Raw genomic sequence first — 63570 nt, 5'->3', positions numbered from 1 at the left:
AACTCTATCCTAGCAAAACCAGGACAGGTTGGCTGCACATTGCCAGCTCATGTCCAGTTTTTCATCCACCAGTACCCCAAGGCCTTCTCTGCAGGGCTGCTCTTAATCCCTTCATCCCCCAGTCTGATGATACCAGGATTGCCCCAACCCAGATGCAGGACCTTGCACTTGGCTTGGTTGAACTTCATGAGGTTTGCACAGGCTCACTCCTTAAGCTAGTCAAGATCCCTCTGGATGGCATCCCTTCCCTCAAGCGAATGAGCTGCACCACTCAGCTTGGTGTTATCTGCTGTTGAAGCACCGCTGTTGGACAAGGTAATTTTAGTTGTAGCCTTTGTTGATGGTTTGGATGGGAAAATTCCTCTTGTTTTCTGCACATACAGTTCCCTGGCTACTTATTTCCATGGGGCTTTGGGTATGAGATCATTGGGGTTTTTGTGTGTGAAGACAGGCTCCGGCTCCAGATTTCTTCTGTGAAACAGTAAGTGTATTTGAAGGAATGAGGCATCTGTGTGGCTTAACCTGCTTCTATCGATCCTTCATGCTGACATTAGTGGAAAAAAGACAGTGTCAGAAGTAGCCTGAGGAGAAAGGAACAACACTAGGAGTTATTATCAGAACACAGCTGGAAATTTGATAAACAGCCTGCTCAAAAATAACATTAAAATTATTTGGTTATTGTAGATTATAGACATAGTTCTCTGCTCTCTTCAGTATTTAATTGTTTGAGTTTTTGTTACCCTTATATATATATATATATATACACACATTGGAGTCTGTACAGTGTTTAATGTACCGTTTATAGATTTGTATTGTGTTGAAGACTGCAGAGACACCCACAACACTTGCCTGCTCAACGCCTGGATTTCATATGTAATCCCCAGGAGTCAGCACGTTCCTGTGGGAGCTTGTGGGCTGGGAGTGGGCAGAGGGGTGGGGATGAAGCACAGCTTTCCTTCCAACCTAATGAGTGCCTGCCAGCACAGCTGAGCTGGCAAAGTGAGTGTTGTCATTTGCTTCTGGCATAGTCCACACGACTCATTCCCGTTTCCCAGAGCCAGGGAAGAACAAGAAAAACATGCACCATACAAGGGAGCTCATTTAATGCAGAAGCCTCACGAGGCTGCGGAGATGTTGGTTGACTACCCCCTTCAGCTCATACAGGATTACTGGGAAGACAAAAGCATGAATGTGGGCAGGTGTCAAAGCAGCCAAAATATACTGAGATAAATTGGGGTAGCCCCGTTCAGTTAGGTGCCTGTGTCCAGAGACTAAGGTGCATCTCCCTGCACTCCTGGAGTCAGTGAGGGGAGGGATATGACTGCAGTCACCGGCACATCTCCTCCAAATAATCCTTTGGATGAGCCCTTTTTCTCTCAGCTGTCCACAAAGAGAATTTTGTGAAACTAGGAAGCTACTGTGGATACTAAAAGTTACGTGGTATGACTGCCCCATTTTCCCCTAACTGTTTCACAGAACCACTGAATCATTGAGGTTTGAGGTGGCCTCCAGAGATGCTCTAGTCCAGCCCTCTGCTCAAGCAGGGTCAGCTAGAGATGATTACTCAGAGCTGTGTCCAGTTGGGTTTTGAGTATCTTCAGAGATGGAGACTCCACAACTTTTCTGAGTAACCTGTTCCAGCATTTGATCACCTGCATGGTAAAAAAATGATTTCTTACATTCAGACAGAATTTTCTGAATTTCAGTTTGTGCCCATTGCCTCTTGTCTCTCTGGGCACCCCTGTGAGGAGGCTGGCTCTGCCATCTTTATTTCCCCCGTTGGGTATTTAGACAGATGTTGATGAGACCTCCTCTGAGCCTTCTCTTCTCCTGGCTGTGCTTATATGACAGATGCCCCAGTCCCTTCATGACCTTTGTGGCCCTTTGCTGGACTCACTTCAGTAATTCCATGTCTGTCTGGTATGGGGAGCCCAGCACTGGACCCAGAACTCCAGTTGTGTCTCACCAGTGCTGAGTAGAGGGGAAGGATCACCTCCCTCAACCTGCTGGAAACACTTTTCCTAATGCAACTTGAAAAGAAAATGGTGTATTTTATATAACTGGGTGTAAGGAAAGCAAGCAAAGCAACACAGAACTGGGTTTTTAGCGACATGATTGGACATTGTTGGTGCTGTGTTCTCAAAGGAATTTGGGTCCTTTTTCAGCACAAATATGAGATCTTCAGCAGCGCTTAGTTTACTCTTTGTTAGGAATGGCCAGAGCTATATTTATTTGCACTTGGTCTGTTTGAACATTGAACTCTTGCTGGGGAGACCAAAGGGGAACGAAGAGAAGGGCAAAGAGGAAGCAGGTGGGAATGGAGCTGTATTAGCAACAGTTTGGGGGTGTCTGAGATTGTTAAGCAGCAAAGGAGCTTCTGTAAGTCATGTTTTGCTTTTGAACTTTAATTTTCTTTTTCTTCTTAGGCCTTTAATAAAATTCTGATTTGTACAACTGTGCTCACACTGGCAGTTTAGTATGGGCAAGCCAAGTGGGAGAGGCAGACCTAATAAACCTGTGCAGGAATTGCTGTAAAATATTCCAAGGAAAAAACCCTGCCATTAGCTAGGTGGTTTGGATGATGGTTGTGTGGAGAGTGGAGAGCTTTTGAAACAGCACAGGCATGTGTGAGATGTGATAGTATTGCAGGAAAGATACCAAACAAAAGATATAAACAGGGAAAAACTGTTTTAAGACCAGGTGTAGTCTTAAAACTGGTGGAACTGTCTTCCTCTTCCTGCATGTGACTTAATGCCCGTTACCTCCAAAGCCCCCAGTAAATCATATAAAATCAGTCTGCTAAGCCATGCTGCTGAGTCATTTTAGAGTAACTTCCAGCTGCTGCTGCAGCTCTTTCCTGCTTCCCAGGCTGGCTGGCGTGAATCTCCTGAGGTCCAACGGGGCAAAGAGCAGGCAAACACATCCCCATGCTGTCCCTGCCCACTGCTGGCACAGCCCGGACTGATTCAGGTTGTGGATCAGTTGTTCCATAAAATTCCATCTTTTAAACCTGGCCCTCCTATGGACCTGTAAAAGCAGCAATTAGCGTGTTACTTAATGAAGTAGTGAAGTACTACTGTACTAAGCATTTCTGAAAGCCTTGTTTCTCTGGGCCTTTTTGCAGCATTTCAGCCAGGAGGATGTGTTTTTAAACTCAGCCTTCACTGCTGTTGTTACTTGTGGCACAACAGTAGAGTCTTAGTGTGTTTCTTGATCTCTAATTTGCATTGTGTTGCCCTTGCTAATATTAATAAGCATTCTCCTGCCAGAGTAATTTCACTGGGAAAAGACTTGACACCTTTACTGATGCTAAATGCCACCCACGTACCTGGTTCCTAGGTTTTCATTAATTTCTCCCCCACAATAGTTTGGAATCAAAGCATGTTGCTTTTTTGTTTGGGTTTTTCGTTTGGGTTTTTTGTTGTTTTTCCCTTTCGTGATTTTTGCCAATCAGAAAACACAACAGAAGATGAATAACAGTGCTTGGATTGTCACACTGCATGGTTGGAAGCAGGGAAGTTGGAAGTAAATTTATAGTTTAAAAGAATAAAATTTACTAAACAAAGAAATGCTTGCAGAGTGACCTTTTGTCCTCTTGAACACTTAGTGATTGTGCAGCTGTTCTGTCGTGTCTTTTCCTAATGCATATTCATAGATTTTCACAAGGGAAAAACATGTTTGGGAAACTATTATTATAATTTAATTAAAAATAGTTTTCATTTTAGAAAATTAAATGTATTGGCAGTGGCATACTCATTGCTAATGGGTGATTGTACTTTTTCAATAATAATAAGAGATTCAATGAAACCCTAGAAGATGTTAGAATATGATTAACTAGATAATCTATGTATTTGAGTTTTTACTCCCAAATAAACCGGATCTCTCAGAGCCACAAGTGTGAGTTTATATTTGATAATTATATGAGACTCTTGAGCTTTCTTGCAGATTGTAATTCAATTCTGTAAGAAAAGAACTTTAAAACAAGAAGAAAGAATGAGTGCCTCTAATTACATGAAGGCGTTGTGCCTGGCTTGGTCAGCTTGTTCAGTCCCTCATCTCAAACAGAGCCCAGCAGATTATGCACTGTACTGTGCTGGAGCAGCAAATAAGAGTACAGAACCCAGCAGTCCCAAATTATACCTTCCTCAAATACTGGTTTGGTTCTGTGGAAAAAATCATTTCTGAAAGTGTTTATCAAGATGTCAGCTGTGGTTGTCATTTACTAGAGGATATTATATGGTGAGGTACATCAGGGATGGCTGGAAGGTGTTTGGGACTTAATGGCAAGCAGCTGACCAAAACTAGGGACCTGTATCACAGAGGGAGAAAACTGGTATCTTGTTTCTCTCCAAATATGTTTATAGAAAAGGTCATGTATGGATATGTTTGTCCAGCTCTTTATTCATGTATTCTTATGCAAGTGCAGACCCACTCTATTTTCTATAGTGTTTTATGTCCACATTAGTGAAAACAACATAGTTAACTTTGGAAGATGGTGCTGAGATTCACAGTTCTGTCTGCTTCCACCTCTGTGTGGTGCCAGGTCCAAGGGCTGTAAAGCTAACATGATAAATAAAGAAAACTTGCTATTACAGAAAATTTGTCAGTCGAAACCACACAGTTTTTGCCTATTGAAGATGCTTTTTTTTCATGTGTGTCATTGAGTTAAATATTAATGGGGATAAGAATCCAGATGTAAAGTGTCAAGTAAAAGCACACTTGGCTAAATTAAGAGAGCCAGAAGATGCCTTATAAATTACTTCAATTGCTGAGAATCTTTAAGGGTCCTCTGGGTCCTAAGCAAAGTACCTTGTGACTACAAAGGGTGATATAGTTCAAAGGAGAAAAAAGAATAAAAGAGAGGTTAACAGGCCCTTTAAAGATTAAAACAAATAAAACAGTCTGTTGTTTCACTTAAAAGCCGTCTGAGTTGGAACTAGAGAAATAACTATATTAGTATACTTTATTCTCCATGGGATTTAAATTCAGATTATGCAAATTAGATCAGTGTCATGCATGAAAAAATGGGGACTTCAAAGATAAGACTGGGGCAGTTGTTCTAAATACTATAAATTGCAAACCTGTCGTTGAGTCAAAATGGCTAATTTCTGGTCATCTGTGTGTACAATTAGGCCTGTGGCAATTAACTGAAATGTTGAACTCTCACATATTTGTGCTAAGTTTACCAAAACACGTGTGTGAGAGCTTGGCAAAGCTTCAGAGTAAGTTTAGAGCAGGCAGTGTGCTGCCCTTAATTAACAGCTGGGTGAGTCCTTGCCGTGGGTTCTTGTAGTTCAGAGAAGATGCGGGGCCTCGAGCAAGAAAGCGCTGTGGCATCTCACAGTGTTGGTAGAGGAAGGATGTGCAGAGCCTGGGGAAGGAGGTTTTGCTTGCTGGAAGCATCCCAAGAAATGGTGGCCCACTTCCACCTCCAGTGACTTCTGTGCACAGCTCAGTGCGCTTGTCTAACAGCCGTGTCCTGAAGGCGTTGAGACATTTCTGGCTGGAGTTTCTAGCCTGATTGGTTGTGGCATTTTGTACTTTCTGATGACCGAATTTCCCAATTTTGTACCAGCTGGATGCTTTGACAAAAGACACCTTCCTTCTTGGTGTCGGGGGTGTTTGTGTGGCCAAGTCATGTGTTGTCTTGGCAAAGAGGTTTGATACCAGCCCTGGGGGTGAGGACAGACTGGGGAGGACTATGGCCAAAGAGGAGATGGGCCATGAGGTGTTTCAGGAAGAGACCTGGTGCTGCTAGTAGTATGGCACCAGGGGATGCGTTAGTCACACACAGACCAGGAAGAATGGTTAACTTGGCACCTGCTCAAGGGGGGTTTCCATAAAGGAAATTATATAAATATATTGATTCATTGGAACAGAGCAAAGTATGTCCTTCTGAGGAGAAATAAACTTCCCTTTCAAAATAAGGGAATATGCCAGAAGCAATAGATTAATATCAGGAATGGGTGATGATATGAACTAGAGATCAATGCATTCAATGTGGTGCTGTCATTAGAGACAGATGCTATACTGGGAGATAAAAATGGAAATGCTAAGCTAGGCTCAGGAAAGAAATTATTCATCACTTTGCAGTTCTGTACAGGACAAGTTAAGTACTGTCTGTCATCTGATTAAAAAATAACTGAAAGACATCTCCTGTCATGAAACAAACTGTAGTAGAATGGGAAAAAGTTAAAGAAAAGGATTTCTCAGAAATTCTCTCACAGGACATCTTTGGTTAAACATTAAAGACCTGGAAATATCTCCAAGGGCCAGTATGAGTAGTACTGAAATTACTGTATTTATCTATACACACATGTATATTTTGTATTTCTTTATGTTTTATATGTAATATCTATAAGTGTGTATACAAAATACATATAACAAATGTAGTGGATATCTCCAGAGTTAACAGTGGTGAAATATAAACTATTTATTGTGTACCAACTATGTCGTAAATACATATATATACATATATTTATACATACACACATATATATGTGTATATATAAGAATTACATTTATTTTTCAAGTTCGGTTTCATCATTTTTTGAAACCAAGTGTGTGGACTCTCGCATTGCTTTCTCCCAGTGGAACATCTAGTGCTGTATGTTACAAACATGTCTGTCCACAGCCTTGTACCTGTAAGGAGTAGCTGCTAATGTGGGTGTAGTAGCAGAAGACATTTTCAAGATAAAGATATAGAGGAATGCTGTGGACATCACTGAATCTGTCAAAAATTTTTGTTAAATTCAAAGAAAAAGTGAAGTAATCTTTTTCAGTCTTTGTGTAAAGGAAAGCTGGAAATCATCTAGTTTGAAGGCAAATGAGCAGTCTGTCTCCAGACCTTAAGACTCCTAAATGAAAGAAAAATGTTGTCTTTTTCACCATTTTCAGCCTCTAATATTGAAGCATAGCTTAGGTTCCTGTTCCTTAGCAAACCTGTGAAGTTGCGTTTGACCGAAAGCAGCAGTAAGAAACAAGTGATGAGTTTGAGCTTTTTCACTAATTCCAGTTTAAAATGTTCACAGCAACTTGACTAATTGTATTAATTTGTTTCTTCTTAAGGCACAATGGGGAAACAAAATAGCAAGCTGGCCCCTGAGGTGATGGAGGATCTGGTGAAGAGCACAGAGTTCAATGAACATGAGCTAAAACAGTGGTACAAAGGATTTCTAAAGGACTGTCCAAGTGGTAGACTGAACCTTGAGGAGTTTCAGCAGCTCTACGTAAAAGTAAGTGATTTCTTAAGTTCCTGATATTTGGATGTAGAAGAGGTTGCAAAGTAATGTAAAGCAAACATATGGTCAAGAGCTGCCAGTCATTTAGAGTAAGGAAAACCTTTGCTATGAGGAGCAATGGTGAAGATGAGGAGATAAATGGGAAGTGCTGCCCTCATCACACCAGCAATTCATATAGCTACAGTGACCAGAACCAAAAGCTTAGAAAAAAAGCTGTGTTTTACTCAAAAGAAATACATTATTGGCACTCTGTAATTTATGGGTGTCTTTCACCTTCAAAGACTGGTTGTGGTTCTGTTCAATAAACAGCACTGTAGCCATGTAATACCACTGGAATATAAACCCTGTGATTGCTGGACCTACTCAGATAAAAGACTGTCCTTTTGGTTTCATAAAAAGTGGTGAAGTTTCATGACAGTATGTCCTGCAGATAAATTACACACTGTGGACAAAGGATTTCTTTCTCTAAATTTTAAGTATTGCCTTTATTTTTTCCCTACTTATGTATGGAAAGGTATTTTCCCTATGTCTTTGCCCTCGTTATATAGGAAAGGAAAAGCAGGCTGCTTGGTTTATTTTCTTCTTATATTTTGTTATTTTATCAAGTTCAATGTAGTATTTTCCTTACATTTATTATGTATTTATTCTGTAACAAGAAGAGCATGGGGGCAGCATAAGAAATGTATTCATGTTACAAAGATAATTATATTTTAATTCAGAACGAGTGTCTGCCTAAAGGTCAGAGACTTCAAAGTAATTTTAATTAGGAAAAATATTGGATGGTGATGATGAACAGTAGGATCAGAATGGTTCATAAATACAATGTGAGGCTGAATAAAAATAAAAAAGCCTTTCAAATGTAAGTAGTTAATATTGAGCACACTCACAATTGCTGCAGACAAGTGGGACTATCTGTCTTTTCCCTTAAATGCATGCTCCAGTCCTTTCCTAAATCTCTTTAGCCCTGAACTGGATCACTCTGAAAATTATTACCTAGCCCCTTTTTCCTTCTAATGAGTGGTCTAAGGAAAACTAACTCCAGCTTGCATAAATAAATTTCAGGCTTCATATTTTAATATTCGTGGCTCAAGACGTTGCTTCACAATCCTTTTCTTAAGAAATTACTGACTTTGGAATAACTGTTATTTTCAGATGAAAGAATTTGTACTGCCTCAGGTATTGTGCTTGTTATTGACTGATAGTTTATAGCTTCCATTTTGAACAGTACGCTGTGTGCATCCAGCAAGATCAGACATTAATAATTTCTTGCACATATTCCTGAGAAAAGTAAATGGTCTTTACAAAATATGGGTTAATAATAAAGTACATCAACTGTTTAACTCTTTAGAAATAATTATTTTCTTTTTGGCAAATTGCAGTAAAGGGATTTTTTTTTTTTGAGATTTTGTGTGTTGTTGTGAAATATATCTTCTGAAAATAGCTCAAAACTGTTAGGACTTCCTCCCTTCAAAGGCATGTTTGAAGTGTTCATAGATATTTCACAAGATAATTTACTTATGAAGAAATATCAGAGAATAAATTCAATATCATGCTTACAAAAATGGGAGTGCAAAGAATAACATGAAGACTGCAGCAGGATTTTGCTCTTGTAATTTGGAGACAGCTCTGTAGTCTTACTAAGCTGCAATATCTGGCTTTCAGTTTTATGGCCTCATATATTTTTAGATATGCACATCAAATAAGATTGTCTCCCTTGCTTTGGCAGTTACGGGTTTTGAGATCTGCCCCGTAATGATACTGTCATATATTTAGCCCAGTTTATTGCCATTCTATCTATAATGTCTATATACAGAGCGAGATACTAATTTTGCAGAGGAGAAATACGATTAGTTGTAGTAAATCCAGAGCTTCACTTCTGCTTCTGTCACAGAAATGCTTGTGTAATAATGGCCCTGGGCTCTCTGAGGAGCTAATAGTCTGAGTGTTGGCCATGGTGGCGACGTCTCCTGTGTAGGACGTTCTGCCTGCCCTGGCTGCTGTCTGCAGACAAAAACCCAGTTGAGAAATTTGATCTTTCCAGGAGGAGCCACCAGCAGGAGACCCAAATCATTAAGATTACATTTACATCATTTTGTTCCTTTAATGTATATTCAGAGTGAAAATGTATGAAGCGTGTATTGATTACTGATTCCTCTGTGTAAACTTATAGTTGGGAGAGATGACATTTATCTGTTGTCCTGAACTGGATTTTATTGAAGAAGATTTCCATAAATCAATGTATTTGAAAAAGGAATAGGAGACTTAACCTGTAGTTCAGATTTAAATTTTCTTAAGATGACACTGTTTCTTTGTTCATGAGAGTTGTGTGATGCACTTCCATGTATATAGATAAAAGGGTGTTGGTCATCTAACTAGGATGCAAAGAAAGCTCTTCTTTTCTTTTACTTGCACACAGTAGAAAAAATCCTCAGCTTAAAGAGCAAAAACATTTTAGATTATATCAGGAGCAGTATTTTAAGGTGAATTTCCTGGTTATCTTCACTTCCATCATAATTAGAGTGGGGTGCACAATCTTGGGGTACAGAAAATGCTTTTTTTTTGGATGAAACTTAACTAGAAGATGTGTGCTGGGATCACACCTAATGTATTACTGTATCTAATGCCTGCTAATAAGCTGGAGTTGGTCTGAAATAAAACAGCCAGAACATGTGTGGTGTGGATGTCTGGTCCTCAACACTAACTCTTCCACTCTACGTATTTGCATCAATTGTACTGCTCTGTTCACTGATGTAGATGAAAACTGTATTGACTAAAAGCGGAATTACTGTAGCTTGGCTTGGAAGCCTTTACTATTGAAGTTTCCATTATGAATACAAATCATGCAGTGCTTAAAATAAATAGTAGTTATACAAATGGACTCTACAGAAGAATTATTTGCAGCACTTCTAGTGGAACACCTGTTTTAAATACACAGCTAATAGGCAGAAGTATACTTTATACTGTTGCATATTTAGCATTGTCTGCAATCTAACAGTTTCAGTAAAAATATTGGTACATTTTTGGGTGGATGGATTCTTCTTGGGATCCAGAATCTGTGGCAAGCTATTAGGGCTCATGTTTCCCTCCGTGGTGCTGAATGAGGTGAATGTTTCAGCAGGTTTTGAAATAGTTTATTGAAGAATTGTGTATATACTGTAAGCCCAGAGCCACAAAGAGACCCAATTGCTGAAACACCGAGTTAGCTGTCCTGACAGTCTGCAGAGAGCATGGGAGGGAGAGAAATTTGTGGATAACGTTCTGAGGAAGCTGAGAATCAAGGCAGCATGTTGTAAACAAATGTGCCAATGCAAAACCACAAGGTAAAGCTCAGGACAGGAATTTATATTAAATTCTACATTTCTCCATGGTATATGCATCTGTTTTCATATGGGAGTTGCATCTTTCAAACCTCTCCTGCAGAGAACTATCTCGGACATTGGAACTCAAAGCAAAATCAAGTGACCGGAGTCCTTTCTCTTTTAAGTAATGAAGATAATGTGCATGCCTTATCTTTACCACAGTGGTTTAAGTACTCATCAAGCTGTAGGAAACTGAATCAATTATCATGTCCTTGTAAAGAGTTTGGTGCTCTTGAGCACTGCTCACCCTCTCATTGCTCTGCCTGTGATGAGATAGGCCTTTCTGGGCTGCTGGCAGTATCCAAATTAACCTCTTTTTCTGCAGGAAATAATGATAAGTAGCATTGGACAGCCTGGAACCAGCAGTTTCCATCTTCCTAACCATTAAGCTTAATCCTTGCTTGCTTTCTTCATTTTCCTTTTTTTTTCTCCTAAAAAGTGCTTAATTCTTTTATCTGACATAGAACATTAGCATTGTGGGCAGAGAGCTGAAGGAATTATATACAGAAGTGTCATTAAAATAAAATATACCAATAAAACATTCTTGACTGTTCATATCATTCTTTAGGATTTCTTGCAGTCTAGAGGGCCAAATAAATTTTCCTTCAGATCTTTTGAATTCACTGGGTTTAGATCAATATGTCCTAGAGTGTGTAAGTGTGCATAACTGGTCTTGATGTTCACAGGAATTATGCATGTTTATTAAGTGGAAAATAGGCTTCTATATTGTGATACTTCTTGGAACTGGGTCACTGAACATGAGAAGCATATCTTCTGGATTAATAATGGAAACGAGCACCAATGGCCCTTTAACTGAAGGGTAGGGTTGGGAGTGATCATGATATAATGCTAGCATTAAATAAAGTCATTTACTTTTTGAATTTATTGCACATCTATTATTTAGCTATGTTTTGTGGTTTTATAGGTAATGTTTAAATTTAAAAAAATAGTAGTGCTATTTGATTAATTACAATGAAATGGTTTGTAAAATTTTTTGGCTTCTTTTTCACATTTCCTGCCTTGAAGGGAATTGATTTCTAGTCTTTCATTTTAGTATGTGTAGAACAAAATAATTTTAAAAATCTATTGAAATTTAAGTGGGTATATTTGCAGCCTCTTTTTCTCTATCCAGGTTTTTAAGACAGACTAACATCCTTCTAAAGATGGCACAGAGCTCTTCAAAATGTTGGGTTAGAGCTGCATTTCAGGCTTTCAGTGGCTGTGAAGAAGTGGGATTCCAGAACAGCACAGCTGTGTTTACAGATGTCCCTAACATAGATGCAATTACACTGGCAGAAACTGGTTTTCGTGGGATCATCTCTTTTAACTGGAAGAAATGTGCTGGTTTTATGAGTGCCGTTTTATGCTGGTCACTTAAGTTCTTATAGTAGGAGTACATTTTAGGTGTATTATACCAATATTAGGTATCTTATACCTAATATAATTAATATATTTAGATATATTATACCAATCCTGTATTACTAAAGAACTACAACATGTTTTGAAATCACACAGATTATAAAAAATACTGATGTATCTACTCATACAGTGACTTTAAGCCATGCTGTTGCTGCCTTCTGGAAGATCACATCTAGGGTGCTAGCAGCCTTCCTGGACAATGTGTCAGTACGTTTTTTGGGTGCATCACCTATATTTAATTGCAACACAGAAAACATCATCCTTAAACAGTTTAATAGTACTTCTGTGTTACTGATCTTTTAAAACTAATATATTGCAGTAAAGGGATGTTATGTTAGAGCCATTTGTTATGTTAGAGCCAATTTGAAATAGCATTGGATTCAAACAAGTAAAGCAATGAATAGCTCTGATCCAGGGACATTACAAGGTGGCTCTATAAGAAGCAGCACCTATGTAGATAGGCAAATAGAGGCTAGAAAGAAATAATAGTAGCATTATTGGCATCAGTGGAAGTTTTGCTATGGGGAGGGTCTGTAGAGCAATCTACAAGGTAAAGATTGTTAATGCATTCTTTAGGCACTTAATACAAATCTGCACATTTGAGACATTTACAGTAAAATCATTAGAAACAAATGTTCCTAAAGAGTAAAAAACCTTTCACCAGAAGTGCAGTGAAAGTTCCTGTGAAAGGAAAATTAATATAGCAGAATCCAAAAGGCACTATGCTGAAAAGCAAATGTATTTGCGGTCCAGCATTATCACAGGGGAGTGCTTTTCAGGATGAAGTATATGTTTAGTGTTCCAAAGCTGTATTAAAATTGGGTTCTGATAACTTTAAAAACAAAAGAGATGATTGCAATTGCTTTTCATACAGGATTTGGTTAAAAAAAAAAAAAAGGCAAAAAAAAAGCGCATGGTCTTGTTGCCTGGATGTTTTCCATGCAAAACTGCTTTTGCTATTATTCCTTCTCCTTCTCCTTCTCCTTATAAACATGAATAGGCAGGTACTGTGCCAAAATGCAGGTCTATTAGAAAACCACATAAGAGGCTTATTATATGTTTCAAACAGAAGCTGAGATTGTGCTGCATGGATTTTAAAACAAAGGGCCAGAATGCTTCTTACATATAAACCCAAAATCAAACAAACTCCCAAGGCAGTGTTAACTCTGAAGCTGATTCGGGGAAGGGGAGGGTACTGGTAACATGCCCTTCTGCTGTATTTCTGTCTCTGTGCTGATCCCAGGAAAAATAATGGCTGGACTTAATATCATTTTAAATCTGCTTTTAATAAACAGATCTTTAAAGATCCACAACCATACTGAAAAATAAAATACAGTAAATAAACATGGCTTCTCATGTAAGCTGCACAGTAAATGAGAATAGTAATTTTCAGAAGAGGACCAGCACACTGGGGAGTGAACTGTTCTGAAAATATGGCCATAAGTCACAACACTGGGTACAAGGGGCATTTAACAATGTAGAATGAAGTCAGTTTAGATTGAAATCCTAATCTCCCTGAAGCTAATGGGAGTTTTAATTCCTGATCCTTATTTAAGTGTTTAGGACCACACTGAGCTCTTGAGATTGTTTATCATCGTGAGACCTGAGTCCTGTGAAGTCTGGTGCAAGATCCATAATCATCTAGTCCTGCAAGCTGGATCTCAAGTCTGGAGAGCTCCTCTCATCACGTGTGAAGAATGTGCGCATTGCTAGCTGTCATTTAAAGGCAGCAGTTATTTAAAAACTAAGTCTGTATAGATGAGTGGTGACAACAGGGGTCCAGAAGTTAGTAGAAAAACAGTTTCAGAGGCAAAGAAGGACAAGTCCTTTTCTTTTTGCAGCATTATGGCTAGTGGCTAATTTTAAATGCTAAAATATATATTTTTTTTTTGCTTCTGTTGCAGAGCACATAATGGCCCATATCCTCCAGACGATCTCTGGAGACTCTAAATCTAGAAAATGAGGAAGTCAGATAATTCTAAGAGATGAAATCTAAATAGCTAAATCTTAATGGCTCCAAATAGCAGCTTGTGGAGTGTCCAAGCTTGTGGGATGAATCTTCCTGATGCTTGAGCAGTTCAGTAACATATGCTGACACCCTCTCCGTGAGAGGCAGGAATGATGGTCACATGAATCCATAAAGCAGTCTGACTGTCCAAAGACATCTCCAGGGCTTACAGAGTCAGCAGATGTGTGGGTATGTGAAGGTTTAGTCAAAACCTCTGATTATTACTCAATATTGAATAGCTCTGTAATTCTGTGGTTATATGTGATTGATTCCTGGAGGCACTCTAAACTAGCATCAGGTCCAAAGCATTGAAGAGAGTATGTCCGGTCAGGGCAAGACAATCCAGCCTGGAATGCTTAAAAATCTCCCCATTGACATGCATTCCCTAGCTTCCAACATAGCCCAATAAAGGAATCCAGACCGAGTAAATTTTCCAGCAATAACATGCAAATTGCTTTTACTTATTTTTTTTTATTTTGAAGGAAGCTCACCAGTTCCAAAAACTGCCATGCATTTTTATAAGGGACCTCATTCCTTCACCGTTCACCTTTACTCCATGTTGGATTCCTCAGAGAAATCAAAATGATGAATTTGGGATACTGTAGTTATTTCTCTAGCAAAAAATTGAATTTGTTATTACAGTTATGATTTCCCTGAAGGGTAATACAGAAGCAGTGGTGCAGCTTGGTTGGAGAGAGCCATTGTTAACACAAAGTATCAAAGACCTCAAAGAAAAAAAAATAAAAACAACAAAACACCAAATTGTCAGTGCCAAGTCCCATAGCTGTTATGGTGCTCATGTCTACTATATGTTATAGTAGTACTTACTTTACCATTGTTAAGTAGTCCTTAGAGCAACCGTCAAGACTGATCAGTGGTTCACAACCTTTACCCAACCTGTTACAAAAGTCAAGTCTTTGGAACTTATTTCCTCCTGAAACTTCCTGTTTCCTAGCTCACTTCATACCACCTCAGTGCTTTTGTTCTCATCACAAGGAAGGGTGCTTACAAAACCAGTGAAAACTCTTGAGGATGTGCAGTGGAAAGAGAGAGTGATGATACTGACTACTTTGTGGAGTCTCCTTCTCTGGAGACATTCAAGACCCGCCTGGACGCCTTCCTGTGTAATTTTGTTTAGGTTCCTGCTTTGTCAGGGGGATTGGACTAGATGATCTTTTGAGGTCCCTTCCAAACCCTAACATTCTGTGATTCTGTGATATTCCCTTCTTTTACAATCTCAGTAAAATAACCATGAATGGAGCATGTAAAGTCTCTGCATTATGTATGGATAGTTGAGATACAAAAAGGTTGACACCTGCTTGCTGTCTTTGGCAAGGTCAAGGTTGAAATTATTTAATAGGTCAAAATATAAATGGCCCTTATTTTGTTTCTTTGGAGTGAGGTTTCTTTTTTCCTACAGAATGGCTTGGGAATGACTTCCTGGAGTCATACATGCACATTGTAGTATGGCACTTCTGGCCAGACTTTAATTGAATGTCTGCTCTAGCTCTACACTGTGATCTGAAGTCTACGGTTAAGCTGTGACTGTGTCTTAGTGGAAACCTGTATTTTAGGTCTTCAGTAACTTTGATTTGGAAAACTGGATCATCCTAAAACTTGCTCTGAAGGCTAGTAAGCATGTGTTTTTGTTACTTGAGACCAAGTGAACTAAGTCTTTCAGAGACTTCAGTTTGTCACATTCCTTTAACTACAAACATTTTTGTTTGTTTAAAATATTTAAAAAAATCTGTTTGGTATTACAAGGTTCCTGAAGGAGCCTTAGAAACCATGGCACTTCATTTCAGCTCTAAACTAATATGATTTAAAGTATTTTGTTTTAAAACATAGAAGTGTTTTCCTCTAGTATCAAAATCTGCTTCCAATATCTCACTTGTACACAAGGCTTGGGGCTGAAAACAGCATTCTTGTTTTGTTAGATGTGAACAGGAACTTGGTGCTCTGAACCAAGTCCCTTCACCCTGATGTGATGTCCCTGACTCTGTGCCTCAGCTTCACCTGCCACTCTCCTCCTGGAGAACTCACCAGTCCTTCAGAAAATTAAATTACTATAGTGATATGCACTTCCCAGGTGGACAGCTGTGAGTCAGTGTAGCTGGGTATAAATACTACAAAAATTAAAGAGGTCCGATTAGGCTGGACCATGGCTCTCATAGCCATTCATTGTGTCTCAGCCTGCTCCATCTGCTTGTCGTACTTTGAGATGGCAAATCATTATTACTGCTGCAACACACACTGCTGTGGGTATCTATAGCTATGCAGGTAATGAAACAGCACATGCTTTTTCAGGGTTCTGTGGTCTGGAGACACATTTGGGAGCTCACTTAGTTACCAAGTTAAGTGCAGTTTATATTATCATGTAGACATTAGTTGAGATTCCAGTCAGGTTTCTACTAATCATAGTCTGAACGTTTCCAGTACCTTGGGATATCAACTTTCTTTTTCTTCAATGAGAGTAAATTTCCATCTTTTCATGTTTAATTAAGGCTCATAGGAATAGACTGTTTGCACCGACAAACCTATTGATTGCTGAATTGAGATGACTTATTGCTACTTCGCATGAGAATTAGCTAGCTATCTTAATTTTATATTCAATCAGAAACAAAACAAAATGAGAAAAACATATGGTTTGGAAGATAAAGTAATCAACACAAGGAAATTCAGACTGGAGGAGATTTTGCTATTTTGCTGAAATACATATAAAACATTTTAGAAGAGGTTGATACAAAATCCACCTGTTTAAGAAGTTTGGCTGTCTGCATGGATAGCCCAGAACTGAATATGCAGCTTTAAATAAAATCTCCCTGTAGTCCAGAGAAACAGCAGTAAAAGCAGAAGTGTAAATCAACACTACAGTTCACTTCAAAGTGAATATCAAAGTCAGTTGGGGATTATTTCATGTTAACAAAGTTATTAAAAAAAATGAATTAAAAATTCTTAAGTCATTAATTGAAATAATATTTTATATGGACCTTGTCAGCAGCTTTCAACAAAAGTATATTCAATTATGAAGTTATTTCTTGATGCCTGTGTCCCCTTTCATTTGGAAGGATATGCCCTAGAATTGCTGTTACCCCTTATGAGGAAATTACACACCTGTATGCATACTCATGATTCTTCACAGCTTTCTTTGACAGATGTTCACTAATTTGCTACTCCCTGTCAAACTGATCAGGCTAGGAGATGGTTAAAGCCCTATTCCAAGATACATGAGTTTTGGCTGTGTGACTCCTGTCCCTAGTGCTAATACCAAAGACACAAGAACTGATTAAAAGAAGCAGTCCTTAAATTTGCTTTCATGTTCACAGGCTCCAGCTATCACTACTTCTTGTGTCCATGTTGGCTAGATCTGTGTCCCTCTTCTAAATACCTTGGTGGTACTGGAAACACTTTTAATTGTGTTGGTGTTTATTAATGTACCAGTTACAGTGCCTAATTTTATAATATGTGTCAGTGCAGATAATTATGTAATTAGATCGTGTAACTGAAATGATGGAGTTGTCTAAGAATGGATCAATTAAAACAAGAAATTGTGTCGTGAAAGCCTTACAGGACACCACAGGTAAAGTCTGCAGATGACTTCAGGCGATGTCCTCCCTCCTAGCATGGATCTATTTTCACCAAAACTCCAGCCAACTGCTTTTCAGACAGCTGTTAAACATGGGTAGCTGGAAGGTGATGCTCTTTGGATGTGGTCCCAGTGAAATGCAGATGTCCTTAGTTCCCTTCAGAGTCTCCCTACCCACACACACGTGCCTTAGCCCCAGTGGGAAAGGACACAGTTGTTCCTCCTGCTAAATCACTGCTTCCCACTTTCCCTCTCACAGATGCTGGTGTCACTTGAGCAGGTTGAGGGCCACCCCCTCTACTCCATTAACATTCCTAACTTCATCAAGGAGTAAACACATCTCCTTTCCTCAGGGTCCAATTTCTACATTTCAGTACAAAGCATCTTCAGGGCATTGAGTCTTATAGTACATGTGGGTTGGTAAACTTGGTACAAATGTTATATAAACACATTAAACTTCTCGTGGTTTCTTGATTAGGACAAGTTAGGTGGTAATCCTGTGAACTCTTGAGTTCACAGTTGCTTAGTGGTGACCAAATCCCAAAGTTTTCTTGAAGGAATACAGTCATACCATTTCATGCATATCTAAAGCTGCAGAAAGGTACAACTGAGTATCAGCTTCACAGTGATGGTACTGCACATGTAATTTTTATCTTACCTCCTCTGTTGCTCATTTGTGCAGAACAAGGGATGCCTTAACACTCCATCTATTACTTTAGGAAGTCATAGTTCCCAAATTTGACTTTTTGAAATATAATGTCCATACATAGCATTTGTTTGGTTGTTTGGGTTTTTTTAAAAATAAAAATAACACTTCAGATAACACTTGGACTGAGAAAGGTACGTTTTCTGGGTTCCAGGATCTGTTGGTTCTTAAAAAACCAGCAAGAAAACTGTGGTTAAAGTCTAGAACAGCTCTTTAAAGCATATCTAATGTCTTTTATATATATTTTTCATTGGAAGAAATGCTGGTGTATAAAATCATATTCTGAAATTGGGACTTTATAATAGTAATAGTAATATTTAATTGTAACGATGCTATATTAATCTTGGCTTGAAGAAGTAATTATTTATCTATCAGTTAGTTCTTGCTACAGTTAAATATGGTATATGACAAGGGAAGCCCCAAAAATTAGTGGCCTTGTGTTAGAATTGCAAACTCCACGCCACAAATTAGCCCCTATGGTGTATTAGTGTGTCTGCTCATTTATTTTTAAGGTTCTTTTCCCCTGGAGCATTTCTATATAGCAGGAAAATGCTGTTTGGCGGGCCTGATGTTAATTTCATAGAGACATACATTCTGTGGTTATTCTAATGTAGGGAGAATAAGGACGGTCTCTGCTTCTTATATCTAGTACCCTGGGGTATCTTTGAAGCATGAAAAATAATGAAAAAGAGCACATGCTCTAAAAAAAAACATGTAAGGAAACCCTATTTTCACTCTCAGAAAATTAAATTGCTTATACAGAAAATCAGCAGCAGGTCCAGTGCAATGAAACTGAGTTAAAAAAGGTAACAAAAAGTAAATGCTGGTCTTTGTATTCAGCAGTTTCTTTTGAAGTGATGTACCTCTTTGTTACCTCTCTGTAAGAATAATGACATTTTGCCAAAGAAATCAAATCTCTTTCCAAAGGCTGAATTTAACACATTCAGTATAAAAATTCCATTAACACATAGCCAAATTTATTAAAGACTTTTGAAAATTACTAATTTGGCACACAAACTTATAATAGGCATCCTATAGAAGTGGATGGGAATTTAATCAGTGGAAAATTAGCTCTTGAGCTTTATCCAGCAGGCGATTGTCAGTGTGGGATTAAAGAACTGCATTCTGACTATCCAAGGGTGGAATTTTTCCTGCACAGGCACAATAAATAGTTTTTGCTTGCAATAAAGAGGCTGCCAAATCAACCTATCTGAATAAGAAGTATGTTGTGCTTTACACATGGGAAAAGTGCTCCAGAACAGTTAATCCCTATGAAAACATTATCCCTGCATTATCGCCAATAGTACTTGCCTTCAGGCAGCTTTCAGTTGTTTATTTCCATTTTCTATACATGTACCCAATATTCTTTATTTCCATGTGATTGTTCATCTCAATCATTTTCTTTGCTCTCATCTATTCTGGGCTCATGTGCATGCATTTTACATATTGCCAGAATTGGGCTATATTTAAGTTTTCACATTCATAGAAATAATTGTTCTACATACAATGTTATGAAAGCAAGTACGTAGTCCTGGCTACCACTGATTTCTGTGGGATGGTCCATGTCACTGTGAAGTACACCAGTGGGCAAGAACACTTTTTACCTTTTCTGCTTCCCTTTTATGTAAAGTAAAAGCCTGGAATGGTAAAAAAATTCCATGAAAGTCCTGTATATGTGTGGTGTGAGTGAGTTCACATAGCTTGCTGGTTGAAGAAGTCTCTCCCAGGTTTTATTGCCAGCATGTTGGTGTAATAGCTGGGTCAATAGCTGAAGTTGTGTTACTGTGCAGACAAGAATGAATGTCTTGGAGCCAAAAGAACAACAAGGGAAAAAAAAACCAAACAAACCTCTTTACAAGAAAAGCAATCACTAGTACTCTGTAGATCATTTACTATGTCACTAAAGGGAGCAGTTACAGTGCACAAGTCATGTATAGTGAAGTGGAAGCATTATAGTGGAATGTAAGAGTTTGACCAAAGGAACAATAGTTCTTTAGTATAATCCATGATGGCCAAAAATGGACTTTTTGAATTGTTAGAAGTCATTTATTGTGTTAAGGCCCTAATTCTTGCTATCACTTGTTAAATTCACAGAATGAAATGTAATAAGAAAGCAAAAGTTTTCTCTCCCAAGGAGCAAAGTGCCCTCCTTCTTCCTGGAGTAGGCCAGAAAGTGCAACCTTGGCATCTCCAAGGTTCTGCACAGTCCTGGCTGTCAAGTATGCAGAGTCTTGAGCTACATCCCCATCTTTTTCTTAACCATAATTTGCTTAACTTTACTTTTCCTGTCAGCTAGCTCTGCTCCATCTTCCTAGGGCACTGGCTAGATGAATGGTGAAGCCTGATGTGATATGTGTACCTTTGTCCTTTTCTTCTCCAGTTTTTGAATTTCTGCAACTCTGCCTTGTTGGGCAAGGGATGCTGTGACTTCAGCATAATGTGAAACTTGCTGGTGGTTGTCCTCATTCAGCCTATGGTATGGGCTTGGTCATTTTATTTTAATTTGTCTCTCTCTTTACCTTAAGAAAAGGGTGGTCCAACATCAGAAAGCCAGCCTTTATGCATTAGGAGGACATTATAGCTGAAAACTTTTCTAAAATACAAGTCTACAAGCTCTGGCAAGATTCTGCATAGCAAAGTAAAATGAATGGGCGTAGTTGAGTGTTTGTTATTCATTGTTAATGGAGCTGAGAAACACTTTAAGAAATGGAAGTATCCAGAATCTTTTACTTCAACTAAAATGAAGTATCTTCAGAAAGATTTTTGAAATGCCTTCCTTTTAATCTTTGAACATATGCATTTCTAATTTACTATATCAGAGGTTTGGGGTTTTTTTTCTCTGTCATTTTTTTATCTTTAAAACTTTTTGTCAGTAATGCCAGTTAGATGAATGGTGGTGGTGTCAAACAGTACAGGTTTGAGAAATTTAAAAAAAAAAAAAGGAATTGAGGCTGGATAAGTGTAAACTTGCTATAGACCTTGAGAGATTTAAAATGACATACATTTTTATAAACCTAATGGTTTTGACAATTAAGACAGATGATGAAGAGTGTGTTGGCAGAGAGACATTATCTAGACAACTCATTCCATGTTTAAGGTTAAACATCTGTAATAAAATATGTGGTTCTGAGAAGATCTGTACTGCAGTCTTTAAGTAAGATTATAAATGAACAGATTGATTAGCCAGTGGTCCTGTTCAAATCCATGGGAGCTTTGGCACTTTCTATGGGACCCAGACGTGACCCAGACTTGGCTTGCATTTTAACAGTTTCTTGTTTTATAACATATGATATACTCTGCAAAAGAATGACAAATAACCTTACAACTAATTTTTTTGTGATGTGAATTTGTTCACCTCTGTTTGTCTTTTGTATGGAAATTCCTTCTCTCTTGATAACTTCCACAAGCAAATACTCTCTCCAAGCTCATGCTGAAATGACAAATAGAGTATCTGGAAGTGTGCAAGAGAAGATGCTGGACTGGGCATTCCTGGGAACTCCCATTAAAGCCATTGTGGGTTTTTTCAGTTCATTGGCCAAAAAAAATTAGATTACCACATCTGTTTAGCCAGATGGTCCTTCTAGTGTAATTAGGCAAGTACAGTCAAAATACTTTCTGCAGCTAGCACAAGGACTGTATTGGCAACTAGCCGCTGAAAAGGAGTAGTAGTATGGAAAACAACTGCTGATGGCATTTGATGGTAAATTCCTTTCCTAATAGGAGCACCATCTCCAGCCAAGGTTGAGGCATGCAGGTAGTAGGTGGCAACCCAGTAGACCGAGTAGTGCTCTGGTTGGTTTCTGGATTGCAAGATAGGAACACTCATTTTCCTATTAATCTTCTATTAATCTTAGCCTGACCTGTTTGATATTACCAGATCTTTTTAATTTGTTTCTTTTTCCAGCAGCTATCAACAAAACAGTATTGTGTATATTTTTGGTTCATTAGACTACTTCTCTTTCTTCTCTTTAGCTAGATCCACTGTATGTAGGTTAGTACTGTGAGGTCTATAATACATTATTTAAAAAGATGAAGAAGAAAGAAATTATCACATCTGCTGTGCTTCCAGCTAAAAGAAACTACCTGAGATCCTTTTCCAAATTACTGTTCAGTTTATTACAGCCTTATAAGGAAGCTTCTCCCTGGGGTGATCCAGCTGTGGTTAACTCATAGAAGTTTGCAGTGACTGGCTATTATGGTGGAGCAAATTGGAAGTTCAAATGTTGTACGGCACTTTTGTGTAGTTACTAAAATGGGTTTTTTGCCATAGACCTTGAAAATTCCAGTATTATAGGAGAAACATAGGACTGTGTTATTACTGGAGAGCAAAGGCATCTCCAGTGGGCAAGATCTCATAATATTTTCTTAGCAAATAGTAAAAATCACAATGATAAACTCATTTCACACTTTTTTTAAGTCGTTGTTAAAATCAAGGACCCTCTGTGGTCATTGGCAAGATTTTTTTTCCCATTTGGTGGAAGGAAGATCAAGTCCTGTGTACTCAGATGGACAAAGGGAAAATAGAAGCTGAGATACATGAAGAAAAAGTGTTCTTTTAGGCATGATTTGTAAACTCTTTCTTTTGTTAGCTTAGAGCATATTCATACTGAAAAAAAAAGTTGTTTCTGACTTTTTATTAGTTTTATGATAATTATAATAATTACTTTAAAAGTCACAAGCCAGGAAATTCTAAATGAGACAGTATAATTATAATATATAATCGTAATAATGCTTCCTTCCATTCCTCACTTGGGTATTGTGAGGCTTAATCAGTTAATATTTGTACAGCAGTAAAATGCAAAACACCATAAATGTATTGAGCATTTTTCCTGATTCGATTCTTCAGTATAACTGATTATCTTTCACAAGGTTCTTAAAAGGGAACAATTTATAAAGATCTATATAAGCCAATATATAAACCAAACTGGATGTTATATCTGTCTTGCTGGTAGTTGGAGTGGCAAATCACTGTTTAATTACATCAGTATTTCTCATGAACACGCTGACACTGTGACAATGGATTTGACCTAGAAATATTTGTTGATTATCATATTTCTGGGCCTTGCAACAAAATTGATGTGTTCTCATGGGAGCCAGAGACACAGCTGATGGAAATGAATAGAGAATGAGTGACACAAGCTGACAAACCATCATATTTAGAAGGGAGAAAAAAATCACAAATAAATGGCATTCAGTCGGTATAAATAAAACCTTTTGTCAAGTGTTCAGAATAGAAAATCTGTTATTTCTTCCTTTCTGCAGAACAGAGTTCAGTGGAAAAAAAAATCTTGTGCATGTGTAAATCTGCAGTGTATAAACAACAAATGGAGTTAGGGCTCAGGGAATGTGGCACTGTAGACTAAAATATGATGTTTTAAATTATCTCTAGGTTGAAGGAGTCCCAAACAAGATCTGAGTATCAAAATAACTCCTTTACAGACTGTAAGAATCAATCTCTGTTAGAGGTGGAAATGGATTTAAGTTCATTTTCAGGAGATTATTAACACCTTTGGGAATAGTACTCAGAGCCTGTGAGTTAAAATCCAGGACGTTCTCCACTAGATCATTGCTTATTCAGTCACCCTCATCCCTGCCATTGAGCTTCAGCACAGATGTAAGGGTTAGGATTAATCTTGCCATCTGAAGGCTAGTTTGTCATTTAGGCTCCATTAGAGTCAATGGAAAGAGAGGCATTTTCAGAGGATTATTCATTTTGTCTGCCTTATACAAAACCACCTTTGTTTCTTTAATAGCTCATGGGCTGAAGAAGAGCTTTCAAAGGAATTAATCTGATCTTAAACATTTTTTTTTGGAAGAAATTCCAGGTGCTATGGAAATGCCATTCTCCATTTGCTGTAAAGGTATTCTCAAGTTTCATAGCTGTCTTTTAGACTTAAACTATTAACTTTTAGATGCCTAAGCTAAATTGTACCTTACACGTGCAAAGAATTAGGCCTTAAGTCTGTAAAAATGAGCACGGGCACAACCCTCCAGGATGTTACACGCCAGCAATGCAGATGATACTTAAGCACAGGTAGGAAGGGACAGTCCTTATCATTGACTTGGGTCATGATCAAGTCCATTTGTTCCAGCTTGTAGACCATTTTAGGTTCCTTCTTGCTGATAGTTTCTAATAGAAATAAGAAGCTTCGGTTGTAATCCTCATGTTTCTGTGAGAATATGGACCTGTCAAATACAGATTAAACCAGGTATTTTTTTAAGCAGAGATGGAGTGCTAAGCATTTGACTTTAGATTCAAATGGATGCTCGGATAAGTGCTTTTAAAAATAAATTTTAATGAAAAGAAAAAAATGATATAATATTAAATCCCAGTTCTATTAAGACAGTGAAAGTTTTGCAGCTGACTTTCATGAATCCATTATTTTATCCATTAAATGAAATGGAGTGCTGTTTGTAATACTGGTAATCGTATGATGGTTAAGGTACTAGAGTGATCAATATATAAAAACAATCATAATTAAATATTGACTCTTGGTGTTTTAACCTCAGTCTCTCTATTATTTAGATTGTGTCAGGCTAGTTGGCTTTGTATTCAAAGCTGTATTTTGTTTGGAAATAATTTTTCTAATCTAATATTGCCACTTATTCTGCTTCCAGCTGATTTATAAACATCCGCTTTTAGCAGGCAAAAGCTTTCCACTTTTGTAACCACGAGAATTTCCATTATTGCATTTACATGTGTCTCAGCTGCTGCTAAGCAACAGGGCTGAGTTACCTGCCAAAGCCTGGATTTAAATCCCAGGTCTGTAAAAAGGATGGATAGAAATATAGATGTGTAATATGCTTAAAATAACAAGTGAATGATATGTTTTTGGAAATATATAGAAATGTGAAGGTATACAATTCCATTCTAGAATCATGTAAATAAAGGTAATATAATGTGTTAGGGAAAATTTAGAGAGTCAGTCAGTTCGTTATATTTAGATGATTTGTTCTTGAAAATTAAATTAAACTGTTTGTCAGATTTGTTTTTGATTTGCCAAATTTTACCATGAAGGTAGATAACAGGGAGCAAGAAGTAGGGAGAATATCAAGAAGAAAATTTAATTGAAGGTATTCCTAAATAGACCAAGTTCATTTCATAGTATTTTGTATAGTGGTTTTGCTTCTTCTTTTAAAAACAGATGTATTTGTATTCGGATAAGAAACAAGTCAGTCTCATGTGCTTTTCAAAGACTTGATTAACTTTCTTTTCTATTGGTGTTTTTCTTTTTGGTCTCATGTCTTTGGCTTGACAGGGTGGGACTATTTCTAATAAATGGTTTGGATGTTAGAAATGCTGTTGCAGTTATTAGTATCAGCCTTTAAGTCTAAGGATGCCTGATGAGTTCTGGTGTACCAACACAAGGCATAAAGATTGTCTTTACCATGCAAACCTTGGAGCCTGCATTTAAGGAGAAGGTGGTGGATAAGGGGAAAAGGACCATAAAAAGAAAAGTGAATAATTAAACAATACCAAGAGCCCCAGAAGTCACAACCCAAATGCCAGCTGACTGTTGTCAAGTCTTGGGTAGCCACAGGCAGATTTCAAGAAGACATTTCGAAGAGGAGGAAATAATACCCTGCACTGGGCATGCACTGGAAGAACGTGTAATGATGCTCGCTCCGAAACTGTAGGTAGTTGCAGGCAGCATCACTGCTTGAAGTGAAGAGTTGGTCTACATGTGTGCCTTGATACAGTGAAGAAAGAGGAGGACAGGACAGGTAAATGAATTTTGCAGCAGTGTTGGCATGGTGTTAACAGTGGGAAGATAAATTTTTGTAGGACAGAGAACGTTGTCAGCGAGCAAGTTCAAACAGTTTGGACAGAGAAAATGTCACATTTTCACCACGTACAACAGGAGCAGAAGTTCTTTATTCTCCACTGAAGTTTGTTCATGTTTTTCCCTGCTTTTGAAAGCATTTTATAATTCTCTAAGGCATTCACTCTTTTAGAATAACAATACAAGCCAAGTTACACATTTAACTGTCTTTATTAAAGCATTTAAGAGAAGTTTCTTACAAAATGGTTACTCTTTCCTGAACTTCAAGACATAGTCTGATGAGAATATGACATCATAAAATGCAATTTTAGACTGGCAGTTTATGCAGTAAATTCCTAATACTTTCTTTAGTTCCCTTGGTTTGCTTGGAAATTATGTGTATAAATGTAATCCCTTAACACTAGACTTGTAAGAAGCAAAGCATTTTCGCATGTACTGCTTGTGCTTTGGTACATACTGTTTTACTAAGAAAACTGCTGAAATGAGGCAACAAAACTGTTGTGACATTTGAGGCAAAATATTTAGGTTGTGAAAAACAATGAAACAAAATACTATGCAGAAAAAATAATACTAACATTTATGGCTGTAGAAAACAAAAAATAGAACAACTGAATTTGTAACATAATTTAAAAACTTTAGGACTAGTTTATCTTTCTGTAATAAAAATGCACTGTACTCTTTAGAAAAAAAATTGGCAAGTGACAGGGAAAAAGTGACATACAAGAAATTAAATTAAATCAATGGGTCAGTCTAACTGAACATAGATTTTTTTTTTCTTCAGCACTCAGGTAACTGTCCGGTTTAGCTCTATTTCCCTGTCAGCATCAGTATTATGAAGTCTGCAATTTATCCATTGAGATTTATGTATTTACAGTCTGCTGGGGAAGAGTCAGCACCATATATTCACTCCTCACCTCTTAGAGATCTCTGAAAGGGTGGGTAGGCATGTGTATAAAGATAATCTGGTTGATACCATTTACTTCACTTTCCAAAGAATTTGACAAAGCACTTCACCAAAATGAGAAATTAGTGTCTCCTGGATTTCTTCAAGTTACAGAAAAGATATGGGCTCCTCCCCAGGATCACCCAGAGCGAGGATCTCATTTAAACTCTCTGATTTGATGTGAAACCTAGCACTTTCTGTTGACTACAGAGGACCTTCGGGAAACGGGTCCCCCTCAAATAACCCCAGCCTTTGCAACTGCTCCCTTTAATATCCATGCTGGGTCTTTTACTGAATTTTGTGAATTCCTGTGTCTCACAATGCTTTATTATTTTAATTGAATATAATATGCTAATGCTGTTTTAAAGGGCAATGTATTCTCAGGTTTAACTGTCTTTTCTTCTGGGGATGTATTTAAAGCTGTAAGGAGAAGCAGTGGTTGTCTCATTTGAAAATCTAACTGCTATTCTCAGAGCAGTAATTGATATCTCAAGGAATATGGCTACCTTTTTCTTTTCTCATGCGTATTATGATTCATAAAGGCGGATCTTATTTCTCCTTGAATAGCAGTTCCAGAAGGCGGCAACCTGAAGTGCATGGAATAGAGAGATTGTGTCATTGGCACCAGCAGGGAAAAGCCATGGGAAGGAAAATAAACCTCTAAATAATCTGATTACTTCTCATGCCAGCACTTCCATTAAAGCTCTCACCTGGGCTCATGTGTTTTAACTTAATGGAAAGAATTTGAGCTAATGTACCCAGGGAGAAGTTGAAATGCAAGATAAGACTAGGACTAAATAGCATCATGGATCACAAATAAAATACTTGTAAGTAAAACAAAAACAAAACAGCCAAAAAAGACATGTAGACATGGTGCTTCGGGACATGGTTTAGTGGTGGACTTGGCAGTGTTAGGTTTAAGGCTGGACTCAAATCTTAAGGGTCTTTTCCAACCTAAATGATTCTGTGATTCTATAAAAAACACATCTGGATTACATCAATCAAGGCAACCACTTATCATTCTTTCCAGTAGCCCTGTTGAAGTGGAGAATGGAGGAACTGTGTCCCTGGGTTAACTAGCCAAGAGAATGAGCCCCATAATCCCACTGATTCTGGATGACAGCAGAGCCTCTACTGCATCTGCTCTGACAGCGGGGAGTTGTGTTTGCCAATGGCTGTGCTGGCAGCTGTGCTCGCAGTCACCCCAGCTGGGACTCCCTGGGGGACAGGGATTATGTTATCACTCCTGAACCAGTAGCTTTTGAAGCTGGGACCAGACCATAGGGCAGGTCCAGAAAAAGCAGGTAGTCTTTATTCCTGCCCTCTTCAAACTGTCATCTCAAAGTGTCCTTGCAAATTGCTACTCGATGTTGAAGGAGTAAGAAATAATGCTGTGAAGCTGGCAATGCTGTTTCACTTACAGATAAAATAGGAGCAGTCTACTGCTAAAATAGTCTGCTGTTAAAATAGGAACAGTCTACTAATAGAGGGAGAAGTCGTAGTCAGACGGACAGTTCTGGTAATGGACAGGTAGAAGGAAAAGAGTCCAAAAGCAGTGATGATTTCAGTCAGCTGTCAAAACATTCTTTAATTCCTCTGGAAAACCACCCATCACTAAATTAAGAAGAAATAAATAATTGGCTGGTCTTGTGAAGCAGTATTTGAACTCATTAAGGACATATCTTCCTCTTTGTATATAAAAGCACTTTTCCAGCAGAAAGGCTTACTGATGTCAGTGATCTATCCCTCCAAGATGTTGTGCAACCAAGAACATGTGGTTGTTATTTTTCCTTCTGCTGCTAGTGGAGGGCTCAACACATGATGTGTGTAATCAATAAACCATGTAAGCAGTGGCTGTTCTGTGTGGCAAGCTTTATTTTTTACAAATTGGGGTCCAGTTTATTACAGTGGGTTTGCTTGAGTTTGATTTCTTTTTCTCTGTGCTAACTTTTGAGAAAGCCATACTTTGTCTGCCTTGGTCAAGAAAGAGGGACCTGGGATGTATGATTCAGTGCTATGTCTTAAACATCCTTGTGTTATACTCTGGCTTCAGAAGTGAAATCCAGGTGCTAACAATCTACGTAAAGGAGATGAAGCACTTCCCAAGCAAGAGCTGCCAATTGCTTGTGAGTGGTCTGATTTGGAAAAAGTAACGTGAACAGTCTGCATAGAAGGGAAGTACCATTTAAGAGAGTTTGTGCAAATGACTTGTGCACAAGACATCCTAGGTATACCAGCATAATATAAATGTTAAAGGAACAAAAAATGTACAGTTGACCTAACCAGACAGATTCAACAGGAAATTTTTTTTCTTGTTTAATTCACACAAGGTGTGTGTCTAGGTGCTTGTTCAATGGGTGAGGTGAGTTGAGACCTTTGAGCCAAAGTTTTAGCTGGAGAGCTGCCTCTCCAATGAGAAATGTCCCGGAGCAGGGTTTAGGTTAATCTCTGCTCCCCAGGAAACATTGCATCCTGTGACCTGGGCTGAAGATGTCGATGTCCCTCAGTTCTTGACTCCCAGAGTGGAGAGAACTTCATCAAAGCAAATTCAAGCCTTTCCACAAAAGTAGTGTTTCTGCATCCTTTACAGCTCCCAGCATAGTGCCTAAAGTATACCAGGGGTTGAGGTTGACTCGTACCTCTACTTAAGAGGATTTAAACTTAGTTTTCTAAACTCCCATTAAGGTGCCTTGACACTTGGTGTTAATGTGTCTTTGTCGGTCTCCTTCAACCTATTCTGCATTATGCTGAACAAAGAGGAGCAGCACTGGTCTGTCCTGTGTCAGAACTTCTGGCCAAGGTCACTGATTGGTTCTAGAGTTAGTCTGTCATTTTATATCTGTCTGGATAATATTTGCTGTCTCCTTTCTTGAGGAAATAAAGATGATGTGATTGAGCTTTGTGCATGCTTGCATCTGTCTTTCTGCCTTCTGCTAATGAGTTTTGAATCTGTGTCCATGCAATTTGGACCTAGAAATAAAAGTCTCAATGCAAAAAGAAAAAAAAAAAAAATCCTACAAGTTTTATATAACAAGTATTGCCATGAGGCCAGGCACGCCTATTACCCTCACAGGAAAGACAGCAACATGTATTGAAACCTTCTTAGGTATCAGAGAATTCACATGGGCACTGACTGTGAGATACAATGATGAGTTTCTCTGAGTCTACTGCTCAAGAGGTTATCTGTCCCCTATTTAACAAGTTTAATAGCTCATTCAATATTGTACTTAATAATGAAACTCAATTATTAAAGAGTTTAATAAAGTATTTGATATTAACTTATTAAGATTATGAAGCCTATGGAAGCAATGAAATTCTTGTTTCTCTCCCATTCTCTTAATAATTTAAAAGATAAAATGTATTACATTATTTTTGTCTTATTGCTCTGATTTTAAATTTATTGCTTAAAACCTAGCAGATTGTAATTAATAGCCTTACATAAATAGCCTTGATAAACCTCCCTGTCTATTATAAGTATGTAAGGCAGGGCTTCAGGTGCACACTGCAGACAATTTTCATGACTTTTTAGTTGTGATGTGTCCCTTAATGCTCCAGTGATGTGATACAGTGATTGTCTGTGAAAGAGAGGTAATAGATCTTTTAAATAACTGAATTTGCTCAAATGCCCCCACATTTTAGAAGCGTTGTTAGATTGACATTTATCTAAGAAGCATAGCTGATTTTTGAGGAGTGATCAGTTCAGTGCCTCAGACAGCATCATGTATGTTCATTTCTTCCAGTCATGAATCGACAGATGAAATCCAGTGACTCCACTCCTAGGTGTTCTCCATCACTGATACCTTGAGCAGCATCATCCAGTTCACCCTGGTGAACTATATAGCCTGTGTGAGGAAAGAACCACTTATAAAAGCTATATAATTAGGGCTTAAATGGAAATAATATCAGCAGGCACTATCATATAACCATTAGAAACCATGACCTTGCCAAATTTCTTTTGTTTGCATTATAGCTGAGTTTAATGGGTGTTTCACTACAGTACACTAGTCTTTTAGTACAGAATAATCCCTATTCCTTCCATGGCCAGACATCAAGTCTGTTATTCCCCATGTAAATTTAAGTGCTTGAAAGAGACACCAAAGGAGTCTGAGCTATGTTTTCTGCATCACTTGTCCATCAGTGTCATGTCATAAATGTACTCTCCTCTTTGTAAAACTACCCAAATGATCTTTTCTCAGGTTAGATCATTAAAATAATCTTCTTTCTTTCTAATCTGGGATGATCAGCTTTAAATGAGGTTTGGGGGTAGGGCTTTCCATTTGCCTGCTAGTAGTGATTGTATTGAAATTAAAAGTCTCTAGAGCTAAGCTGTTAATGCCATAAATGATTGATTTTTTTTTTATCAGTCTTTGGAAATGAGTTTATCATGGAAGGGAGCTTGATAAATCTTAAATCTCTCCATTGCAGACCAGAGGGGACTGGTTCTCAGTTAAAAAACCCAAACAAACAAACAAACAAAAAAACCCCCAAATAATAAAAAAGAAGCTAAGTATGGATGTCACAGTTAGTGAACTGCTAGTTGTGGGGAAGACTCAGAAGGGCTGGGGCTCTGTGTTTGCCTTTGCAGCCTGCTTCCAGGCAGGGGAGGGAGCAGGAGGGTCCTGTGCTTGGGGTTGGGGTGTTGTGGGCGATGCCCCAGCTGCCCAGGTGCAGCAGGTGCCAGTGGGGGTGATGCACTAAACGGCCCATCTGTATGTCCTTGTCCTTACAGACAGCCTACACATGAGGGACCAATAATGCCAGTCTTGGTGCAGTGGGGACAACTGCTCTTGGCAGGGGGTGACCACAGATGGTCAAAGTGGTCACACAGAGGCGGAGGTCCCAGCTGCTCCCTGTGGGAAGGTGTTCCTCCATCCCCATTCCCTCGGCTGGCTGTGTGGGACTGACTGCAGTACTCCTTTTAACATCATTGTTTCAGGTCAGTTCAGGGTGAGGATTTTTGAGGAAGATGTAAGACAATTTAAGCAAAAAGCCTTCAACATGGAAGATCTCTTGACTATACAGCCTCTCTGGGCTCAGACTGGATACTTTGAATGAGCTGTATAATCTAAGTCTACATCGGCAACTCAGAACTGGGCTGCCAATCGTAGCACCTTTCAAAATGAAGAGCTTTTAAAATGCAAAATGGAAAATTTCTTAAAAAAAGAAATAGATATAAAGGAGACTCTAGATTACAGTATGCTTGAAGAAAGAGTTTCACTTAATTCTGAAAAAGCCTTTGGGATACAATCCCATTTCATCCAACCTGTTTGCAAATTAATTATGCTAAGCAGGTTCTTTTAATTACATTGCTTGAAGGAAGAGCAGCAGAACATGTAAATTCCATAAGAGAGAAAGCAAAGGTTTCCACTGCTAATTACAGAGCTAAATTCAACAAAGGCAGCTGTAGCGTGATGGGACAGAATGTGATTATTTTAAATGAAGTCTAGAGAAACTCCCAAATTCCTCATTTTTGTTTTCATTGGTGTCCTGCAGCAGTCAATTGTATCACACCAAGCATGATATTTTTCAAAAGTATTACAGCTTTCTGTTCTGCAACTTCTATGACACAGCCTGTGGCAAGTTAAAGCACTTGGTTCTTGCTTGGGAAGGATCAAGGGTATTGTCTGACTTGCACCACAGTGGAGATCTGCACAGTGTGCCGAAATGTTTCTCCTGACTTGAGGTTTCTGAGAAAGGCAAGAAAAAAGCATCAGGTACTGGTGTGTGGTATGTATACTCCACCACCATCTAGTGGTTACCGTATAGCTTGATGGGTAGCTGGAAGGTACTAAGCAGAGTTATCTTGGAAACTGGGAAAACTCTCACCTGGGGCTGTTCTACCTCAGTACATTTATGTATCGTTTATTTGTTTACTTAGGAAAAGTACTCAATGAAAAAAAAAAAGTTCTCTTGTTAAGTCTGTCCCTGTTTAACAGCTGGAGAGGCTATTTGAATTTCCACAATTCTAAAATGCAAAATATGAAAGAACACTGTTTTTATAAGAAATTGCTGAATGTGAAATACTTGGAAATTTGAGTCTTGCACGTCACTTATACAGTTCCAAAAGCAAGTGGAGGAGTTTCAAAAGGAAAATACTTTAAAGAAACAAAGCATGACTCTTCTTTCAGCATATTTCTAAGCAGATAAAATAGCACGGGTAGTTGTGAGGAAGAAAGACTTAAACCCATCATTTTTAACTGTAAGCTATTCTGATTAGGCACATACTTGATTTGTCATTTTTGCTAACAAATAGATAGATAAAGTGAGATAAATCTCACCCAAAACAATAAAGGCACAGTTATTGGGGGGGGGAATCATCACCATTTGCTCTTCCAAGTCAAAGTTGAATTTTTAAACTTAACCTTTACTAAAAAAAAAAAAAAAAAAAAAAAAAAAAAAAAAAAGAAGAAAAATCCTTTTTTTAATTTTTAGTTAAACATAGAAATTTGAGCTCTCTGTTCTGATCTGCAACTGGGAGGATCTGTCTTGCAGGCTGTAGGATAATATCTTCTCTCACTTCCTGGTTTAAATGTCAGTTATTTCACTTGGGCTTTGGAAATTCAGCCCTTTCTCTTATTCTAAAGAAAAGGCCTTGAAAAGGCAGCAGTAAGGAGTTTTGTTTCTAATTAATAATTTCTAGGTGGACCCTTTAGTCCAATAATGTGAATCACAACTTCATCCTCTCCCTGTACCTTGCTTCTTGGTTGGCATATTGCTGTGACTCTTCAGAGGGACCCTGGACTGAGGGACAGCCTGGATTAGTGAGATATGGCCACGTGGGCTGTTCCTGCAGCCCGCTGTAGGAATGTGTGTCCACTGTGACAGGGACAGCACTAGGACCCACAGTGTGCATAATAAAGTTTTCACTGGACAACCAGGGACCTTCTGTGTGAGGAAAGACTCGTACTGAGGTCATCTTTGTTGTCATCCTCTGAGCTTATTCAGAGCTCCTTCTTCCCTCTCAGTCTCTTTCTTGTGGCCTTGGTCTACTGTCTGCTTTCCTTCCCCAGCTCCATGGCTCCATGTGTCTGCCCTCTCATCTGCTGGTCCTGGCTTCTGTGCTGCTCTTTTAGAACATACCAGGGAGAAGTCCTGGGTCAATGTAAACTGGAGCATCACTAGAACTTCAGTGGAAACACCATCTGGGGAACTAGCCCTTGATCTGGGTTCAAGGCAGCAGTTTCCACAGCTCTCTTTGAACTGATTTTTTTCTTTCTTTATACTCTGTCCCCTCACAAAGATTTATTACCCTTGAGATATCTCAAATTGACACTGATAGAAAACGAAGCTTTTAAGTAAGGGGGGAGAGGTCCTCTTTCAATGCCCAGTCAATCCTTGACCTTCCTGCCTAGACTTTTAACAGCATTGCAGTTCTGTTGATATGCTTTATTTTGCAGATACCACTAGCAATTAAACCAGGACCACCATCTCATTCTACATTGCTGCCAGACAGCTGTCAGATATTAATGACCGCAGTTTGCTATGACCAGAGCTGGATTAAAACTGGTGACCTACATGTGAAAGACTTTGTATCTCATTACCTCAAGCTATTCACTCCTAGATTTCTTCGAAATGTAATGCTGTTTTATGGCTTGTTCTTATTAATCGTGTTTGCTGGTGTCTGCATGCTTCATTCAGTGAGGTGTCTGGGGATCGATATTCTGTGGTCCTCTCTCTTGTGTTGCACACAGTTTTCACCCATCCTAATTTTTGTTCACTCTGATTGACCTTAAGAGATCTAGAAACTGGATAATAACCCAGGAGTAAGAAGATCAAAGCTTTTTACATCTAGGTCACTACTAATAATCCAGTGGTGGTCATTAGAGCATATGTTTAGAAACTGATGTAAATTCTTTCAATCCCCTTCTTTGTGGTCATGAAATAAAACGTGCCTTCATTTTATTGGCACTTTTGGTGAATTCAGTGGGTGTTTGGCTAATTAAGAACAAATCTGTGAGCAAGGCATCCATTCAGGATTCGGCCCTGGTTTAGTAAGCTGTTGGGTGACTGCAGTCATTTCTGTAAGATGGGAACCAAATAAAGATCCGTTGTTGGAAAATTAAGATGCTCCAGGCTGTCAATGCAGTTTAGACCTTGCCTTGTCATGTGCTTCCATTCTGGGGGAAGATTGTCAGTATTGGGGTCCTACAGAAGGCCTGCAGCTGCTGCATGTTTCCAGAGAACACTGAATATGAAGAAATAAAGGTTCTAGGCAGAGATCCAAAGCAGGGACGTTGCCAGGGTTCAGTCTGCATTTTAATCCGCTAGCGTACAAATTTTCCAGACAGACTGGTTCAGCAATTCAGATGGTCCCACCCCGACTCCTGGACAAAGCGAGTGAGACACATGACACATACACGTGTAAGAGGGAGCTCTGTATGCTGCATAGCTACTGCCAGATACAAAATACCATGAAGGAACAGAGAAATGCTTTGAATTCTGTCTTGCATGTTTTTGGAAGGAGAGTGATGTTATTAGCAGTGAGATTGTCTCCTGAAATGGCAATACATAATTCAGTTTGTGGTTCAGTTAGTTCTATTAAAACCTTCTCTTTATTTCTGCTGTCAAAATACATTTGGAACAAAACCTTCAAGTCAAAGGCAGGAAAGATTAAATTGCTCTTATCTTTTCAAGTTAAAATGCAAGGAGAGGTTGGTGGAAGGGAGTTCTGGAGGTAGAGCAGTGCCGTAGCCTCTTCGTATCTGCTACCCAGACAGAGGACAAGCCTACAGGATCTCCGTGCAAGCTCAGGAACATGGGGGAATCTTCCTTCTAATGTCGTAAACATTTCCAGTGAAAACGGTCACTATTTTCAGGGCCTCCACTGCTCTGCCAATTCCCTGAAGCTTCTTTGGATGCTGCCTGTCTTTTAGCAGCCCAGAAACATTAAGCGGTGTTAGAGACAGGGGCAGTTGAAAACCAGACCGCCACTGTGGAAGTTCCATCTAGGTCCTTTGTACTTCATACTCTCCCTCAGCTTTAGACAATCTTTAAATAAAGCTGAAAACCTGGCTTTAAAAGTGCAATGTCAAGCAATGAACAATGCAGTATTCAAATGTGAATTACTAACTTTAAGTAAATGGTTGGGACTTGTTCAGAAACATAACACAGACATAAAAGCCTCATCTTAGCTCATTGGTTGGCTTTGGCATTTGTTTCTAATGCCTAAAACCAAAACCCAACCTTTCCATGGAAAATTTGGAAGAAGATCAGTTTCATGATCCAAGGTATTTAGAAACCAAGATCTCACCTGCTTTACATGGAAACTGTAATTCCTGGGCTTTTCAGAGCAGCTAGAAATGTGCCTGTCCTCTCAGGAGTGCACTGTTTGCTCTCATGGCTCAGGAGCTGTAGATGATTCAGCTGTGCTAATTCTTGCCAATATCCAAAATTCAAAAAATGCTGTTTCTCATAGTTGTGTCTGGACGTCTTGATAGTCGTCCTGGGGAGAGTTACGTGCTCCCACACCATGCAGTGCAGATAACAGGTCAACACTTCCTAATGTCTGTATGTTGTGTAACTAATGTCTTTGTGTTGCATAACTAATGTCTATATGTTGTATAACTAACTTGCACTGAAACAATGAGCTTTGCACCTTTTGGTGTCAGCCCTGGGCGTGTTGTACATGTGCAGATTGACTCTGCAGTGCATGGGCAGTGACTCTGGTGCTCCTGGTCCATGCCAGGCTTGCTGTTTTTCACAGGGCACTCAGTCTGCAAGTGCAGTGTAGCTCTTTATCCAGGAATTTGAGTTTTCCTGAAGGCTACTTAAAGCAAATATTCCACCCAAAAATTCCATTCCACCCAAAAGTCCCAAACAAATGAACCCCAAAAGTATTAAGGTGATAGGTCAGGTATAAAAGTGGGGGAGTCAGTAGGTGGCTTATTTATGTATGATCTCAACAAGCTCATTTGTTTTGTTGCCTTGCTTTGCTGGTACTCTGGCGTCCACCCATGTGGGATTAGACTGATGCAAGCAAAGCACTTTGGGATCACTCAGATTTCTGTAGGAGTGAAAATAACTCTTTTTAAAATTAAAAACCTGTTATTAACCACACATCTAACAAATTAGTGTAGCTAGCTACATCTACAGATTGTTACCTCTCCTGAGGCAATGGGAGCGTTGATATCTGTCAAAGGAAAAGCAGAAACTAATTTGCTGTGACTAGAAAATGTACATTGCCCTCTTGTGAAAACACAGTTGGCTCCGCTGCAGCAATAGAAATATCCAAGGATATGTTTCAGTTGAAAAGTCAACGTGTTCTGCCACTCTGTAAGTATAGCACAGGTCAGTCATTGCTTTTGACTGACATCTCAGAGAGTGTGTGCTCATAGGACAACAGAATGAAATCTTTCCTTTGTATGTACACAGGGCAGGAAGAAAACTGGCTTTTTTTTCCTTTGGCCCTACAGTCATTCTGGATTTTAGTCACTTCATCAGCATGCTGAACTCTGCTGTCACTGTATCACTGTGACAGCTTCACTTGTATTTAAGCTTCATGGCAGGTCTCAAACACATGATACTGTGACCTCAAATTTGCGTTACATTCAAGCTTCAGTGCCACACCATCCCTTTCTCTCCCTGTCATTTCATATCAGCAGTTAGAATAGATTGTTGTAGATTGCAGATCTTTATAAATGTTGGGAAATGCAACAGGACTGTCTAGTTCATTAGCAAATCTGGAAAGGTTATAGATACATCGTCAGTTAAAGACAGCATGAGGAAGTAGTACTTTATATTTCAGTTGAGAATTAAAATCTTGTTCTTCACTGAGCTATTCATGTATTCCGCCTATAGTAGTGCAATCCTTCATAATCCAAGATATCACAAATTGCTCACCTGGAATGGGATTCAGGTCACACCTGCAATTAGGATATATAACCTGTCTAGGGATATATCACCCCATCAAGATGCACCATCTCTTTCCATCGATGAAGAAGAATGAAGCAACAAGCTTTGCATTGGTGTTTGTCAGGCTGGCTATTAAATGAAACGTGACAGAACATTTAAACACATCAGCTCACAAAAATATGTTTTCAGCAAACAGTGCTACCAGAATAGAGATATTGTATTCACAAATGGCAAATGGAGGTGCTGTGGTACCGATTAGATACCAGGACTGCCCATAACTGAGTGGCGGTTGAAAATCTAGTGAATAAGATAAGCCAGACATAAACAATTTTTGGGATGGGGCTGGAAGAAGTATTGATGCTGACAGCAGGTAGAAATTATTAAATTGAAGACCTTCTTTCTCTGCCAGCAGGGCTTTATTTAAATTGAATTTAGATGGTCTTCTTCATGAATAACCTGGACAGCTGTGAAAAATCTACCTTTTTCTGTGCTTGCTTTGAGTGTGCTCTCACTGTTCCCCAAATGAAGAGAGCCAAAATCGACCCATGGAGTCCCCAACCATCAGACTTCTGTAAAAATACTATTGAGCTCTGGGAGCTTTCTAACATTAGTTGGTGATCTGCTTACACTCTAGTAGGAGAGATGGAGCTATCAGAGGTACAGACTCTTTCCAATACTTGTGTAAGAAAGGAAGAACAGAAAGCAGTTTCTGATTGTCCTTCATAGATTTCAGTGCTTTCAGAATTCTCTCTCCAGCGTACTCCGACAGCCCAAAGTACTGCTGCTGACTGCTAATGGTATTTGCTTGGGTAAGTGCTTAGAATGTTCAATTTGAGAGCTCTGGTGCTGTGGTTTAGGATTTTACCTTCTTTAAAATCGTAGAATTGCGTGGTTAGAAAAGATCTTTGAGGTCATCGAGTCCAACCATACCTATCCACTACTAAACCATCTTTCTGAGCACCCCATCTAGCCCTCTTTTAAATATCTCCAGGAATGGTGACTCAACCACCTCCCTAGGCAGCCTGTTTCATTGCCTGATAACTCTTTCAGTGAACATTTTTTTCCTGACATCCAATCTTTACCTCCCTTGGTGCAACTTGAGGCCCCTGCCTCTTGTTCTATCACTAGTTACCTTGGAGAAAAGACACACACCCACCTCACTACAACCTCCTTTCAGGTAGCTGCAGACAGCAATTAGGTCTCCCGTCAGCTTCCTCTTCTCCAGGCGAAACAACCCCAGTTCCCTCAACCGCTCCTCATAAGGCTTGTTCTCCATCCCCTTCACCAGCTTTGTTGCCCTTCTCTGGACACACTCCAGTGCCTCAATGTCCTTCTTTCTCATGAGTTGTCTCTGCCCAGGGTCATGGCAGATGATGCTGCTAAATCTGTCCAGGCAGCTGGACTAGGTATCCTCTGGGCTCCATCCCAGGTGCAGGAAGAAATGCTAGTGTTATGTTTTCTAGTTGGACTCCAGACGCCAGCCTGGAAGACAAGCTTCTCCGTATTTTGACAGCACTAAAAAGCACTGGTGCCCATTAGCTTGGTAGGCTATTCTTTTTCTTTAGACATGTCCTGTCTAGGGCATATTTCAAGTTTCTTCTCTCCTATTGTTTAACAGGGACTGTATACAATTCTCCTGTGTTTCTTGTTCAGTAAGTGTTTGTTACATCCTCAGAGACTGAATTCCCTGGATGGTTTGTTGAACATCCTTGCCTGGGCAATATTATCACCCTTAGGTATTTGGCTGTCACTGAGTAAAGATGCAAAGAATTTTGAGACTTCTTTACAAGGAAATCTGTTTTAACCTTAGTTATGAAGATGCTGTCGCCTCTCCCTAAAGATCTCATGCTATGATAAGGGGGGCTTTGCCCTATTTTTGTAAGAACGTGAACTCTAAAGCAGATGAAATGCCAACTCCATCATATCTCTTAAATAAGATGCCATATGGAGTCTCTGTGAAACTAGTTGCATTCTAGAGGCATCTGCCTCAAGAGAGTGGTTGTTCATTGAAAGCTTCTCGCAGATGATTTATGAAGTGTTTAGAGGCTTGAAAATCCTTTGACCATCAAGAAGACCCTTTAAGCCAGGAGTGTGTTGAGAAAGGAGTGCAATAGGAGGACAAATTCAGAAAAGCCCTCGTGCTGGAGAAGATGCCTACCTGTTACTTCCATGATAATAGCAACAGTCGAGAGAATGTTTTCTTGTTTTCTTCTCGTCTTCTTGTAACTTTGGTTTTGATTTTTTTTTTTGTTTGAGAATTTAGCAGCTTGCTAGAATTAGCTCATTATTCTTCATCCTTAATTACATCTGGTATGAAATGTGAGTCTATCAAATACATGTGAAATATATGTCATTCCTGTTCCTCTAGAAATAGCTCATCTCTAGAGACAATTATATGCAGTCAACGCACGAGGAGATATGTCAGGAATTGGGCTGTATCTCCCAGCTGCAAACTTTAAAAGGACATTTTGGGAACTGGTATCACCAGGAACAGTGTTCCTGGGAGGATCTCTCTTGGCAAGCGTAAACCAGCATCCTTCTGGAAAGCAGTTGGTAGCATAATAGTTACGTCATGATTACACAGTTTATTGTTCAACCATTAATGTCTATAGGGCTTTTTATTAATCTTTATTGACTCTGAGGTACAAGAATATTAAAGATTATTCAATCTGCTGCTCTCATAAGATAAGAGAGCTAACTTATCCAAAGACATGTGTGACTAAGCTTCCTTCGAATTCTCACCTCAACATTAAACTCTCTTTTTTGTCATTATTAGTGTTATTGTATTTTTGTGTGCTTGCTAAGGACTGAGTGGCTGTTGTTATGTATTCATGAAAGCCTACAATCTGATTTAACATGTTTACCAGAATACTTGGGGGAAAAAGTCAAATCCATTACTCAAATTCATTACTCGGTGTGGAAAAGCAACAGTTGTTCCCCAGTGTGAACTAGTTACCATAATTATACTTCTGGGCAGTTCAAATTGCATCAGTCTACATTTTTGAGCATATTTTTGAGGTAATGTTTATTAATGGGAAACATTGATTTTGGTACATCCTTTTAGTTATGCTTTGCTGTGTCTATAAATAGACACTGTATTTTGCTCCCTGCAAGTGGATTTAGTTGGGCTTTCCAGTTTTTTAGAGATTTTTTTTTTTTTTAGCTGAGGGGAAGAATTCAAATACATGTGATTTTGAAATGAAATTGCATTCATGACTACAGTGAAGGCATCAGTTTTATATGTGTCATGCCCAGAATTTTATGCGCAACTAAAGTGGTACGGGTGTCTTCTATTGGTCTGATGTGGAGAGAGTAACTTAATCCAGAGGAGAACATGTAACTACACTAAGCCTGTGTGATAAATAAAGTAGCAAGAAACCAGCATTACAGAAGTGTATTTCATAAGTGCTTTTTATTGTTTCTTCTTTTCAGCTGACTCCTAATTATGTTATTGAAAGTTCAGTCATTATAGTGGTATCAAATAGTGCATGCAATGAGGTGTCCTGGTGTTGGAAAAATGGGCATGGATAGCAGCTTTTTCTTAAGTCTGCATATTGATGCATCTTTTTTGTTAGTATTGGTTTGTTCACATTTTTAGATAAAGGTAATTTTTAATTAAAGGTGACTCATTCTTTACAGATTTTAGAATTTATTTCATACTATCCCTTTGTATGGCTGTTTATGGTGGGTCTTATTGCATTCTAGTGTTAAATCGTTTATTGACTAAGTATAGGAATAATTTAAAGATCTTAAAGGGACAAAGTAGCAGGTAAACTCTTAGCTGGTTGATTTCTCTGTAACAGAAGAGGCTGCTCTGCGCATTGTAGCTTTTTGCTTCAGTGCAGCATGTGTATGATAGTGGTTTTCTTGTGGCAGAAAGGAGATGGAATTCAAAGGTACCATGTGCTGAAGGATGTAAGTTACTTAAGCAGGCAAATGCAGGAGAGAAGGCAACCCTGCCTCTTGCTTATAGTGCTTTAAATCAAGAAGCAGCATGTTCCAGTTTGTACTAATAGATGTACAAATTTCTCTAAAATGAGCCCTTGTGGTCATGTCTGATACCTGGAAGAGTGCATAAAACCACAGAAACCCAGTGGAAGGTGATAATACAAAGTTACAGTCCTGAGGAAACAGAATCTGCGGGTAATCTGTGAATTCCCCCTTCAAATACCCAGTTCATTTAAGTTAATCTCATAGAAGTCTGCATCCCCCAAGAGCTGATTAGAGTAGGAGGGATGAAACTAAGGAGAAGCTCTACTCTGATACTATCTTCTTTAGCTGGCCGATTACCGAAAAAGTAGACACCTTTGGGAAGCATCTAGTATTAAGTATCACTGGTATCAATATCCACATTTTATCTGCACTGGCTCACAAGCACAATCAGTGCTAGCACAGCAACAGCATATCCGAGGAGATGGCATCTCTGTGTGAAAGCAGTGATCCATGTGGCCCACAGGGAGTTTTTCTACATCTCTTCCTACAGGCGTTGAAGACCATAACTGATGGAAAACAATAATTTGTATATGAAGAGGATTTTCCCTTCTTGCACCATTTTAGGCAAGGAACAAGAATGTAATGCTCCTTTACCTCCTTCCATTCATCCTTTGAAAGTCTTTGCTCAAGATCCCTTCCTCTTAGGGGAGTTGATCTGTGGAGCTAATAGACAGACAGTGTACCCAAGAGCTGTCACTGTTTGAATACCTGTGGTTTATTCTAGACCTGCCCATACACCTTCTTAATTCCCAGAAGGTAACACGAAGGGCTGTGTCATTCCCTTCTCTCCCACCCTTGGGAACATCCATTGGGGTCTTCCAGCCTCATTGCACTGACTTCTTCCTCTTTCTTGTTCTTCTACATTGAGCTTTAGGTTTTATCCAATTGCTGCTCAACCAAGATTCTGAGATATCATGACTATCAATAACAGCAATAATAATACTGATACTCACATGGAACTATAAATGTGCATAGCACTTGACAGAAATAAAACTGGGGGTTTTTTTAAATGTCAGTGAGCTCAAGAGCGTTGTCTTCCAATACGTTTGTTCTAAGCAAGAACTGATTTAGTCCACTCCCGATAGATAGATAGATAGATAGATAGATAGATAGATAGATAGATGTATATATATGTGTGATCCTTTGCACCAGAATGCTGGTATTTCAAAGTTTTTTTTATAAATTATTGGGCTTGTAAGTCTTGCCATTGATCTTTCAAAAGGTTTGTGTCATAACAGAAAGCCTAGATATGGGAAAAAAAAATACATTATCCTGCAAAGCTGGAATCTTAAAACTGCACTATGTTAAGAGAGTCCTTTTTTTATTATTATTCTCCATAAGAACAGAATTGGAAGGATTACAGATGGATGGTTCTCCTAAATAGGGCTGTAGAAAATTTTCAGAAAAATACCTGAAAACGTGTCTGTTCACAGCTTCACTGAAAAAGAAAAGCTTTGAGAAATGGCTTGCAGCAGTTAGAAATGTGAGCCCATTTCCAGTTTCAAATTATTAGAAACTTCATTTTAGTACAGTTCCTCTGTGAATTCTTGGACTGTTTTGAAACTCAGTACTGAAAAGAAAAGTCAATAGGATGTGCCTAGGGACAACAGGGAAAAGAAGGATGATACCATGTCCTTGCCCACCTGCCCCTTATCTATTACACTAAATATTGCTGCTATTGCTGCCATCCTGAAGCTGCCTCTCACCTCTTAACTTTGGGGTCCTTTCCATTCTCTTAGCACTTCCCTCTTTCGTCCTTCATTGAAACCTTATTCTCCTGTTACCAGCTCTGACCAGGTATCTGTTTGTGTGCCAAGACCACAGGTGCTTAAGGACAGATTTTGTGTGCCCTTCAAGCAAAGAGACATCAGGATTTACCCAGGTGGGTTCCCAAGTGCTCTGTGTCATTAACTCTGCTTAGCCCTTAGGCGTTGTTAAATATTTTGGGTACAACACAAAAAATAACCACTCCCAGGCTATTGCCTACAGCTACCTAGAGACTGAGGCTGTAGTTGGGTTACTTATCCTGTTACATGTGTTCCTATTGGGACTGAGCTGCCTGGAGGTGCAGGCTGGGGTTCCCTTTTCTAGTCTGTGATGGCCATGAGCATCCGGGGCACACTGATTTTGGGGGCAGTCAGCCCTTCCCATTTTATCTCCCTTGAATACTCATTGCTTTCCTCAGCAGGCCAAGTTCTCACAAAGTGCTTGTGGTCCCAAACCACTTTCCTCTTTCTCCATCCTTTAATCTTTCTGGACTTCAGGTTGTAGTTTCGTTCCTTGGATTGAAAGTTTTATGGACTGCTCTATGGCCAGAGGTTTTATGAGCTGCAAAAGGTATCTGAGTCCACCAATTCCCAGCTCACTGGAGTGAGCTGTGTTTGTGAAGGAACTGATAGTTCTCCCCAGAAGTTACGGCTACCTGTTGGTAATTCCTTCATCAGCAGGTTTTGCACTTAATATCAGGAAAAGGGATTTTGTAGTTTAGCACTCACTGACAGTTTGAGGTTCAAATCCTCAGTTCTCTGATACTCCCAGACACGGCCATTTTCCTTCTCTTTCTGCAGTACCGAACTATAACAACTCCATCTCTATAAGACTTTTAGGAGGACATATTACATAAGTATGAGACAGATATTTCAGGCACAAGATTTTTTTCTGCAGTTCCATCTGTACATTCATAAGATGGTTGTCTCAGACTTTAGTGACTCGTGTTTCAAATCCCTTCTTGGCTGTAAATAGCACTTACTGATGCTTCCATAGTCCCATTCTTTTGGGAAATTTGCACTAAGGACTTCACAACACAGCAGGCACAGCATTCAAGTTAATACCCTGAACCTTTGGAGCCAAAACTCACTGGGAAAGTTAAAACCTTTTTCAGAAATGAAAAAGAATCAGATGGTCTTTCCCGGGGGAAAAAAAAGAAAAGGAGGGGAAGAAAAAAAAAAAAAAAAAAAGAAATGTCCCAGATCATTGTATTCTCCATCTGCTCTGTTCCCAGATTCCTAAAGAGATAACATGGTGTCAAGAAAAAGGATGTTGTAATTAGGCTGAGGCATAGCTACAGCACAGCAGGATCCTGACATTGTCAAAGCCCTGTGCTATCACTGACCTTGGGGTAGTGGAAGACTGTGCCAAACTTAAAATAAATAAAGTGTTCCAGTGCTGCTGCTCAGTTAAGGAAGATCAAAGAGGAATAACATTTAATCAGCGGTAGTCGTAGTGTCATGCACTAGCAATACTAATTGTTTTGACGACAGTTCTCTCCAAAGATTTTGTTTTGTTAGCCCTGAGTAATAACTGATCTGCTAGTGTATTGATCTATAGCACTACCACAGCTCAATTAAGTTTCTTATTGTCCAAATCTAATCAGAGGAAAGCTGAGATTGAAAATCAATTCATTTCCTGCTAGTTAATGACTAATTCCCCACAAATGTGAATAGAGAGATTAACTTTTCAGGTTGAAAGTTTTTTTAGAGGTAGACCCTGACAGATGGATGTTTGAGAATAAGCAGCGTGACTTCTCTTTTCCCATCCATCTTCCTCCAACCGCTTGGCATATGCTAACTGTAGCTTTTGGATTTTTTACGGTAGGCTTACTTTATCATAGCCTGTGGTGTGTGCTTGTTCTCTGGTCACTTAACCTGTATCTCACACAATTCCTAGGAACTGGTATTCATAACTCAAGGTCAGCTCCTAAAATCTCATATATTTCTTCTCAATATGCTTCAAACAAGCATTTCTGCAGTGGCTAAAGTGTCTGCAAGATAGAGTGACTTAGTCCTTAATAATAATGTAACTAGTCACTGTCCTTGGAGGTCTCTGAAAAACAGACTTCTCTGATCACACTTCAGCCTCTATAAGCTTTAAATTTTTCCCATGAAGAGAAATTAGATTTCTTGGTTCTTGTAAACATTTCTTCTTTATGTGAAGAACTAACAGCTGCTTATAAGCCTCCCCATGTGCCTATGTATACATATGTGTTCACAGCATTAAAGCTACTGAGCAAAGACATAAGCAGTAAACATCCATGAGGTTTGGCAGTTCTCCCCAGTTCTTGCTGGTTGTATGACTCCCACTGCAGCAGTATCTGAAATAGTCCCAATCCTTTGTTGTGTTTATCCTCGCAGTGCGCCTCCGAGGTGGAGCCATCTCACAATTTTACACATGGAGAACTGAGACCTGGATCTAATTAGTGATTTAGACCCTGGTTTTTGGTAGTCCTTGAGATTATCCTTTCTAGAGGCTCAGCCCCATGGCTCAGCTGCTGCTGAAACCTGTAGACCCACACCTGTGGATGCTACCCACTGCCTTGGGACCCTCCAGCAAGCTGAAACCAGGTGGCTGGAGGCAGTTCACCTAGGTGGGACATTTCTACCTCATACTACAGGTGTGCTTAAGAGTGCAGCTATATCAGACTCAGCACCTATGGGGGCAAAAGGGTGGAGGGCTTTTACCATGTAGATTAGCTCTGGGACAGTGTATAAGGCTTTTATTCTTATGTTTCTGTGTCATTCCTTCTCTGCAACTGATGCTTCATCCCTGATGTCTTTTTTTTTTATTCACCTTGCTGCAGAAAATACCCTGCTGGTTTCTGCTTTGCGGCAATGAATTTTGCCAGTGTTGAAAGGTTTAAGTCTATATCCTGTCAGCCTGCAGCCCAGATTCGTGTATATCGATCCATTGTAATCCTGTGGGGTAATATCTTTCCTGATACTCGGCAAAATATAATCAGAAGCATTTTTTTTGGCTGACTCAAGAGAAGAACTTGGTTGCTTCAAAGGAATCTGGCTGGTAAATCCCATGCAGACCTGCAGTACTGGGCTGTGGCATTGCATGCTCTGATCCTGCATTTTTCAAGTGAGTCAGCCTAGTGAACCTTTAGTTTCTGTAAAACACAATAAAAAGGCTAGAATCAAGCCAGAAAATGGCCTTTCTCCCAGATACCAAGCAGGGATTCACATGCTTTGGCTGTGAAATAGTTCGGTACATGTATGACAACCCTTCAAAGATTGATTGGAAGAAGAGGGAGGAATGGGAAAACTGATAGTGTTTTGCTTCCAGTAATGGCAGCTGCAGGAGGAACACGAAATGGATCTAACTTCTGAAATGGTGTAGCTATATCAACATGCAAGAGAAAAAAATACATTGATGCAGTTGCTTCACTGCATATTCCATCAGCAGAAGCTGCAGTCCTGTACACGGACAGTCTAAATATCATCTGCTTTGATGATATCTTGCCGTTTCTTGAGTTACATTAGTGCCTCAGAGTAATACATTGAGCTTGGATTTCAAAAGGTACAAACTCTAACACAGTAATACATTTTTATTCATGCATTTGTATTTTGGAAACAGCCAAAATACAATTCACTAACAGTGAACAGCTTTTGTTAGGACTATGCTTGCTCTTTCCAGCTTCATCTGCAAAGGGAAAATAGCTTAGCAAAAGAAGTGTTTAAGCTAACTAGCCTGGTAATACACACAAAATGTAGTTGGGCAAGGCTCTCAGCTTTGAAACGTTTTCCACAAAACCCTGCTACTATTCCAGGCAGTTTTTACATGCATCATTAACCCACAATACCCAGCCAACCTGCTCATATTCCTCTGGCTGTACTGTGGTGGAGCAGAGAACTGGGATGCCCATCAGCCCCATTAGTGCAGCACTTGCTTCAGCTCATGTGGAGATCAGTGGCATCAGTGCTGTAGCTGAGGCGAGCTATTGCGACAGCTTTTAGACCTCTCCTAGGATATATCTGCATAACAGAGTGATAATGTAGTGTGGAGAGGAACAGGATAAGGAGAAGGTTGAGAAGAGGGTCCCATCTGTACCACACATCTGAACACTGTGTCTGGATCTGTTACTGCATCCCATCTCTATCACGGTGTAGAGACACGGTCCAATTCCACCCCCTGGAATTTCAGTAATTAAATCATTGTAATCCTCACTGTATTTTCAGTGCATATGAACAAGATGGCCCCAGACCTTTTGAAGGCATGTGATGCGCCTTTCTGGGCTGATGTGCTGCTAGTCTGTGGCTGAGAGCTGGGAACAGGACAGAAACATCTGTATCTCTGGGATCCAAATCCCTTAACGTTTGATTAAATTTTTAATGGAAGCACACATAACTGCTGAAATTACTTCTGCTTCCATGGAGCCAAATTCTTGGGTGCTCATTCATTGCCTGTTATGTCTCTGCAGTAGACTTCTGCCTCAGAAAGCTCTGAGACTCAAATCCTCAGTGGTTATCTAAATGCATCTAAATGCTTTTCATTTAAAGGGCAGTTTGGGTTAGGAACCACGGAAGGACTTCAGCATAGGGAGTTGTGGTTAGTTGCCTCTAGGTGCAGGATGTCCAAAGTCTAGACAGAAAAGTTGTGTGAAGAAAGCCCTTGGAAATCCACAGCCAAAATATTTGGACACCTTAAAGTAGTGAGAGATCTGGCTACAAAGGCGATAGCTCAGTACCCTTCCTTTCCTGTATCTCTGTGGGTTTTGCCTTGGTTGCCTAATGGCCCTTGAGGGTCTGGACTTGAATAACAGCATTTGGATGTGTTTCAGTTCATTAAAGATCTCATCCAATGAATAGTAACTCAGGGAGAACCTTTGACAGAACTAGAAAGTGGTAAGGAAATGCTTTCAGATTTAGCATGATCACAGGCCCAGTGCAAAACCCACTGAAGTAATTGGATTGTCTGCTTTGGCCCATACTGCTAATGGTACGGATTGGGCTTAGTATTGTAGTGGTTAAGACGCAGATGAGAGGAAAGGAGAGTTGTAAAAATTATCTGAGTTAAAGTAGATTTTAAAATGTATGTAGTGGGGGAAATGCTAGAATCCAAGTCTTCTCTCTCCTAAAGGAGTTCCTCAACCACTAATTTGTTAAAAAAAAACATCCAACTCTGAAGTTTGCTGTCTTTCTGATTGTCTTGGTTTAGGCAGTTGTTCTATCACCCAATGACCCCTCCCTACCCCTAGGCAAGGGTATTGGGAAAGAAGATCTGTGGGTTGAAAGGAAAACAGATTTAATGAAATAATAATAAGAACTAATATTAATACTAATACTAATATAAAATACACAAAGTTATATTCAGCTGACGAAAACGTGATGGTCACAATAAGCAGGAGAGTAGGCCTCGGGCGCAGAATGATGGGCGAGACCCTCCAGGGATGACGACCATTGAGGAAGAGGGTCATCCCTAGCAAACTTTACAATTTATAGCAAGTGTAACGTTTATGGTATAGAAAACTTCTGTTGGCCAGCTTGGGTCAGCTGCCCTGGATTTCTCACTCTAAAGACCTTGATCGCTATCGAAACCCACATACATGGCTGGCCACAAACTAAACCAAAGTGTCTTATCAACTTTGTTCTCACCAAATTGAGTGCTGCAGTCTTCTTAAAATGCAGCTTTTCTGACTGAGAATTAATTCTATGATTCTATCCCAGCGAAACCAGGACACTGATCCCTTTAATATTAGCTCACACAAGCTGTTCCCAGTTTGGGAGCGCATAGTTCCCTGATCCGTTTGACGCTGTGGCCGGCGGTTTCTCCTGAGCTGCCCGTTTGCTTTGTCTCAGATAGGGGAGGGAAGCAAATGTGGGGCTTCCACGTCCACGCTGAGACCATGCAGCAGGGGAAAGATGTTGCATCATCCCACTGCTGAGATTTTGGAACGTCTGTTTTGTAGGCAAGCGCTGAAAACATTTATTCAGACAAAAATATATGTAAGATAGTTGGGAAGAGGCCTAGTCTGAGAATTACAAGGACTAGAATTCTCCCTGCTTAGGACTGTGAAGACTTACATTTCAATAAAAAACATACTTTAATTTTAATGATCCCTCTGTTCTCACTATAACCAGTCAAGGGAGAAGTTTCTGACACCTAATTTGACCTCCATTGACCAAAGAGCGATCGATGCATGGCACTGATCCAGGGCGATGCTGTGGCTCTCACACCCACGAGCATTCCTCCTCACAACCCCATCCTGTTCGGCCTTGCCCTGTCCCACTGGTCCCCTCCCCACCAGTCCGCACCATCTGTGGTGGGATGTTCTCTGCCAGCCCTCTCCGCTCCAGCGCTGAGCAGGGAGGCAGCTCACAACATTTCACATTCATTCACTGGCGTTCCTCCAGAGAATATGGGTGAGATGTAACATGAATAAGAGGGGCATGTTGTGCCTTATCCGTTCTTAATCCACACATCCTCAGGAAGTCTTGAAAATATGTCTTTATCTATTTTAAAGGTATATCTGTCCTGACCTACCCTTGAGCTGTGTATTCCCAAGGCAGTCAAATCTCTCCAGAAGAAGGACAAATGTGCTGGCTGTGTCTTTGTGCTGCTGTGGTTATGCTCTTGTTACATCAGTTTTCGGTTTTGTACAAAGAGGTGCTGGCAGGCACAGGCTGCAGCCCTGCAGGTCACCCTGCTGCCAGAGTGGCACAACCTTCCCGACAGGTCCGGGTGGTCACAGCCTGTAAATCTCTTCCCCTTCTCATGCCTTAACACGTGAAGTGCAAGAGAGCAGTACATTATAGTAAGTTACAATTATTTTTTCTAAAGGAGAGAATTTAAAAGTATTCTTTTTTTCTTATCTCCCTGACTCTTGCATTTGTACTGTTGGCAGGAGCCCAGAGCTTCGTCCTCTTGAAAAACTAGTGAGCAGCAACCTACTTCCCAGTCATCACAAGCATCCCCCTCAGTGACCAAAATACCTCCGCAGCTTTATCTCATGGTGAAAATATCCACAGCATTCATGTGCTGTAGTTTCAAACACATTTAACACTGTGACTCTGCAGAGTGGGAGCCCGTATCTGATTCATGACATACAAAGCTGGGGATAAAACCTCAAGTCTGAACTTGGTCCCTCTACAGAAAAGATTGTGAGTAACAGCTGTTAGAGCTGTTGAGAAAAGACACTTCAAAGGGCTGCTCACTTCCAGGGATCTGTAAGATGGGGCTTGACCAGCAGCTATCAGCATCTGGGTTCAAATTTAAGAGATTTACTGTAAAATATACCAGTTTGAGCTTCTACCAGCAGCCAAACTTTCTGATTCTCAAAGTGCTCATGTTCTCCACTTACAAAGGTGAACTGAGTGCTTAGCAAACATTAAAGGAAGGAAAGAAAATCCTAACAGGATAGATAAATATGGTAAGTAACTCCTTCCTAGAGTGTAACAGCATCAGTTGTATAGGGTTTTTCCCATGGGAGCCAACTTCCAGGGTTGTTTCCAGGTGCTGGCCCCTGATGATGTTCATGCTGCTACTTGCACGGGCTGTGCCTTGCTCATCCCTCTTTGCTGCTTCGGCCCTCAGCAGAGCGTGGCAGTGCTGAGCCCCACATGGGGTATCAGCAGTAGCTTCCTTCATCTTCTCCAAGCTGGGGCTACAGAAGCCCTATATCATGTCCTGCTCTCCCACCTCCCACTCTGCACTAGAGCTCTCTCCTCGGTGCTGGAAGCTGTGACCTTACATCAGTGACCAAGTTGTCACCAGGGTATGTGTAGGCAGCATGTTCAGCTTTCCATACATTACTCAATTTTGGTTTTACTGATTTCATAGCAGAATTTCCCTTTTCATCTCAAACATGATAAAACATCACATGAAAAACAAAGCACTTCTCAGGCTGTCTATAGAGTCTCTCCACCCCACCCTACCAAGGAAAGCGAGATCCTTCTTTTCTGGACTCCCCCATGACTGGGAAATTTGAGGAAGTGTATTGCTTTTGGTTTTGTTTTTTCTTTATGTTTTAGCCATATGCTTTAGCATATGCTGTATGATTTTTCAGTAACTCCCTCCCAAAATTGATCTGAATAGAGTTGGTCACAGAGTTGTCTGTGAGCAGCATCTCTTCAAAGATGCTAGAAGCATCTGCAGCCAAGCAGATAAATATTTCTATATATTTGGTCAGTTTCCCTAAGACTTAAGTTATGTGTAATTTGTTGATGCTATCTCCTAGATACTCTTATTCCGGGACCATATAAACCCCTCACCTCAGATATGGAAAAAGCATCTAGAAACACGCTAGGAGCTAAGAACCTGCAAGACATTCTGACAAAATTTAGAAGGAGAATAAGAGAGATTTGGGGTTTTAATCCGTTTTTCCTTTCTTAATTGGTAATTGTCTGAGATAACACTTTCTTCACACACCAGCATATTGATACAACCAGTCACAAAAAGCACAGGGTAGGCAAAGAGATGAGAAGCAGAAAAAAAGGCATGACCAGTGTTTAGTTACTTGTGGAACTCACTGCTGTAAAAAGCCCAGGCAGGTATGGTTTGTCTTGATTTTTGGATGAAAAGGGTAAACTAGGAGACAATGCTGGTGTGTAGAGTGCAATTCTCAGTAGTGCCATTGCAGCAGAAGGGAACTGGTTGCTTTCCTATGTAGATTGATCACCCGGACAAGAGTTTGCAGAGGAGGCTGAAGAACCCACTGACTTGCCCAGTGGTTGTAGCCTCTGAAAATCCCTGTTGTGCTTCTTTCCTTGTTTCTGAGGCATTGACTGAGCTCATGCTAGAGTGTTATATGAGGCAGAATAAACCACCCTCTTCATACCCCCCTGCCAAAAATGGGTGTTTGTCTTCCAGTGATCCCCGTCTCCCATTGCCACTTGGCTCAGACTAGTCTTAAAGCAGTTAACAGTCTGTGCCTTTACACTTTCCTAAGGCCTCACTGTATTTTAATAGTGAAATAAAATAATGTTTTACCAGAGCTGGCTTCTTTTGCTCTGTAATTGTTTTGGTATTCTTTTTCTCCATTTCTTATTTATGAACCATTTCACAACAAACCAATGGTAGTCTTCAAGTAGGTTTTTTAAACAAGTTTTGACAATGTTTTTTAGTTGTTCTGAGCTAAAAATAATACAAGTCAGCAGGTACAGACTGGAGAAGAGTGCCTTCAGTCCCCAAGGGACCTTTTACTGCATGTGTTCCCTAGAGGGAGGGAAATAGAGAGAAAAAGTGGGGGAGAAAAAAAAAAGGGCAAAAAAAAAGAAAAAAAGAAGCATCAATTCCATTTGTGCACCTTACTAGGCTGTAAATGCCAAGGCTTAGCTCTGAGCAGTTCCGCTGCCTTTCTCGCCTCAGAAGAGAAAATGTTGTCTTGCTGTGATGAAAAAATTACAAGGATGCTTTTCTCTGTGCTACATGAGGTTAATGGTTTGACTGTCACAAGCAGTAGGCACAGCTTGCTTAAGCTTCTCTGATGGGAGACTGAACAATATATTTGTGTTCCCCCAAGAATAATTTAGAAATGCTCTTCAGCATCTCCAGCCACTGACCCCGCCTAATGCTCTGCTTCGTTCTTGGACTCTTGAGTATTTCCACTTCTTAGCCATTTTTGTAGGTGAGCTTCTTCATTGCATTTTAGTTCTTTGGTCCCACCAGTACATTTCTATCATTTCTCAGTTTGGATCATAGGAGAATAGCACCTGAATGTGTTTCATTTCTCTGGACAGTGGAAAGGATGATCCCATTTTCCTCCAGCTGCTTGCCTTTCTGTTACAGAGACTGCGGAGTGACAGTCATAGAAATACTGATCAGGCAGCAACCTCAGCAATAGCCAGCTCTTCACTGAAACACTTGGAAGACTGTGAAATTTGGAAGTCTTTTGTTTTGTAACCTGTATGTCACCGAGCAGTGATCAATACAGATTTAAGAAGCAAGAGATTATTCTAATTGTCTTTTCGGCTTTGAACAGCCAGCAAGCTCCCAAGAATAGAAGGGGGGAGCAGTGGAGTCCAGGTCAAGCTACAGGGCACAAGAGCCACTTCTTAACTTCCCACCAGTGATCTGCAGAACTACATATATCTATACACACACGTGTAAAATTAAATATCACCTACGTTAACATCTGCAGTTGATACAGAAGTTGGGGAAAAGGTAGATCATGAAGAAGAGAAAGCAACAAGCAGGATTTTCAATAAGCTGCCAATAACATTCAGGTTTTGGGTAATATTCACATAACTGTTCTGACACAGCTGAGTATGATTGTGAGCCCAAAGAGCCTTCCCATGGAGGGAGCTCTGTTTGCTTTGAGTGAGGTTGATGTTTGTACTAGAAGAGCAATTCAGCAAGGCCTGGTAGCTGCTGTCACTGCAATCCTGAATTGTATCACAGAATCATAGAATGGTTTGGGTTGGAATGGACCTTAAAGATCATCTGGTTCCAACCCCCCATTGACTGCAGTGGAACTTCAGCACTGGGTTAAAACACCCTTTCTTAGGAGGTATATTTTCTTGAATGAACAACCATTGACTCAAATGTCTTAAATCATACATTTCTTAAGGGAGAACATATCAGCTGAAAACTTACATGTTACGGTCATTTAAAATACTTTGTTAAGCTACAGGCACTTGCAGTGTTCACTGATAATGGATATTAAACATGAAAAGCATTGTCCTGTACTGTTCAGGCCTGTACAGTTCTCATTTTATGTACTTGTATTATGGTGGTTGGCAGAAGAGAACATATGTTCCTGGTTTTTTATGTTATGTGTGGATTTTTTATCTTTTTTTTTTTTTTTTAATACATGAAGTTATGTAACAAGCCCACACATCTACTTGGCTGCAATGTGTCAAAGGCTGGTCATCCCCAGGCAGAAAACATACTCTTAAAATGCACGTTGGTTGCTGTATTTCATAGTCAGAGAATATTACAATCTTCCATTTGCACCCAACTTCATTTTAAGGTTCATCTAGTTAATTCAGCTTTAAATTGGTGTTAAATATATTTGTAATATAGTTTGTGGTAAGCTAAAAGATTTTTTGTACATACATGTTTTTAAAAATCATTACGTTGCAACTGCTAAGGGAGTTGACATTGCATATATTCAGTTTCGCACAAAGCCCACCAGCAACTCTTCATAAATGCCTCACTCCGGTGTTTTTTTGCAGTCAGGTATGTAGCTTGGTCCCTGGCATTGCCCACAGGTCTATTTATTATTTTATTTTGCAGTTCTTTCCATATGGAGATGCTTCAAAGTTCGCCCAGCATGCATTCCGAACCTTTGATAAAAACGGAGATGGGACCATCGACTTCAGAGAGTTCATTTGTGCACTGTCCATCACCTCACGAGGCAGTTTTGAGCAAAAGCTGAACTGGGCTTTCAACATGTACGACCTGGATGGTGATGGTAAAATTACAAGAGTGGAAATGCTGGAAATTATAGAGGTGAGATCAATATGACACTTAAAAATAACATGTAGTAAACACACTAGTAAAATTTGAGTACTCGTTCACATACCATTTAGATTTTAAGCACACAAGAGGCTGTACTGTATCGTTAAAGCATACATTACATACATTCATCCTATACCACTCATGCCTAAGTGGTACAAGCATATTAACATTTAAATAGATGTAATCTCTGAGAATTGCAGAGAGTACATATGTGCATATAAGCTTTTAAATATCCAGAGGGTTGGGGTTTTTTTTTCCGATGAATGGATTAACCATAAGAACAGCACAGCAAAGGATTTACAAAGCCCATCTCAAAATCACTTGACACCCATGAAATAACTGGTTTGTAGCTCAAGTGGCTGAAACCTTACTGGAGATTAACTTTAGATGATTACAGAAATTTACAGGGATAACACCACACTATTTTAAGTGAGCTCTTGCAGATGGGCTTTAAGATGACCACAGCCGATAACAGGAAGGATCAAGTTTACCTCCCTTGTCATCTGCCAGCTACTACCCACGGTAGTTAGTACCAGATTTTGCTTACATGTACACACAGCTATTAAAAGGTGATCACTGATCAAACTGACTATTTAGAATTTATATGAAATATTTCAATGGAGTGACTAAAAGCCACATAAACAGTTGATCCAGAGAATAGGTTACAGCAGTTTTGCACTGTGAAACAGAAAGCTAAATAAATTCATTCTAAGATGGAAAAATGCAACCACCAAAATAAATCTACATCTAAAGAAAGTAAAACACATTCTTCCTTGTTTGAAGTATATGGACATCTGGAGTAAAAAAGAAAAAAAAAATAGGGAAACTGGCAATCATTTTATTGTTGGAATATCTTCCCAGAATCTGATCACAGCAAAAAAATCAGGTTATATTTCATATGTTGAATTTTCTATTTTGTTTCTTCCCAAAGGCCATCTACAAAATGGTGGGCACTGTGATAATGATGAAAATGAATGAGGATGGTCTGACGCCTGAGCAACGGGTAGACAAGATCTTCAGTAAGATGGATAAGAACAAAGACGACCAGATCACACTGGATGAGTTCAAAGAAGCTGCAAAGAGTGATCCTTCCATTGTATTACTCCTGCAGTGTGACATTCAAAAATGAGCTTGTGTACAACGCGTCATAGACTGCACAAAAGTTTAATGTTCCATTCAGTTTGCAGCTATTTCCACACACACAAAAATTTGCTTGGACTACCTATAAATGGACTTGCTTCTTGTGTTTGAAACACTTGTGTGCATGAGAATGTCATTTGCTAAAGAATTTTAAAAATATATATTATAAAAATAAACTGCCACAACGTGACGTGTGCAATGTCATTTCATAACAACCCTGTTCCTCTGAAGCCTGTGCAGCAGTCCTGTGCTGCAGTGAATTATATTATTTATTGTTCATGTTTTACTGATGCTAGCTCTGTGTCTCCTAGACTGAGTAATGTTAGTGACACTGAATTCCCATGGTAATGTTAACTGTTTATTATAAATCATGTCACCATTCTGCTGTAAAGTAGTACTGGACAGACAGAGGGGAAGAGTTCCTCAGCTCTGAAGTCTGATCCACACATGTGCTTGTATTGTCAGTGGATATAAATGTACTTCATTTGCATGCCTTTTAGGTTTGCCTTAATTCTTACCTCATTTGCATCCCTTCAATCCAGAAAGAGCTATGTCAGAGGAATGCAGTATAAAAAAAAAAAAAAGAGAAAATCCTGCTAAAATGATCCCTATAATTAAAAGTATATATAAATATATATATATAATGTTTAAAATATTGTTTTATTGGAAGTTTAAAGGTTTTATTGGAAGTGTATTGATCTTTGCCTGAATTTTCAAAAGCTTCCACAGAGATTGCAATATATATGTCCCAAAATAAATTTATAACATTTGACCTTTTCCCCTAATTCTTATTTCATATCTTAAGCATGGTAATAAGAAGGAAAAAAAAAATATAAAAAAGTTCAGTCTCTTTAATTATGTCACTGTACTACCGGGAAATAGACATTTCATTATGAAAGCATGAAGATAAATACTCCTTGACACTCACTCATGAGTAAGAGTCATACAAAACCAAAGGTTGTAGTTCCTGTATTTACCAACAGAGCAGCTGTTTATCCTCTAAGATGCTAATGGCAAGATTTAACAATGTACCTACTAGACCTGTGCTCACGTAGCTTTTGAAGCTAGCTGGAAGTCAAATACAGTTTATTTGCTTGGCCTAAATCTGGTCTTTTAAATCTTTTTCCCTCCTTAAGTAAAAGTATTTCCTCTTATCATATGACACTAAACTACCCTGGGTTTAATATAAACAGACAAGTTGTCAAAAATCATTACTGGTAAATTAACCATAAAGTGTGACAAGTGAGAAGGGATAGTGAAGAGAACCTCCTCAATTCTATGTGCAATCAAGTCTATCTCCATATTGTGGCAAGTACAATTCTGTGCAGCCCTGGGAAAGCATCGAGAACTAGCAGTCTGCAGAAACTGCAGATAAAAATCCTTCCTACATCACATTTCCCAGTTGCTTTAAACAGTTGGTTGCTCACAGGATTTTAAAAAAAAAAAAAATCAACAAAAAACCCAAATAAAATAAACAACAACAACAAAAACCAACCGAACTACAACAAAAAAGACACACACAAAAAAACCTCCACAAAACCAAACCCACAAATTTACAATTGCACGTTTGGTATTTCTTCTTCATCTTTCGAAGAAATGAGATGGTACTCTTAATAGCTAAAAATCAGACAATAAAACATGACACAAACCAAATAATTCTCTGTATTTTCAAATGTAAAAAACAAAGCTCATCTTAAAACTGGGGGGGGAGTGGGGGGGGGAGGAGACAAAAGAGTTTTACATATTTTGCTAACAGACGTGGTGGTGGGGGAACACAATCACAACCACAGCCATCCTCTCATATTTTTCTTTGTATTCGAAACAAACAGCAAAAGGTGGAAATTTCAACTACATTCACAGGATCACAGAATTACCTAGATTGGAAAAGACCTTTAAGATCATCAAGTCCAATCATTAAGCTCACACTGACAAATCCCCGACTAACCCATGTCCCTCAGCACTATGTCTAGGCAACTCTTAAATACCTCCAGAGATAGTGACTCCACCACTGCCCTGGGCAACCCCTTCCAATACCTGAGAACCCTTTCAATAAAGAAATTCTTCACATCCAATCTCAACTGCCCCTGGTGCAACTTGAGGCCATTTCCTCTCATCCTGTCACTGTGAACAGACCAACCCCCACCTCTCTACACCCTCTTTTCAAGCAGTTGTAGATAGTGATGAGGTCTCCCCTGAGCCTCCTTTTCTCCAGGTCATTCTTTAATACCAGAATTTTACTCAGACTACACAGGTAATATTCTTAGCAAATTAGAGAGTGGCATGCTATGTACATTTGCCTGTAACTTAAAAATAAAACACACATTCTGAAAATGTTACATACTTCTGAGAATTATATGCCGTTTCCACTTCAACTTAAATCAATAGTTGTAGAGAAGATGTTGAATATTCCTGGGAATTTATGCCTCTTTGTTTACATATACTTATTAGAGAGGCAGTACCTCATTTTACATTTCCCTGCACCTCAAATTTATGTAGCTGGACAGGCTCTGTTTACTTTAATGCAGCATTAAGCAATGCACTGCCATCCAAAATGGCCAACAGCTCAAACACAATCACCAAATGTAACATCAGCACTGCAGTTCTCTCACTAGGTAGCTGGTATAATAAACTCTGTATTTAAAGCAACAAGAGTAAGGTAGTTTTGAGACCTTTGGATCACTGCAAATTAAGTGCATCCAAGCAAGTGCTTCAGTAATTGTTTATTCAGAACTAATCCTCTACCATGAAAACAGTTGCTTATAATAATTTTACATTCAGGCACATATTTTCATCAAGTACAGTCGTAGATTAGAATAAATACAATATATTGATGTGAACCAAAGACCAGAATTGTTTCCAACTGCCCCAATATTTCAAGCAAGTCGATATAAAACTTGAGAGAAAGCTGAAGTGTTAGCTCAGTAGGAATGCAGTAATTTTCCTTAAGCTCTTTTCTCCGCATAACTCATTATAAAAGGACTAATGAAGATAAATGTTTTTCTCTCTCCTGCCTCTGCACTCTTGCTTTATTTTTTGGATGCTGAAGAAAATCAGGAGAAAATAATGCTACATCACTCTATCATTTCATATTGTAAAAGGATCTGAAACATTGTAGTTTCATCATAAAATTGAGTCAAACTAAACATGTGGTTCATGATCCTGTGACAGTATCGAGGACTCGCAGTACAAACTGGGCTTGTGTTCCAGACAAGTTTTGCCAAGTATGCACTTTGTATGGTTCCCTCCAGCCCCTCAGTTTTTCCACATAATCCTAAAGTTGTAAGCATCTTTAATATGTATTCCAACAAATCCCAGGATTATGGAACTGTTTAGTTTGGTAAGAACCTTCAGAGGTCTCTTGTCCAACTCCCTGCTTGAAGGGGTGCAGCAGTCTATCCAAACCCTGAAAGCCTCCAAGGATGGCAATTCCACAGCTTGTCAAGACAACATCCTCAAATCTTCACAGTGAGCTATCCCTCCCCCCATTTATCCAACCAGAACCTCCCCACTTCAATTTATGACATCCATCTGTCTCTCTTCTGACACACACTTCAACAAAAAGCCCAGCTCCGTTTGGCCAGTAACACCCTAAAACCTGCTGCGAGTCTGTTGGCCCGTTACCCTGGGCTTTCGGAAGTAAACATGGGAAGCCTTTTAAAGATCTCTAGACTTAATTCCTACAGTTAGAATGCACTAGCTTTCTTAGTGTATTTCCTTCAGTTCTTACCTACCTTCCATATTTTAGAGATACCTACAAGATTAACACATGCTTGTATGCATTAAAACTAAACAACATTAACGAAAACACAAGACAGCGGCTAAAACCACATTTAGTTACTAAGTTCAGTTAAAAGTTACACTGCAATGAGGTTTTATTGAGGAACTGCTATTTGGTAAATAACTGTAGAAACTGCAGAGCTGTTCTCTGAATAGTGTCAATGGCTTTTGTATACACATAACCTGGGGGGAAAAAAAAAGGGAAAAAAGGTTTAATGGCTGAAGTCTAAAAAGTGATTGTTTTTGAAGAGCTCCCAACGATTTCAAGTTCCTGGAGAAAGGAGAACAAAGGAGAAAAAAAGTTAATTTGGAGCAGTTTGAAAAATCTGGTTACTCTTTCTCCCTCTTATCCCCATTAAATGCTTGTATTACTAAATTAATATTATTATTAAATAAAGCAAGTTTATTTTATTTCAACTTCTCTAGTATAGTCCCAAGGCAGGGTGGGAGGGGACACCCAAAAAAATGCAGGCCTACTATAATGTAGAAAAGTTACAGTATTATTTCTCAAAATTCTTATTCCACTTCATTCCTCTATATTGGAAGGACTTCTGTCACTTTAGTTTGTTACAATATAATGAACTAAAACCACAATTTGCTAGGTTTTGTAAGCTCATGTCCAAAGAAATTCAAACTCTTCCCTATAAACTCTTTAGGAAGAAATAAAATCACTTTTTTTCCCTACCCAGAGAATATACTGCAAATAAATTCTTCTCTAATTATGAAAGTATACTCTATAAGTACTAATAGTTTCTCATGTTCAGCTGCTGTGGTTCCACTGGAAAAAAATGAAACACGTTTTAATGCATGTATTAATTAGCACGTTTAATAAATAAAGCAGAGCTAGGAAGAACAACATTTTTAACTTAATGCTAATTTTAAATGTGTAGAGTCACTAAAACATTACCACAAGTATCAGTTCTCACTGTTTATTAAAATATTACTCCATAGTTATACAAAATATATTTCATCTTTTCCAGAAGAAAAAAAACAGAACAACTGCTAAAAAATTCCACTAGCTGGTAGTTAAAAATATCAACTGAACATTCAGAATTTTCTCATCATCAAAACTGTGCTTATTCTTGGTCTGTACACATACAGTAATTCTTTTAAAAAAAACGAAAAAAAAAATTACAGGAACCCCTTGTATTCCTAAGAGTTTCTAACAAAAGATTCTCTTATCCAGCATCAGGAAGTAATAACTTTGCAGACCTTATTACACATTTATCCTCAATAGTATGCTGTATTCATACACAGAGATACTTATTGATCATCCTCTCTGTCAGTCCTATTTTGGAAATTCAATGTTCTTTGGCCTCTTTCAGGGTCTTGCATTCGCAGGATTCGAATACGGGAACTCGTAGGCAGAGAACTAAAAATAAAGTATGCATCATTTAAACACTGTTTCTTCTTCACAAATTTTAGTATTTCCATTTGATTTTTTTCCATTACGTATTTTCCTTTAAACAACTCCGTCTTTTTTTTCTTTGACAGTTTTGAAAAACAGTAACATAGGGTAAAGTTCTGGCTTCACTAAACTGATATTGGAGCCAGACTTCAGAAAAAGCCTGAGGTAAAGACAATGACTGATTTCAATCGTTATTTCTAACAATTAGACTACCTTAATTATAGAAAAAGTACTTTTAAGAGAAACTCCAAATGAAATATTCATAGAATACTGTTCATATTTGCCTTACAGATCCTGAAGTGGCACACACTTTATACATGTATAACCACTCATATCATACTAAGAATGAGCAGAGTTACTACACATACACTTATGCAGGCTTCTCCACAGATTGTCCTAAATATATTTTTTCTCAAGGTGCCTATGTAATTTTTTTAAATTACATGTTTGCTGAACATGCAACATGTAAGAAATACAACAAAACCAAGCTGCCCTTTGAATTATTAAACTTTTTAAACAGTAACCATACAGAAAATTCCTGTATGTTTATTAAATAATTTCAGAAATTCTCCACAAAGCATTTCCAGTTAAATAACAACAGAATACCATTATTCTGCTTCTCATAGGTTTTTAGTAAGGGAAGACAATTAAGAGTAAATCAACTTCATCTTGAAGGCTGCTTAATTATCCTCCACAGACTTCAGTGATTCCATTTAGCTAATAGAAGAGCTGGCTGAATAAGGTTAGACAATGATTGTCCCCTTAAGCTGGGCATGGTTTTACCAGGGACTTATATGGAGGTTCTTAAACAATTTTGGGCTACTAGATACAAAAAAGAAAACAAGGAGTAAGTTATCAGTTTCTAGATCAGTGACATTAAAAAAAAAAAATCAACCCAAATGACAAACATCTGTAAAGTACTGTGGTATTACTAGGAAAAATGGAAAAATGCAAAGCCTTCTGTTAATTTTGGGAGGGGAGAGGAAGATACAGGGCTAAAACCTATCAGGAGCCTATTTTATACAGTAAAACTTTTTAAAAAGCTGTTTTACTTAAGATTAACTGATTCAAGTCCCACTGAACTACAATATTAAGAGACTTTACATAAGGAAGAGTGAAAAACCTATTAAATTTCTAGAACCATCAGCAACGAACTGTTTAATTGTTGATGTTCTACTGCTACAAACAGCAAAATTGCTTTCTCCTTGTGTTTACTTTTTTCAGGGTATACTCCTTGCAATAGAACTTCCTTGTAATCCTTGTACCAGGAAATACAACACAACAGTATTACCTCATGCTTTGTGGAGTGAGCAAAATGAACTGCCGATGATGCTGAGAGTCAGCCACTTTAAGAATCATATCCATTGCAATTCTTCTGTTAACCATGTCCTGAAGACAAAAGATTTATCAGGTAGCAATACTGACCGTGTACTTCACTGGCCTGTTATTGCACAAATCAGGACAAATGCTTAAGAATAAATTCATTAGAAAAATATCTTAATAAAAAATCCTACCATAACTAATTTAAATACAATAAAGTTTAAATAAAGAAAAGGCTAACAAAATCTAAGCTGGAGAAACATTAGGGTTAAATTCTAAAAGCTACAAATAACAGTCTGGGAAATTCTTAAAACTTTACTTTTTAGCCTACGTGCACAATAAAAAGCTTCTGTCGGAACGATCACACACTCCTACTCACAAGGTTTTTCTGTCAGCTTTGACATACATGTAGTACTTCTTACTTTAGTGGTATGCTGAGATGAACTGTATTTTAGTAGTATAATGTTTCCTATAAAATCCTGCCTCAATATTACCTGAAAGGATTTAAGGGCTGCATGAAACCTAAGATATTATGTAGCTTGTTTTTATTATGATTATTATTACTATTAATATTATTTTGAACACAACCTTATGCATTAGGTGTACTAAAAAAAAATGTGCAATAAGAAGCTATTATTAGCAGAGGTTAAACAAAGCTCTGCTTCTATACATTGCTGCACATGAAAATAGGTATCCTCCCTTGCAAATATGCTGATGGAGTCCTCTTGTGGTGGGTCTCCAGGATTACACCAAAAGGAACTACAGAACGGAGACAGTAAGGTTACACTCAATGGCACAATAGTGAAAAGACAAATTGTGTCAAATTATTTATGGAATAGATGACATGGAAGTTGTC

At 39.0% G+C, this 63570-nt stretch overlaps 2 protein-coding genes across 4 annotated transcripts in view; one reads left to right on the top strand and one right to left on the bottom strand.

The window, feature by feature from the left end:
- The first annotated feature begins 7068 nt into the window (after positions 1 to 7068).
- VSNL1 (visinin like 1) lies at positions 7069 to 57313 on the top strand. 2 transcript variants are annotated; one of them, XM_010163536.1, is made up of 3 exons: positions 7069 to 7235; positions 54845 to 55060; positions 56001 to 57049. In XM_010163536.1, the coding sequence occupies exons 1-3, from the start codon at positions 7074 to 7076 to the stop codon at positions 56196 to 56198; spliced, it is 576 nt and encodes a 191-aa protein (XP_010161838.1). In that variant the 5' UTR covers positions 7069 to 7073; the 3' UTR covers positions 56199 to 57049. The 2 variants fall into 2 exon arrangements, with proteins under 2 accessions (XP_010161838.1, XP_010161839.1); XM_010163537.1 differs by lacking the exon at positions 54845 to 55060 and having other exon boundaries at positions 7074 to 7235; positions 56001 to 57313.
- A 3936-nt stretch (positions 57314 to 61249) lies between these two features.
- SMC6 (structural maintenance of chromosomes 6) overlaps positions 61250 to 63570 on the bottom strand; it is a 29285-nt gene continuing 26964 nt past the window's right edge. For both annotated transcript variants that reach the window (XM_010163535.1, XM_029083915.1), the window contains exons 25-26: positions 62686 to 62783; positions 61250 to 61358 (exon numbers count right to left, since the gene is read on the bottom strand). In XM_010163535.1, coding sequence (XP_010161837.1) covers positions 61250 to 61358; positions 62686 to 62783 — 207 coding nt within the window. The remainder of the gene's footprint in view (positions 61359 to 62685; positions 62784 to 63570) is intronic.

The sequence above is a fragment of the Antrostomus carolinensis genome, unplaced genomic scaffold, assembly GCF_000700745.2.
Source record: "Antrostomus carolinensis isolate BGI_N321 unplaced genomic scaffold, ASM70074v2 scaffold11212, whole genome shotgun sequence".
In the NCBI taxonomy this organism is placed as follows: domain Eukaryota; kingdom Metazoa; phylum Chordata; class Aves; order Caprimulgiformes; family Caprimulgidae; genus Antrostomus; species Antrostomus carolinensis.
This window is presented reverse-complemented; position numbering and strand designations above follow the sequence as displayed.

What these genes read in the sequence shown, in the direction of transcription:
- VSNL1 (XM_010163536.1), top strand. Translation starts at nt 7,074, where the DNA reads ATGGGGAAACAAAATAGCAAGCTGGCCCCTGAGGTGATGGAGGATCTG. An exon ending in TTCAGCAGCTCTACGTAAAA is followed by an intron (nt 7,236 to 54,844) that starts GTAAGTGATTTC and finishes TTTATTTTGCAG; the next exon opens with TTCTTTCCATATGGAGATGC. An exon ending in AAATGCTGGAAATTATAGAG is followed by an intron (nt 55,061 to 56,000) that starts GTGAGATCAATA and finishes TTCTTCCCAAAG; the next exon opens with GCCATCTACAAAATGGTGGG.